This window comes from Amblyomma mixtum, chromosome 1 (genome assembly GCF_055824585.1).
Source record: "Amblyomma mixtum isolate Tamu chromosome 1, ASM5582458v1, whole genome shotgun sequence".
Taxonomy (NCBI): Eukaryota; Metazoa; Arthropoda; class Arachnida; order Ixodida; family Ixodidae; genus Amblyomma; species Amblyomma mixtum.
Window position 1 is genome coordinate 192093264 of NC_143012.1, and position 71860 is coordinate 192165123.

The window sequence follows — 71860 nt, forward strand, 5'->3', positions numbered from 1 at the left end:
GTTTAATTATAGTATCCAAAAATCGCAGAAATACGAGGGGAAGGTGATCAAATTACTTTATTTTGAACAGCGACGATATCCACAAGAATGATCGAAAACACTCATGTACTTTTTAACATTGTCCCCACGGTATGAATGAAGTTCTTGTTAACTCCTTCCAACGTATGTTCAATTTCACGGCTCAACTCCACACATTCATTGTCGGTAGTGTTCGACCCATCAGGAAAATCCTCCGCATCCACATCGGAACTATACATGCTTTTAGAGTTGAATACCTGCAACATTTTTAATGTCGGTTGAAAGTCCCGGCAGCAAACACCTCAAAACTCGTTTGCCATAGTTCGGGCACTTCGAAGCCAATTTGCACAAAGAACACCGGCAAGACACTACGACATAGACAACGACGAGTGCTAGCAAGGAGTCAAATTATTGATGAATGGAGAGGGACTGTTTCGTACTTTGTGACTCCTGCTACTACCGCGTATATTTAACGACAAACGCGCGTGATGGGCATTAAAATAACAATATTTCCAGGAAGAGTGCAAGTAAACCCCAAAAAACGCGACAAGCGGCTGTAAAAATTTACAAGCGACCCGGTGAAAAAAGAAGCCCAAATTCGCTTATATTAAGCGGAACTGGCAACCCTGGCTCAAACCACACCAAGACGGCAGCGAAAAAAAAAAAGCCCGTCTACACACCTCGCCAAAAATTGTGAAGAGAAGGCCGGACAGGAGATGGAATTCGAGTTTGGGGCGGAGGGGGGTTACGGCCGACAGCCTTCAAGTCCCACTAAAGAAACATCGGGGAGCTTCCTTTGTTGTTCTCACCCCTGCCCTGACTAGGGGAGTCGCCGACAAAATTTTCCGGCTGTCTACATCCCCGACAAAGCACGCTTCCGCTGCGTGCGTGTTAGGCGCGGTTCTGATTGGTAGCGCCCAATCTTAGTATTGGGTGAGTGAAATGGGCGAGTGAAATGTATTTTCGTCTGAACTTTTCATTTCGAATTTTCAGAGTTGAATATCTTTATTTTTCATGCTCCGATTTCAATAATTATGTTTGCCCTGCCCTCTGGAACGCATGATGAATCTATTTAACGATGTTAACCGGTATTGAGAAAATCATCGCGGTGCCCCTTTTAACAGTTGAAAATCTACTCTGGAAAAAGAACGGGTGCAGTGTCGTGGACGTGGTAGGATGAATTCGGCTTCCCTAGTGTTGCTGGCAATCAATTAGTCCGTGGCTAGGGCGGTGTCCCTGGCCGTATTTTCACAGAGGGGCTAGGACCTTGTGAAAAATTCCAATTGGTGATCACTGTAACAAGAATATACAGGGTGTTTCACGTAAGACTTTGCACAAGTGTTAAAAATAGGCTGAGTTAGTTGGCTAGTTCGCCGCCTCGTCTTTAGTGTGTGTTTGTACTGAATGAACAGCATGGTGTTATTGTAGTGTGTTAGGGGCGGCTATTGGGTCAATTTATGGATTGGCTGTGCACCTCTAGGGAAGTGCACCCCTCATGCCACTTATTAGGGCTTCAGTTCCGTGCTGCCCTGGTCGAGGTGAAAGTTAAGCGTTGACTCATATGCGGGGGCAGGTGATTATTGTCCCTCAGTTTTACACATCTCATGGTTGAAGTCCATGGGTCACGTGATCATAGGAATTTAACTCAAGGTTAGTGGCTGACTTGCAAGTATTGAGCGCTGTTGCTGATGACGATCTGATAGTCATACCCTTTGTAACGGGTTGACTCTTCGGAATGACGAGTCTGGAGAAAAATAAAACTAGAAGTGATTAAAACTGGGTATATAAACCTAGGAAAATTGAAATAAGTTGAAACGGTATGCACAGACAGTGCCCACAAAGTTAACTCAGTATGTGCCGGGCTTTTCTGTAGTCGTCATAGACAATCGCAGTCGAGCGGCTACTCTTAGCCCGACGCACATTGACTTAATCACACATCTGGAATATGTTTCTCATCAGCCGGACCCATTTATGGTGTAGCTCTCCACTGTTCGTGATTCTATGGAGGCTGTAAATAACTTGGTGTTTATAAGACAAGCCCGTATTTACATAGACTCTTTACCAGCTATCAGACAGCTCAGAACAGTTACAGAGGAACTTCGCACCTCTCAGGTAATACCCCTGTGAAGCGCGCAAAACAAAGATGCACTTACGAAGAGTGTGCATTAGAAGTACTTACAAGTTTATTTTACATCCTATAACACTGTTTTTAGAAAAAATATCTTCCTTATAGCTACAAGCGGAGCAACAAAACAAAGGAACGAGATCAGATGCATCACAGCCGCCCGCCGCCATCTTGTTTGTTGCCGAAATTCTGGACAGTCTCGGCTGGCCTTGGCTATTCTTCATTTCTATTTTTTTTCATCGTTAAAAACTGTTGAACTTCATTTTATTTGCGCTGTCACGTTAAGCAGTCAATTATCCTGAGTAATTTTTCTTTTCCATCGACCTCTTCAGAAATTCCGCTCATTGTCTGTCGCCATTCTCTTTTTACTAGATTGCACTTTGTTTTCCCTTTTAGCATAGCGTAGCCCAAAGTGCCACTCGGTATGCCGAAGTGCACTTCCGGTAAGTGCTCTTAACTTCTGCGCTTGACAGGGGTATAATACATGCTCTCACAAGCCCCCAGCCACGAATGCCTCCCCGACTAGCCTCCACTTTCCAGAAAATGGTTGTAGCGCCGAAACAGACAACACACAGAAAGCTAGACGGGACAGCTTTCTGTGTGTTGTCTGTGTCGGCGCTACAACCATTTTCTGCAAATATTCACCAACTAGCCCCCCAACAAGTATTACTCAGTTAGCCTGCACTCTGATTTCCTCTGCGCTCATCTCATCTTTATATCCGGTTTAAAGGGATACTGAAGCTATTTTCGAATTTGTTAGCTTTCTAGAGTTTGAAGTAGACTCGTTGTTGATCACGTCTGGGAAATTATTTTTCGATTTTGGCTAAACACTGGCGAAATCATTAAGTTAAAGCGCACTGTGGAAACGTCCCGCGCGTGCTCAGGGAAGCATAACAGTGGAGAAGAGCAATCGGTCATGTCTGCTCAGGTGACGTCACCTTGATGAGCCGTCACCTTGATGAGCCACACGAGAGAGCTTTCGGCGAGCGTTGTTACTCGTACTGCGTGCTTGTTGGACCCAAAAAACGTGTGAGCTGAGTTTGAGCACCAGTTTCAACACGAGGTATTGCTCCGCGTTCGGGGCCGCGAACAAGTACGGCAGTGATTGGGTCGTCTTCCACTGTTAAGGCAGAATTTCAAGTTGGCCAAAGCAAGCCTACTTTGCTCGAGCCACTTTCGTAAGAGCGGCTGCACGCAGAGCTGATGCCTAATGCGATCTCTAGGAATTTCTGACCAAAAGGCAGGGCTGAACCACGACATGGTTCGTTCGATTTTCTCGCGTATAAGATGCATGTCACCATCGCAGAGAAGAGCATTTGCTAAAAGAAAAAAACACGGAGTAAAGGCTTTCACTACCGTTTAAATTTCATTACTTTGCGACGGTGCAGGTGTCTGTCTGCGGGGAGCTTTTCTTGAAGTATTGACAGCGATCAGATCACAGAGATTAGACCGCGCGATAGGATGGACAGACAGCTTCAGCGCGTGGCTGCATCCGCATGCGTCTCCTTTTATCACTTAAATGGACACACGACAGGCCTTTGTACTAATCGTCGGACAACGCATTAGCGCTACGATTATTCGCGTGCGGACAGGCTATTGAGAAGAGCCCACTGTTGCGTCGGAGGTCGTTATGGCTGTGCTACATACTTTCCCACATGGCACGCGTCTGACATGCTGACAGGACAGAGCTCCTATGGGTCGCTCTCCTCAGCACAGGTGCGGCCAGTACCCATGGGGCGTGCTGATCAAGGTTCAGTTCGACGCATCCAAGCAAGCAAGCATCGAAACTGCTGCTATGTAGTATCTTGTTCTGGCACCTGTTGCTGCCTACTCATTGTCTGGTTTGGGATGCATTGAACACCAACCAGGTTCTTCTAAGAAAACACGACGTTTCGAAACCTTACTCGGTTTCTTCGTCACGGTGTGACGAAGAGCAAGTTACAGCTTGGCTTTGAACTCAAATTGCAGATCTAGGAAGAAGGAATGTGTAAAAGTCGAAGAGGCAGCTTGAGGCGCGTTGGACGGTGGGGGGATATACAGACAGGAACCACAGGGGGGCTGGTTCTCAGGGGTTCGTCAGAAGGCCAAGGCCGTTACCTTGGTACATACAAACCCAAGAGCTTCCTTAGAACCGACACCGTCGCTTCAGGAATCCAGCCGTGGCATCGGGGCACAGCAAAGACCCCCCCCCCCCCCCCCCGCCCCCCCCACCTCCCCGAAGGGGAGTTTGCAGAACAGCGACCTTTCCGTTTTACTGCAACGTCCTGCAACGCGGTAAACGCACGGGGAGTCATAACTGAAGGTGTTCTAGGAAGGCTCCGGGTTGGCACGTGCAGAAAGGGACTCTGGGGTCCGTGTAGTTTTTTTTTTTTTACCTTGGAAGAGGGTTTTGTGGTGTGCACTATCAAAGCTGTAGGGCGGGACGCGCGATTCGGAGAGTCGGTCGCTTTTGTGGAGATCGCTGGGGGCATCGTATTTTGTAACTAATGTGATGACTTTTTTTATTTTGTGTTTTGGGAAAGAGTTATTAATACTCTCAAAGTTGAAGGGGGCAGCACGCAGCAAGGAACAAATCGTCTTGAGGCTTGCTGCTGTTTGATGCTTCCTGAATGCCAGATGGACTCCCGAGGGTTTAAAACCGTGCCCGGGAGTCCAATCCGTCGTTCTGTGCTAAGTTTAGATGTCCTGCATCTTCGGCTACGCCGAGGAGGGAACAATTCCCTGTTAGCCAGTTGCTTTTTTTTATTTATTGTTACCTCAAGGGTTCACAGGGGACATTACATGAGGGGTGGGCAAACAAAAGAGTTAATATGAACACAGATGATCTTCAATGGCGGTTTTGAATGGAACAGGATTGATGATGGTCGCCACTTCGGATGGAAGGTCATTCCAGTCACTGGCTGTTCGAAGAAAAAATGACTTTTTATATGTTTCGGTGCGGGCCCGTTCAGGGTAGATGGCGTTAGGGTGACTATTACGAGAAAAGCAGACAAGGAAAGGGGAATGATGGGCTCGTTATAAATATGAGAGAAGCCAACAGCCACAGAAACCAAGGGGCACAGGGGATGTATAAATAATTTACTTATTTTGTGGTGTTGATCAATTTATAATATTACTGAATGTGTTATCGCTTAAAGCTAATTGATTAGAAAAGCAGAAGAAAAAACAACCACATGCCGCCGGTGTGATCCGAACCCACGACCTCCGAATTACGCGTCCGGTGCTCTGCCGCTGAGTTACGGAGACGGCTGTCAAATCTGCTTTAAGCGATAACACATTCAGTAATATTACAAATTGATCAAAACCACCAAATAAATAAATTAATTATATATCCCCTGTGCCTCTTGGTTTCTGTGGCTGTTGGCTTCTCTCATATTTATAACGAGCCCCTCATTCCCCTTTCCTTGTCTCCTTAATTGCTTAACGAGGGCCTCAGTTTTGGCAGCCCTGATGCCTTAGGAAGCATAAGAGGGTTCTCACTCAGCTTCCACCCTCGCCGTTCGATGACGTTCTGCGTCACATCAGCGGTAACTCAGGACGTGCTACGTCCGCCGCTTAAGAACGTGGGCGGCGCTGGTGAACACTCCAAGGTTAGGTTATTTGTAAACATAAATACCCCCGAAAGCAGAAGATTTGACAGTCGTCGCCGTAGCTCAGCGGTAGAGCACCGGAGGCGTAATTCGGAGGTTGTGGGTTCGGATCCCACCGGCGGCATGTGGTTGTTTTTTCTTCTGCTTTTCTAATCAATTAGCTTTAAGCGATAACACATCCAGTAATATTATAAATTGATCAACACCACAAAATAAATAAATTAATTATAAATCCCCTGTGCCCCTTGGTTTCTGTGGCTGTTGGCTTCTCTCATATTACGAGAAAAGCAATGAGCGCGTGTTATCGAGGCAGTTTCATGATCGGAAGAGTGATAAAATTTATGATAGAGCGAAAGACGGGCGATTTTACGCCGACAGGCCAGTGTTGGGAGATTAAGCTGAGATTTTAGTGCTGTAACGCTAGTATAATGAGAGTAGTCTGAGCAAATTAATCTGGTGGCGCGGTTTTGGACTGCTTCGAGCTTGGTGATTAGGTTTGTATAGTGGGGATCATATGCAGCACATGCGTAATCAAGTTTACGACGTATGAAAGTTATGTAAGCAAGAAGCTTAATGGGAGGGGGAGGTAAGGGTAGGTTACGGCGCAAATACCCTAGAACTTGATTAGCTGAATTGGTGACGTGGTGAATATGATGCGACCAGGTTAAATCTTCACTTAAATGGATGCCAAGATACTTGTATGAGTCAACGGACGAAATAGGATTGGTGAGAATTGTATTAGTATTTTCACGGTGGTTGCGCCGGCGATGGAAAGAGACAAGTGACGTTTTACCGCTGTTTAGGGACATGAGTCAGGTACTACACCATTCTTCGACGCGCCCCGCCGCGGTGGCTCAGTGGTTACGGCGCTCGGCTGCTGACCCGAAAGACGCGGGTTCGATCCCGGCCGCGGCGGCTGAATTTCGATGGAGGCGAAATACCAGAGGCCCGTGTGCTGTGCGATATCAGTGCACGTTAAAGAACCCCAGGTGGTCGAAATTTCCGGAGACCTTCACTGCGGCGTCCCTCATAGCCTTAGTTGCTTTGGGACGTTAAACCCTAATAAACCAAACTATTCTTCGACGCGTGCAAGGCGTATTATTTGTCACTGTCTAATGTGCTGCACATTTTGGTAAATCTCCTGTATACAAATTTCAGTTCATTTGTCTCGTTCCTTCTCGTTGTTGCAAGTCTTTGTTGCACCGTCACCCACGGGCCACCTCAGGTGCGAGAAGCCTTCAAGTCAAACCGTCCCTGATGACGCACCCCTGTTGTAAGGAAAATAACCGCCGTAGCTTTTCTGAACGGTTCCGAGGGGGCGTCTGCTGAAGGTGCCATGCCTTGTGCGCGTATTTGGTTTGGTCCCCAGAACAATAGTTCCGTTGAAGTCTACCCTGGAGTCAGATGCCTTGCAGTGCTCGGCCACTGTGAAGTCTGCGTTGTGCGGGTTCATCCTTCCCGCGGAATACTTCGCTTCCCCGATGGACAACACCAAGAGCAGGATGTTTTGTACACAACCCCTGAAGCCTTTTCTCTAGGATGACGGTCAATCGGGCGGGGGTGGAGTCATTCCGTGTGGCTTGAGTATTCTTCGCACCCCTTTTTTCTTAGGATAGGAGCCGAGATTTCCCAGATGCCTTATGCGCATGGAATCCATACGCGTCTTTCGCAGGCGTATGCAGCTTTGGCTTATGCTTGCGCATCTGTGGAATGACTATTTTTTTTGCTTCTTGACTATTTTTTTTTCTTTGGAGGTCAGCAAAAACTATTTGGCTCTCTATTAATAAAATAACAATGGAAAATATGTTGCTAGCTGTGACATCTGCCATCGAAACCTGAAGCACCTGAGCTTTGGCTAGCGTGAGAAAAAGGGCAGAGAGAGGTCAAGAAAGGTTTGAGAGATAGAAGGAAGAGATAGCGGTAAGGAGCCAATGTACACTATATAGAAACAAAAATGTTCAAAATGGAAAAATCGCTTTCACAACACTACGGAAAGCTGCGATTTGCATCGGCGCCCTCAGTCCATATATAAGATTCCTTGCAAATTTTATTGCCGTAGTTTTTATTACAATTTCTGTACAGCCAACTTTGGAAACTCAATTTAAAAGTCTCACCCCACCTTAAAGGTGCCCTGAAGAGGATTCTGAACATGTCTTTTTGCCGCGGGAACTCTATCTACACGTTCCTAGCATTCTTAGAAACAGTGACTTATTGCCCTGTGTGGCCGATTTCTCCAGTTAAATCGAATTAACGTCCGGCTCCCGCCTTTTTTTTTTTAATTCTGCCTCGTACGGTGGGCGGAGTCAACGCGTGGAGCGCCTTTCACCCAGTTCCGTGGAGGCTTTGCTTTCGCTTTATTTTGTTTTTTAGGTTTCCGTGAATAAATAGTTTCATTCGCAGATAATATAGCCGCAAAATAAGCCCGAAGAAATAAAAATACGCGCAGACTATTTGCTACTACGGACTACTATGTATTACTTCGCCGATGGCAGAGCGGCAAGCCGCCACTTTACTGGGTGAAAGGCGCTGCACGCGTTGGTCGACTCCGCCCACCGTACGAGGCAGAATTAAAAAAAAAGGCGGGAGCCGGACGTTAATTTGATTTAATATGGGAAATCGGCCACACAGGGCAGTAAATCGCAGTTTCTAAGAAAGCCCGGAACGTGTAGATCGAGTTCCTGCGGCAAAAAGACAAGTTCAGATTCCTCTCCAGTGCACCTTTAAAGCTATTGATAGTAATAGTAACGCTAACGTGCATCCTTTTTAACCGTAGCTGCCGTGATGGCTCAGTGACCCGAAAGACCGCGGGTTCGACCCCGGTTTCGGCGGTCGCATTTCGATGGAGGCGAAATTTTAGAGGCGCATGTGTTTTGCGATGTCAGTGCACGTTAAAGAACTCCAGGGGTTCGAACCCATCCAGAGCCCTACACTAAGGCGTCCTTAATATCCTGACTCGCTCTGGGACGTTAAACCTCATGAAACCAAACCTTTTCGACCACGGTGGAAGTTTGTACACGGCATCATAGTGTATGAGACTTTAACGCCCACCAAAGCGGAGCATAAATGACGATGTTGGTGTGATTCATGGGTCTAAGCCTCGTACCCATGAACACCTTTGTCGCACGCGAGAAAATGTTGGCGCTTTTGACCGCGTCTTTTAGAACCGCGATATGAACGTTAAGATAATGACAAAGTGTCATCTCTTCAGATTTCAGGCCTTTCCACGTGTTACTGGAATCTCGTACACATCGCCTTTCGCGCATTTAACAAAGGGCTTGCCGTGCTTTTTGGCGTGTCCGGTCTGCGTTCTCTCCTTCGCCGTGATTGAGCAAAGTCGGCCTAACTTCATGGGTGCTGAAAACACATGGGCACTCCATACCTTTGGCTGCCTTCCTGAAATTGTGTTACACCTTGTGCACGTGAGGTACTACTACAGGCTTTGTACCTTCCCTTGGAACCTTTTGCGCGATTTTGCTTTCATTTTTCGCATGAGTGTTTCACTCACCGCTGTCAGGATAGTGTAGGGGTAGTCCGCATTGTCCAACCGGGACACTTGTTTTATGAAACTCTCACCAATTCTCTGCGAACGCGATCTCGTGAGCGCAGACTCAAGACGCATTGCAGAAACGCCTCTTTTCACTCTCTTCGATTGTGCTGACCCACATGGCATAAGACCCTTCGCAACTCAAGGATGACACATCCAACACTGATGCTTTTCTGAGAGAAACATTTTAATGTCCAAAAACTGTAGACTGTTATCATTTGGTGTTTTATGCGTAAAGGTTAAACATTTACCATGTTGTCCAAAAACATTTAAAACCTCATTCGTCACGTCAAGGAACATCTGTTGCATTGTAGCTGCCCAAACTTCGGTTGCCTTGCACAGGCGAGGGCCACAGTGAGGCTAACAGTATAGGCATGGCACGTTAATTTACTACTGAGCGTCTGCCTCGAAAAGAATGAGCAACTGCTGGTATCCATGGCATCCGCCTGAATAGACGCGTTGGCAGCAGCCGGACCTTGTCAGAGAGAAAGGCAGGGCAGGATGTGGACATCTTTCCCTTTTCCTGCTTCTTTTTCCGAGAAGTGGGGGTAAGTTGGGGCTCGCCTCCGCCACAGGCATGCGCCCTTGTCAAAGCGATGGGGATACGGGAATGGTTTTGCACGTGGAGATTCCTTCTCGCCTCCTAGATCTTTCTCTCTCTCCTTCCCCTTGGTTTGGTCTTCGAAGGCCTCTCGATCCACACCTGCTTTGACTGCCAGTCGTTGCCGGCAGTTCTGCGCGAACGGTCGACCGGTAGTTAGCGCCGACCGCAGTGACGCGACATCGCAGCATCGCCCGCACGTGGACGTGGACTCTGGAAGACTTCGGCACAGCGCGTCATACTTCCTTCCTGAGAGAGCTGCACGGTAAGCGAATACAGCTTTCTATCAAACTGTTCTTTGATGAGCAGAGCGGTTAAGAGATTCTCTTGTTGCATCCAGGGTGTCTCGCAGAGAAAGAATGTTTGTACCGGACGAACGGATAACGCCTGTGCTGGCAGGGGCAGGAGGAGAGAACCTGAAAACACGCCGACGGCCTTTCGTAGAGCTCCACAGCGCCCGCTGTGTGGTTGGTAGCGTTAAAAACCCAATTTGAAACTCCAGCATTCTCGAGTGTGCTCGAAACGCATTGACCGTACCTACTGCTTCGTTTGTTTTCACAAGGTAAAGATGTGTTGTTCGAACTTATTGACAGATACTGATGTTATTATTTTAGACCTCCCTACAGGTTTGTGGGGCTGCATTATGAAACTTTGGTGTAAAAGGCGATGTTTCCTTGTCTGGTACATTTTTGCCTTTGTCGCCTTCTTCAAGGGTGTGTTCTAGAGATACTGCCGTTCAATAATGTAACAATGAAAATGAAAATTGGTTTTGAGGAAATAGAACAGACGCAGTAACTGTCACCTATCTTGGTGGACACCGGAACTACCCGCGCCGCGCCATAAGGGAAGGAATAAAGGAGGAAGTGAAAGAAGAAAGGAGAAAAGTGGTGCCGTAGTGGAGGTTTCCGTAATAAATTCGACCACCTTTATTGTGCACTGACATCGCACAGGACACGGCCGCCTTCTGCGTTTCGCCTCCAAGGGAATGAGCCGCCTCGGTTGGATTCGAGCCCGGAAACTCTGGCTCAGTAAACGAGCTCCTTAACCACTGAGCTACCGCGGCGGGTCAATAATATAAAAATAAGGTATACATTGTATCGCTTAGGAATTTTTTTTCAGTGCGGTCTTATTAATGGGCGTGTGCTTCAGAGAAGAGCGCGGGTTCGCCATACACCTCGCTGGGTACTGAATGCATCGTTTTGCTAAGCAGGATTGGACTCTCTTACTGAGACGTTCTCTCAGTTGCTGTTTGTATATAATGTAAATTTACCTGTATAAAGTTCTTCTTCTCTTTCCCGCAACCTCGTCTCCGACCTCCCTCATCCCCTCCGACCCGACCATGCTACCTGAGTCGCAACAGCAGGGACGAATACCCTCCTCTGGTCCATGTCAGAACTAAGGCCCAGAAGCGCAAGTATCATTCCACAGCAGAATATAGTACTGAACACGATGATGACGAGGCCATTGCGTTTATAGAAAAGATTACGCCCCCTCTTTACTGCTTAGCGAGGGAACGAGCCACCCCTCGCAATTAGACACCTTTAGCATAACGCGTTACCGTTATCGGTACCGGCAGCCTGCGCGCAGCCAATGCTCAAGTCGCCTTGACGGCGACAGATGGCGCCACGTACCCGGCAGCTGCGCGCTCGCCTGTGCATCGGGACCAATCAGCGCGTGCTCACCGGCTGTGGGCGATTCCCAGTACGCTAAGACGCTACACGGTGTGATAAAATTATCTATTATAAGGTTCGACGGCACAGGAGGAAGTGGTGGTCAAGGCCGACAGACTAGGTTACCGAAGCCCTTGTTTACTCACCGCGTTGCATGGCGCAGTGACAGGGGACAAAGTCCCTTCCCTTCCCACCTTTGACTTTTATGCCACAGAAAACTGCACTAAAGGAGGGGATCGGCCTTCCTTTCTCGGTGGACCCAGTCCGACTGATTTGCCCTAAGATTCCCGTGGAACCAGTAGCAACAGTCGGGTTAATAATAAGAGCTGGCTATTCCCAGTGTTCAGCGACAACAGTCGTTAAAAGGCCCGCGTGTCTTAACTGGGATGTTCTCATTTTTGAGGTATCACCGCTTTGCTTCTGATGCGCGTTCTGTATTAGCTTCCGGAGATTGGGTATTCACAGCTTGTAGTCGTCGTGGTATTTATTTTTGGTGTGATAAGCTACTGAGTTCCAACAAGAAGACGAGGTTACACGGCTGTGTCTCCTGATGAGGCGGTTAGAGAGGGGAGCGTTGGCTTTCGAGAGGCAGCGACTACCCCGTGCCCCCTCCATCGCCTGCCTTCCTACCGTAGAAATATAGTGGCTGTATTATAAACCTACAGAATGCAGGGTATCGCTCCAGTGTTTTCTTTTATTTTCAGAGGGGGGGGGGGGCAGAAATATAGCGATGGTATAAACCATACGCCTCTTTTCAACAGACCGTTTGATTAGTATACTGGAAAATTGCAGCGCAGCAGTGACAAGGACGAGACGAGAAGGACGCAAACACAAGCGCTGACTAACAACTGTTTTATTGCTCTGAGCCAGCCTATATAAGAACTAGGTACAAAACAACAAAACAGAAACCAACACATCACCTCACGCATTCGTGGCACGATTATCGGAATTGTCTCCCGCTCCTCCAATCTTTCGTTCTATCATTGGCGTTCAGAAATGACATTTCTTTTTCACTAAGGCACACAGAGGGGTTGCTGACACACTTATCTGCGCATTTTGATATCGCCAGCGCTTCTGCTATCAACCTCGTGGTGGTGTCCCGACACTTGCGAAGAATAACTGTGCTTTCAAGGGCAGTGGTGCAGCCTTCGCACTGGCTACAGTGTAAGGCGAGTTCCCCTGAGTTTGGGTCCCTTAGGTTCCTTTTGTGCTCTTGTAGCCTTGTGTTCAGGCATCTCCCTGTTTGGTCTATATAGATGTTGCCGCACGACAGGGGAATTGAATATACAACATCTTTTTCGCAATCGACGAGACGGGGACGGTGTCTCGTAACGCAGTCGGGCTCACGTTCGGTGTCAGAATTTACTCCTCTGCACAACTGATGCAGTTTCTTCGGGGCCGAGAAGAAAATATTTTTTCTTTCATTAGAGATGGAAAGACGTATGGCCCATACGTTAGCGCGTTGCTGAGCTTTTCAGGCTTTATTAAAGGGGGTTATAGCATAGCCCGATCCGCGCGCCACTTCGCTTGCGCAGAACGCCGTAAGGGCGCCAGATGGCGCCACGTTCTCGTCAGCTGCGTGCGCGCCTGCCGCTTTTGGACCACTCAGCGCGTACGCAGTTTTGCCTCGCGGAAGTTGATCGCGATAGCGCGGTCAGCTACGGTGATCCTAATGCGGCAAATGTACACGCAGATGATGTTTGAACGGTCATTCACATCTATAGTGTCCTAGCCTGAATGTTGGGACAGCCTTCTGTCGCGTTGTTGCTTGCCGTCGCTGAAGCCGAGCCTTCGTAACGAATACTTGTTCGCCATTGAGTGCTCGGAGCCGCTTCCCTCGAAGACGGGCGCCCGCGGGAAGGTGGTGCCCTCTGTATGTTCTGATTGCAATCGATGGCAGTGGAGCACCAGCTGTTCTGAGGTTAGCAGTTCCCAGCAGATTCGGCAAAGAGCGGCTGCACTTCGATACAGCGCCTTCGATGCAGCAGTGTACGACGTGCTGCGGCACGCGCTCCGAAGAATAGTGCACCGCCACAGCTGTTGTGGAATAAAATTTATCTGGCGATCGCCTGAAGGGCGACCTGCGCACAACTCTACTTACCCGTAAGGTCGCAGTTACAGGGAGTTTATTAAAAGGAGGCTGCAGATTTCGCGCCGGTCTCCTTTGCCAGACTTTCCATTAGGCCACGAGATTGCAGCCGAAGGCTAAAACCGGGGTCGACACGTGGTTGGATCTCTAATGATTTCATCTCTAATGATTTAATCCGATCTAACTTGTCAGTAATAGCCTTTCGATGGGCTCTGCCCTGCCTGAGCGGTTGTCTTTACTGGCGCAGCAGGAGAATTATAAGAGTAGTGGCGTGCGAGGGTAATATTTTTTGAATAGCGAGTCGAATATCCTTCTAATCTAATCGATAGTGGCGCGAAGTTTGAATTGGGCACACCATAGTTTTTTTTTCAACAAGGTAAACACAGAAATCACTGTGGGTTTTGCTTAGTTTAATCTGGCTTTTCATCTCATATGATGTCAGCTTGCGTGATAATGCATCCTTTTAGCCTCGTACTGGAGTAGAATTGGTAACTTTCTGCATTCATTGATATCTGGCTGTGGTCGTACCACTCCTGGCGCAGTCGTGCAGTGCAAGGAACAGAAACGGAATTTTATGCACCCAGTTGTTTTCGGCACAACGGAAAGCTTGCTATCTAAGGTGGTGGATTCCGCAACGGTTGCTTTCGAAACGCTGCACAAATTTTTTATGCAAAGATTTTCATTCTATACACCCGTTTGGAAGCGAAAAGATTCACTCGGCTAGTCAACACCGGATCTGGCGTATGCTCCGTGATCAGAATTAGCCACTGCTGCGCGTGCGCAGAACCGAGTGACGTCAGAGAAGAGGCGCAGGTGGTAGGAGCGGCCGTCGTCGCAACAGCCGCCGCTATTCCTCCGCCTGACCTTTCGGCGCAGCCGCGCACTACTGCGCATGTGCGCCGCCTCCTCACCGCCGCTACTACTGCGCGCTCGCCTCCTCGCCACCGAATGACCTTTCGTTGCAGCCGGTGTTTACGCATGTGGAAGGATGGCTATATAACGCGCTTGCCTACAGCGCTGTCGTGGTGCTCCCAGTGCGTTGTGCGCGAACTGCGACAGCCATGACTTCAAACAAAGCATAACTGCAGCTTTTCGCTTGTATATCCAGGCTTAACCAGAGCTAAGCCACTGCCAATTTTTTTTTACGTATCAAGATGCTGAAAGCCATGATCAGCGAGCGCACTGGCAACTGAATGTCGGCGAAAGTGTTGTAGCAAGAACTAAAATGAATCTAACCCGCCTGACTGTAATCAGACATTTTTAGTCCAAAATAACCTGTTTTAGATTGAACTCCCAAAGCTCTTACGGGACAGTGATGCACGCCTCGCGGACGAAGTTTTACGCGGCCTACCACTTTAGTCGGCCCCTCAAACTTGAGGGGCTTTACGTGGGTCGTGTCTGCCGCTCCATCTTCCTACTTAAAGAAGCATTGCTGTTACAGCATTTTGTTTCAGTTCACATTAAACCCACCCTGGATCAACATTACAGTTGCTCTAGTTTCTTTCCAAGATAACGAGGTCATTGCAATGGCCTCAGCCCATGTTGGCATTGGTAGTGCCTTCAAGGCCACGCAGATCCACATTTATATAGATTGCTTTTTTAATAGCGCATGTGTCGCTTTGGGATATTAATTTCCAAAATTTGCAGTTTCTTTGAGTTCTAGGTGGCAGCGTACTTGGTATGGTATGCTGCAGTATGGTATATGGGTTCGGCATCCCGAATTGACGCACGGACTCTGACTAGGGTTTGGATTTTTCTGTGTAAAGAAAAAATACTAATAAATTTGTACTAAATTCATGCAGCGCCAGAACCCCAGGAGGACTGTTCTCTGCTACAGCCGGCTGTCTTCGGCGGCTTGCATCAAATCATGTAAGCAAACGCTCGATCACCGCAATCTGCTACTCCGTGTGTGCAGCGTGGAGTTGGAATTAAAATCTGCCGGAAATTATTCCGTAGTGTCGACCGACCACCTGGCGACGCACAAGCGCAAGTACTGCCGGAGGCACATGCGGCAGGTCCTCTTCGCCTCTTCTGGTGGTGAGCAGCAAGCGGCAGATCGGTGCAGCGGAGTGAAGAGGAGAGCCGCCCAACGCGCCAGGATCGGCCATCGCGGCCAGAGCAACCAGCCGCTGAGGAACAGCGGCCGCAGCGACGGAGAGGGCCCATAGCCCGTCCCCAACGCCATGTCTCGGCACGGCTGTCGCGGCTAGGAGCACCTGAACCTGAAATTCGTTTTCTTAAAATAAAATGTGACCTGAAAGACTTGTTTAAGCTGTGGCTGTAACGTTCCGGCAGTTCGGGGGGGGGGGGGGGGGGGGTGATTTATGGCATGAGGCAGTCACTCCGACTACATATGTATCACCAGCGGGAACACCACACAGGAAGAAGGAGAAGAAGTTAAATAGCGCTGAACTTCCAACTTTTATTTGAGCAAAAACTGAACCCGCACTTTTATACACATACCAGGTAAAATCCCACCAGGGGGGTAATCAAGGCGCGCGATCGAATTGGGACCAACACGATGTCCAGGGCATCAAAGTGATAACTACTATCGCGCTATACCAAGACTTCCATGAAATGAAGCACGAATGACTTGCGGAGAAACAAGACAATGTAAAAACAGGGTTGAGTGTGCGCAAATGAAAAAATGGAAAAACAGGGTTGAGGGCGCGAATTTTGCTAAAAACATGAGAAGGCAAGAACACGGCAAAAAGGTTGAGTGTGCGTAAATGGAAAAATGGAAAAACAGAAATGAGGGCGCGAATTTTTCTAAAAAAAAAAGAAACATGAGAAGGCGAGACACGGTAAAAACGTAAGCGATGCGAAGGGATGAGCGCCAACAATTAACACGGCTAGAACGGAAATGCAGTGTGCCCCTAAAACCAGGTAAAACCAGAGAGAAAGGCGACTTGCGCACACCCAACCTTTTTGCCCTTCATTATTGACTAACGTTGTATTGTGATGTATCGTTTTTGATTTTAATATATTGCATTATGTTTTGTTGTATTAACAGATTATTCTCAGTTGCATTTGCTTTGTCCCCCCCCCCTTATTAAATGCCTCATCAGAGGCCTTTAATGGTAAAATAAATGATGATGATGATGATTCCTCTGTCTTATTACTGCACTAGATTTGCAGCAAATTTTCTTCCAAACAGCCCATCGCCGACTGCTCTTGGTTGGGCAGATGAGGATACGTTTGAAACGAAATCGTCATATCTTCTCAACTGCTACCTTAGTGGCTTCTTCCACAGCAAAATTATGCAGACGGTTGAGTTCGTCTCTGGGTGGTGTTTGCACTTAGGTTGATGGTACGATGCGACGGTCTTGCTGCTTAGTAGTCGCTAAGTAGCCTTATTCGAGGTCAAATTTGACTAAAACGCTTTCTTGTTTTCAAGAACCTCACAAAATAAGCGTTTGCACCAATTTCGTTTAAATCCCATTTTCCCCCAGGCTGAACTAGAAAATGGGAGTCTGCTCACCGCGCACGACAGGCCGCGACTTCCTCGCTCTCGCCAAACCATCTGCTCCAGTTGCCAATAGACGCTGGTCTGCCGCTTCACTCGACACTCATCGGGCAAGGTAACTGATTTTTCATTACTGATGTGGCTGCGTGACCCCAACGAAAGGAGCCCTTTTTTCCCCATGTAGTGTCACGGCTTCTTTTGCTACAGTGATGCGCGGAAGGTAGGTACGGCGCCAGATTATTCGTAGTGTGCTGGCGCAAAAAGTAAGGGGGGGGGGGGGGGGGTAGTATGCGTACGTGGTGTAAGGATAAAATAAACAAACGGAACAAAACGCAGGAACGACAGCTTAAGGTAGTAGTGAGGGCGCCCAAAAAAAAAACGGCTGCCTTACTGGGCAGCGTCTTTGTCGTTAGGTACTGCAAAAAGCCCTCGGCAAATTTTGATTCGGCATTGCAGGTTTCAACGGTCGTCTTTCAGCTTTACCGGCCTATATCTGATCGCTGGGTCCAAACGTGCGAATTGTGACAGCGTGGGGCCGAAAGTGCGATGTGAAACGAAGCGTCTGTAATCGGCAGAAGAAAGGCGTCGGGGAACGCTAGAAACATGAAAAATAGTGGGTCTTTTCCCCAAAATAGCCACGCCCCTTTTCTTGAAGTGAGCTCCTGTTGTGTGTGATGTAGCAGCTGCGGATCAAGCTATGAGATGTCATCGGTTATTTCGCTTTATTCGGGACAGCGCGCGCAGGAAAATGCGTGAATCGTCGGTCAATTAATGAGACGGTTGGAAACCAAGAGACAACTCCAAAGTATAATGCACAATTGTAACTTTGCATTCTCATAATTACAGAAGTTAGCAGGCGTCAAAGGCGACTTGTCGCACTTGATTTCATAGCGAACGAGAAGCTGTCTGATTAGCAGCTTTTAGCGAATGTGCAAGTGCAGCTGACTAGTATTATTGGACTATTATTGGACTAGTAATACAAATCAGTGGGCGGCGATGGGGTAAAGGTAGAACATCTGCCTCGCGTGCAAGAGGACCGTGGTTCGAATCCCGGTGCCACGCAATTCTCTGCCGGATAAAAAAAAACTCCGCGTGTCGATGGAATTGCATAACCAGGCCTGCTGTGCGGCCTGATCTCGGTAATCAGAACCGACAACGCACTTCCTCACCAGAACAGAATTTGGCCACCCTGGTGTAGTACTTGGCCGCAACCTTCTATGAACAAACCAATTAACCCTTGGCCCTCAGTCCCCAGCGGCCGCGGAGCAACTGACCACGGCGGCGGTCAGATCTGTGACGCAGCGGAGGGTGCTATAAGAATCTCCGGCTCCGGACAGGCCGCCAGGAAACTGAACCTGGCAACTTTTAGCGCAAGACCCTTATCAAGTGAGCCTAGCTTAGCAGTGCTGTTGGAGGAATTAGCCGGTATTAAATGGGATGTCATAGGGTTTAGTGTAGTTAGGACAGATGAGGCGTATAGAGTACTAAAGGGCGGGCACGTACTGTGCTATCGTGGATTAGCAAATAGGCGAGAACTAGGTGGCATTCCTCATAAATCAGGATATAGCTAGCAACATAGAGGAGTTTTATAGTATTAACGGGAAAGTGGCAGCTATCGTAATTAGGCTTAATGAGAGGTACAAGCTGAAGGTGGCGCAGGCCTACGCGCCTACATCAAGTCATGATGACCAGATAGTTGAAAACTTCTATGAGGATGTGGAATCGGCAATGACCAAAGTAAAAGCACAGTACACTACTGATGGGCGACTTTAATGCAAAGGTAGGTAAAAAGCAGGCTGGAGACCAGGCGGTAGGTGACTATGGCATAGGTTCTAGGAATACTAGAGGAGAATTATTAGTAGAGTGAGATAGAAATAATTTACGGATTATGAATACCTTCTTCCGTAAACGAGCAAAGAGGAAGTGGACGTGAAAGAGCTCCAATGGTGAGACAGAAAATGAAATAGACTTCATACTGTGCGCTAACCCTGGCATCGTAGAGGATGTGGAGGTCCACGGTAATGTCCGTTGTAGCGACCATAGAATGGTAAGGTCTCGTATTAGCTTAGATTTGAAGAGGGAACGGAGGAAACTAGTGAAGCGAAAGGCTATTAATGAGTTAGAATTAGTGGTTAGCATGAGAGAGTTAGATTAGAGATAGAGAGTTAGCATTAGAGTGGTTATGGTGCTCGGCTGCTGACCCAAAAGACGCGGGTTCGATCCCGGCCGCGGCGGCTAGAATTTCTTTGGAGGAGAAATTCTAGAGGCCCGTGTACTGTGCGATGTCAGTGCACGTTAAAGAACCCCAGTTGGTCGAAATTTCCTGAGCCCTTCACTACGGCGTCTCTCATAGCCTTAGTCGCTTTGGGACGTTAAACCCCATAAACCAAACCATTACGAGGGAAGGTAGAGGAATTAAGAATATCGCTTCAGAACAGATTTTCCGCTTTAACTGGAGAAGACGACCGTAGTATTGAAACAATAAATGATAATCTCACAGCTATCGTTACAGAATGTGCCGCGGAAGCAGGTGGTAGAATGGTTCGACAGGATTAAAGATCTGATTAAGAAACGCCAAAGCATGAGGACGTCTAACTCCACAGACAGGATAGAACTAGCAGAGCTAACGAACTTAATAAATAAGCGCAAGGTAGCTGACATTTTTCTACAGCGGTGATGTGAGGGTGAGTGAGCGCCTGGACATCCAGGACGTCTTGCGCAGGAACCGAGCTTTGGCAAAGCGCGCTGCTCGCTTCGTCACCGGTGCCCGTGTGAAGTACACTGCGGAGGCCTTCGAGAAGATGGCCGCCTCTCCGACATTGGTAGACGAGCTTCAGGCGACGGCGTTCGTTGAGGAAGCTGAAGCAAATCAACTGATTTCCCGGTGCGTGCTCCAACTGGAAGACTTCACAGAGTCCATGCGCCTCGCAGGCGTTGTGCAGGACTCCATGGAGAGTAGTAGCACAGGTGACGGGAAGATGCACCTGGGTGACTTGCCCGATTCTTGTCTACGTCGCATCAGGCATTTCTTGCGCTTGAGCGACGTGCTCGTTTCACCGGAGTAGAATGGTGCCGTGCTGAATGTTATTCTTGTGTGTCCTGTGGAACTTTTTGCTGCGTTTGTGCACTGTACAAAATGTCACTTGCTGTATAAAATATCATATTGCATATATGCATTGTATAAAATATCACTAAAAAAACATACACTATACGCCTTCGGTGTTCTTTCCATAAGTTGCTGTCTTCCCCCGCGCATAAAAGTAGGTAGCTGTTCTGAACAATATATGTTTCAACACCGATTAGAGGTCTCTTCGCTGTTTGTGGCATTTCCTAACCGTTGAATTCGGGTGGATCCGAACAGATCGCAGCAGCAGCTCTTTCTTTCTTTCGTTCTTTCCTCCTTTCTTTCATCTCTCTTTCTTTCTCTCTTTCTTTCTTTCTTCCTTTCTTTCTCTCTTCCTTTCTTTCTTACTTTCTTTCTTCCTTTCTTTCCTTCTTTCTTTCTTTCTTTCTTTCTGTCTTCCTTTCTTTCCGTCCTTCCTTTCTCCTTTCCTTTCTTTCTCTCTGTCTGTCTTCCTTTCTTTCCGTTCTTCCTTTCTCCCTTCCTTTCTTTCTCTCTTTCTATCTTTCTTTCTTGCCCCATTGTGGTCCAGATGGACAAACTGTTGCGTGCCTCAGCCTATTGATCTTATTAAAACGAATGCGCTTATATTGATTACATAAATTCACATCGAGTGGCCAGAAACTGCTTTGTAAATTAATCTTAAAATAAACGTCAGGCCTTGGAAGTTTTTCATAGTTGTTGCAGCACCGCAGTGATGACCCGGGTGAAAAGGGGATGCAAGAGCGAAAGTTTAAGCCACACGCCTATGTTTCAGAGGCAGTGCTTGTAAAGTCCTGTACTACTTCGTCGTTGGTCTTTGTGTGCTGTTACAACAATAAATTAACTGACTTGATGGGAACCCAAAATGACAGTGTGACAGCTGTGTCTAATACCCGTGCCACACGGGCTGATTTAATGCCATTAAAGGTGCACTAGAGAGTATTCTGAGTTCGTCTTTTCGACACGGGAGCCAGGCCGCCCACCCACGGAGCTCAGCGGATACCGGCCAGTGGCGCTAACGTCGGCGGCATGCAAGCTGATGGAGCATATGGCGCTCCAACGCCTGCATGCGCGGGCCGCGGAGGCAGACTTGTTCGACGAGCGTCAGACAGGGTTTCGCGGGATGCGCTGCGCGGCAGATTCAATCGCGGACGTTGTCTCCGCACTCGAGCACGCCGTGGCGGCGCGGCAGGTAGCACTGCTCTTGCTGCTCGACGTGTCGAGTGCGTTTGACAACGTCCACCGTGCGGTAATTCTCGCGAGGCTGGAAGAGGCGGGCGTGGCCGGTCGTCTGTTGCGTTATGTGCAGGGGTTCCTCAACGCGCGCACTATTCGCGTGCGCGTGGGAGCGGCTCTCTCTCAGCCCCGCCCGGTGGTTCTAGGCGTGCCGCAGGGGTCGGTGTTGTCCCCGTTCCTCTTCAATGTGGCGATGTCGGCGGTGCCGGGCTGTCTGCCCACAGGCAACCGGCACCGCGTGTACATCTCCATATACGCGGACGACATCGCTCTGTGGTGCTTGGGACCTCCGGGCGAGGCTTCCCGCGTGAGAGACTGTCTCCAGGGGTCCCTTGACGCTATCGGCGACCGGTTGCGGGGCCTCGGCCTGGCGCTTTGCGCGGAGAAGACTGCAGCCATGGCCTGCGCAGCTCGCAGATGCGCCCGCCTGGCGCCGCTGACGTTGGCTGGGACGCCGCTGCCGTGGAAGAGCTCCGTGCGGTACCTCGGCCTGGAAATCGACCAGCGCCTCTCCTTCCGCCCCGCGGCGACCAGGGCCTGCCAGCAGATGAAGAGGACTACAGCCGCTGTGCACAAGCTCACCGCCCGGGGCCAGGGGATTTCTCAGCAGGCTGCGCTGCGCCTCTACAACGCCGCAGCCTTAGGGGCGATACTCTACGCGCTGCCCCTCGTCACGGTGCGCAAACCATCATGGAAGGCACTGGAGGTGCAGCATCGCAAAGCGCTGCGGACCTGCCTCGGTCTACCCGGAAACTCGCAATGCGAGGCGACACTGGCCGAGGCGGGCGCGTGGCCGCTGCAGCTACAGGCCACGCAGCGCTCGCTGCACCACATTGACCGCCTTCACCGCGCACGAGACGGCGCGGAACTCCTGCAGCGCCTTCGTCACTACCCGCGCTCAAGAATGGGCGCGGCACTGCAGGAATATGACCAGCTGACGCGCGCCACGCCCCCCTACGGCCTCTGCTCCCCCTGGCCCCTCACGACGGAGGTACAGCGAGAGATCGTCGGCATCGCGGGAAAACGCAGAACACCACTATGTGCAGTGCAGCAGCTAGCCGGAGCCGTCATCTACGAGCAACTGCGCGACCATCTGCTTGTGTTCACTGACGGCTCCGTGGTGAGCGAAAACTGCTCGCTCGCCGCAGCGGCCACCATCCCCGCCCTGCAGCTGCACCGCCAGCAAAGAGTGGCTTACCTGGGCTCTTCGACCACGGCGGAGCTACTGGGTCTTCGCCTGGGCTTGGACCTGGTGCTCACCCTTACTCCGCCGCCACCCAGGTGTGCTCTGCTGTGTGATTCCCGTGCCGCCCTCAGCCGCCTGCAGACTCCCGCCCGTGGCACCCCGTTGCTGTGCGCGTTACGCGAGCGCATTGAGCGCCTCGCGGAGCGCAGATGCAGTATTCGCGTGCAGTGGGTGCCCGGTCACTGCGGCATCCGCGGCAACGAGCAAGCCGACGAGCTCGCCACCGCCGCACATCAGCTTACTCCCAGCGACGAACCGCTCGCCCTGGAAGACGTGCGTGCGGTGATCTACGACCATCTCCGTCAGCAACACCCGGACCCTCGCATCGCGCGAGGAGAGCGTATTTCTCTCGTCGGCGCGCGCTCACTGTCGCGCCTCCAGCGGGCGATGATCATCCGAGTGCGCGTCGGCTGCGTGTGGCCCGGGGAAAGACGGGTGCGCCACGGACTTTCGTCGAGCGACGCGTGCGCTGAATGCGGCGCAGTGGAGACATTGGAGCACATGCTCCTTCGCTGTACCGCTTCTGCAGTGCCGCGTCGCGAGATGCTCGCGGCATACAGGGCGCTGGGAATCATCCCGGACAGTCTCGAAGCGCTCCTGTGGCCGCGCGGCAGTGCGCGCACCCGTGACAGAACAATGGTGAGCCTCTGTGCGTTCATCGAGCAGGCGGACTTGACTCCCCGCTTGCTCTACGCCAGGTAGTGCACGCGTGACACGAACGCTCCGTGGGTGCTACCTCGGACGGTATACGCGGCCGGGCGCCCCACCCCGGCCGCTAGTGCAGTGTGCCGCGCGCGCGATTAATCCGAGACAGGACGCTACGTGCGCGCGGCTATGTACATACAGTTTACTTCTTGTGTAAGTGATTGTGCGCAGTGGCCGCTCGCGCGCACTTATTTTCGGACAATGCTTGGACATTAGCGCGCGAGCGGCGCGAACTTGATTACTTTTGTATTTTGTAAATAGTGTACAAAGCTCCACCCTGTCCTTTCTCGCTGTCGCTCCCCTCTATACTTCTCCTCACTATCCTCTCCCTTTCCCTTTCGTTTCCGCCGGCTGCAGCTCGGGTGCTTAAGATATTAGATAGCAATTGCCGCGGCCGGCAACACTCTTTTGCTTCACTTTTTATTTTTTAAATAAACCACTACCACCACCACCACCTACCACACGGGAACTCCATCTGCACGCTCCAAGCATTCTTAGAAGCCTTGATTCAATGTCCTGTCCGGCCAATTCTCGTCGCAGATCTCGCCTTTTTTGGTTTTGGTTGTTTGTTTGAACTCGCCTCCGAAAAAAGGAGTCGGTCAACGCGTGGAGTGCCTTTCAGCCAGCCGTGTGGCGGCTTGCCGCTCTGCTATCGGCGGAGTGATACTTATACTCCGTCTCACGAGATGTTCGCAGCACTACGAAAGGTAGAGCTCTCTCGTCCATTCAGGATGGCGCGCACTGCATTATTGTGTTCCTACGCGCCTGTGGCTCGATCCACCTGATGTCCAGGTGGCTTCTTTCTACATCTAGCAGGTGGCGCTTGATGTCTTTTTACTCTTTTTTTGGATTGTTTTTGGACAGGCGGACGCCCGTTCCAAAGGGACTAGCCCCACTTTCTTTTTTTTTGTCACAACCTGTTCTGATCAGTTCCTCTGTTGTCGCGAAGCCACCTGCTTCGCCTGCTTGGGGAAACAGCGCACTGTCGGTGTAGAGCACACAGGAGACACAACAGACTCGACCGACACCATGTTGGAAAGTGGCGACGCATCACTACCTCGCAGGAGGCCTCCGCAGAGCTGTGTCCGCACGGGCTTTGTCTGGTAATATCACCAGTGATTGAAACGCTCCCTACCATTTAAATATACCTGTCCAAACCATGTTTTAGTTGCAATGCTTATTGTTTTGATTAATAGTCATACACTCCTCAAATATTCGAGGGACTATTTTCTGCGTTTCTGCAGTCCTGATTGGACGAGAGAGCTCTACCTTCCGTAGTGCTGCAAACATCTTGTGAGACGAAGTATAGATATCCGCGAAAGCAAAGAGTCCTCTATTTATTTCTGTGGGCTTAATTTGGGGCTATGGTGCCTGCGGCTGCAGCTATTTATTCACCGAAACCTAAAAAAGAACATAAAAGCGAAAGCGAAGCCGCCACGCGCCTGGCGGAAAAGATCTCTACACGTTGGCTGACTCCTCCTCTTTTCGAAGGTTAGTAAAAAATAAAAAAAGGCGGGAGCCGGGACGTTTAATTCGATTTAATAGGGAAATGAGCCGCGCGGGATACTGATTCGACGTTTCTAAGAATGCTCGGAGAGTGTAGATCGAGTTCCCGCGGTAAAAAGATGATTTCAGTCTCCTGCTTAGTGCAGCTTTATGTGCTTGATGCTTTAAGTTTTAATGCCATTAGGGAGGTTCCACACGGATAAATTTAATGACGTTAGCATTACTGCCATTCGCGACCTACAGAAATCACCACAGCTCATTCACAGAGCAATGCATACTCTCGTTCCCATTCCACACGCAGAAAAACATGCACCTTTTTTTGGTTGCAACTTCGTAACCAGTAGCATATGGTCAATTCGTTACTCTCAGTGAGAAGAGGCATCTATACCGCATTTCCGATGTTAAGGGCGCCATTTTTACCAGCATTTCTGACAGATACTCTCGACTTGTGTGCCGACATGCGAGTTTATGGCTGCTTTTCCGACTTCACGAGCATGAACAGCCACACTGGGTAAATCGTTTTAATGCGAACGCATTACTTGGCTGTCTCGACGGGGTCGTGTCATGGAAACGTGTTGGCAGCGCTTGTGGCGTTCTGATAATAGGTAATATCAAACGAATGATTGCCATCGGTAGAGAATGATGTGATGATGGGGCGCAAGAAATTTGATGTCGATGACATGCTTATCTATTAGAGCCAAAAATGTAAAAAAAAACCGTCGAAATAGCGTGGACAGCGGTGCAGAGGACGGGAAAAGGACCGTGGATAGAAAAATAGTGAGAAATTGGTAAATGATTGACAATAAAGTCTCCAATGGATTGAAATGTGTTTGAAGAGTGATAATTATTCGAACATTGAAGTTTGATTCACATAGATTATTTAGTTAATTAATCAGGAGCAAGAGTCGTTGGACGGTCGAATACGCTGGACGGAGATATAGTAGGTGGACTGGAAAGCAGCAATAGCGCCAAACTTGGAAAATGAAAATGCGTGATTCAGATGAAAATGGGTGTAATCAGAGTGAATGTGATTGATTACGGTGATGAAGAAAAGTGCAAAACAAAGTGATTGCAATTGATAACCGCAATCAATGAGGATGATCAATCGATTACAATTAGTATCAATTAAATAGCTAATGAAGGTCAATGCGATTCTAATCAAGAGCAGAGAGTATAAACGCGAGACAAAGAGGGCCGTGGAGGCGTCAATGCTTTTGCATTCTCCAAATGCAGGTTGCCGCAATTAGCTTGAAAGTGTTTTATATCCGATTTGAACAACATTGCAAAAATATTTGCTCATTTGCACTGTTTATGTTCAGGAGAAACTTCTGACCGCCTTGCAAAGATTATAGTCTTCGTTGCTTTGTATAATGGGCGTGTAGCACCAACTCCGAAAATAATGGCATTAACAAACTTACGCCTTAAACATTTACTGCCATTTCTTGTGCGTCTGTGGCACGGCATTGGCCGCAGCTTCCCAAAAAAAAGCACCTCGTTTTTCAAAGGTTGGAAGGCATAGACAGAATTTAGTGCTTAGTGGCATTCCGCGATTATGCACTGCAGCATCTTCAGGCATTTGTGCGGTAACTAGTGCGAAAACCTCTGCTTGTGGCAGGCACACGACGCGTGCACGCAGTACTCTGTCTCATTCGGAAAGGCAAACATCGTCGGAGGCACTGTCTCTCAAAAAAGAGCGCTCTAAAAAAAATGGGCAGTGGCTGTACTCTTCTCAATCTAGTTAGTCGCAGCGAAAGCTCCCTTACACTTGGCTAGGCTTGGTTAGACGCTTGAACCGCCTCGCAGGCGTTTCAGGCGCTGTCAGCGCTGTCAGCCGCGCTGACAGCGCCTGTCAGCAACAGCTTGACCTTTCGCAGCACCACTCCGTCCGGCGGCCCGAGGGAAGACTCGACCACTTGACGCCGCTGCCGTCGCCAGTCCTCGCCGCATCTTTGCTTCACGATGACTCATGTCTGCTGGGAATTCCTCCCAGGCCCGTTTGTACACACAAGTCAGCTTGTATCAAGAGGGTACCGCATTCCAATCACTGACACCGAACGCGGAGCTTTTGTAAGCGAGAGAAAAAGAAAGTTTTTCAGAGGAATTCGGGCCTCCCAGGACCCCTGGGTCCCCGCACGACCCCACCACGCTCAAACGTTCATGCCTAAAGTTCCAACTTCAACGACACTTCTTGGGCGTACGCGCTCAGCGTCGGCGCTCTTGGCGTACGCTGGAGCCCGTCTGCGCATGCGCACTAGCTCTTCTGTCTTGCCGGATCCGTGGAGCTTAGTGAGGTCTCCCAGTCCTCCGATGTTTGTAGTGGCGCCAGCCCGCTTTTTGCGCATTGTACTCGCTTCGGCGAGCGCGGCTTCGGCCGCTTATCTGTTTTTTGAGCAGCGTCTACTACGGCGGATGCAGTTGTTGCTGCGACGAGCGTCTTTTCTTTCCTTTTTCTCTTTCCTCTGATCTTTTAACTCTCCTCTGTCTGCACGTGGCAGCGGTGGTGGCTCGGATCGAGCCAGTAGGCAGGCCCGTGCAATTTCCTTTTCATCCAGCAATACTTTGATTTGAGCTATTTGGTTGTAGCATGACATGTTTACGCAAAAGGCGTACTGGCGCTAAAAAACGACTCCGAAAACGACTCCGAAACGACTCCGCCAGTCCTGTCCTGTTGTGTGTGTTGTCTTCGTTTTTTAGCGCCAGTACGCCTTTTGCGTAAACATGTCCTTTTCATCCTTCTCTCAGTCACAACAACAACACAACATCATTGTACAGAAGAGTTGAAATCTGGGTTAGTTGGTACATTATACTTAAGAAAAACCAGCCAAAAAGACGGGGACAAAGGAGAGACGAGGCACACACAACGACTGGACTATCAACTGTGCTTTATTGAAAAAACAGCCAGTCTCCAAGAAAACCCAACAGAGCATGCGCAACTCAACGGCACCGCAAAACCAGCACAAAAAACAACAACAGCGATCTCGTAAGATAGTCAAACTGCGGTGTCAACGGGACAAGTAACCTAATTCTTTCTGCATCAACGTGATAGAAGCCGTGCTAACACAGTTATCTCCATGATTGCTAATGTGAAATGCTTCGAGGATTTCCCGCTCAACCTTACCCTTGCCTCTACCGAGAAAAGTGACATTGGAAAACAACGGGTAGCACCCGCAATCGCGGCAATGGCGAGGCAAGTTTGCTCCGTCAGCCGGAGTCAGAGAGTTATGGTGCTCTCGTAGCTTTTCATTTATACACCGGCCAGTTTGACCGATGTAAACTTTTTCGCATGTCAGCGGAATCTTATAAAACACCCGTGTCGCACAAGGAACATAGCAGTTTTGATGCCGCGTCGAACAAACAGGTGGTCTAGTTCTGCCACGCGCGACACGTGAACAAAGGCTTGAAAGTTTGCAAGGAGCAGAAAAGACAACATTGACACCTTGTCTTGCAGCAACTTTTTTGATATTGTGGGAAGCCCCATGCACATAAGGCATCAGCTCAAATTTTCTTCTTTCAGCCCTAGTAGGGTCAGCCACCTTTTCGTCACGGCTCTTAATTCTTTGCAGCAACGACTCTGCCACAGCATTCAAAAGCGGTTTTGGGAAACCGGCCTCTTGCAAACGCTTAACCTGGTTGTCGAAACTTGACTTCATGCTATGGTGGCAACTCTTCTGCAGAGCATTGCGAAAACAGCTCATGGCAATCCCTCTCTTGACGACTTTTGAGTGTGCAGACGAGTACGGTAATAAAGCCTTCTTACTCCTAGGTAAAAAACACCAGCATACATGGCCATCGTCACGAAAAGTTAGTTGAAGTTCTAAAAAACGAATCGACTGGTTAGCGGGTAGTTCAAAGGTAAAAGAAAGGGAGCTTGAGCAAGCTTTAAAATCTTCTAAGACATTTTCTACAACCTCATGCAAGGAGTCAGTCGGTGAAAGATTTAACATTATCAAGAAATCGTCAACATATCTAAAAACTTTGCACACTCGTTTGTCAAGAAAAGAACCTAAAAGTGTGTTGTCAAACTTTGCTAAAAAAATTTGGCGCAAGATAGGAGCTACGCTAGCACCAATACAGATTCCTTTTTTCTGTATGAACAGACCGCCCTTAAAATCTACAAGGGTAGAAGAAAGATAAGTAGTTAACAGTTCTAAGAACGCATCGATGGAGATGCCACAAGCATTTTGGAAGGCAACTAGGCCGTTCTGTTCAATCACTTCACGCACTGCAACAAATAGTTCGTCATGAGGGATGCTGTAAAACAAGTCTTCGATGTCAATAGAAAACCCAGCGTTGGCTCCGGGAATGCCGTCGCTGAGTACTTGAACCACAGCAGCTGCGCTTGCAACGTAGCAGGGGTCCTGCACATCAAGGGACTGCAGGTGTCGCTGCAAATACTGGCCCACTAACTTTTGCCAGGTGTCAGCCTCGGTCACAATGGCCCTCAAAGGGCAGTCCGTCTTGTGCGTTTTTGCGGAGAAAAAGATTTGGAGGCGATTACCTTTGCAATTCTTCACCCTCTGAGCCAGATTATCCAAGTTGTTGGCTTCTAGGAGTCTCACGGCTGTGGTATTCAGTTTTGAAGGCTTGCGTTTCGTAGGAAGGAAATTCTTGTGTACGGCTGCCAAAGCCTTATCACCAAACGTGCTCGTAGGAAGAACCACAAACCCTCCTTCCTTGTCCGCTTGAAGAAGTGTCAATTTGTTTTCGATGAAGTGGTCCACCACTTGGTGAAGAGCAGGGTCCATGCGCCTTTGTTGTTTACTGTCTATCTTGCATAAGACGTCAATGCCTTCAGACAAACACCTCTGCTTCTCTGACAAACACCTCTGACGAACACCCTTTCTTTTACCTTTGAACTACCCGCTAACCAGTCGATTCGTTTTTTAGAACTTCAACTAACTTTTCGTGACGATGGCCATGTATGCTGGTGTTTTTTACCTAGGAGTAAGAAGGCTTTATTACCGTACTCGTCTGCACACTCAAAAGTCGTCAAGAGAGGGATTGCCATGAGCTGTTTTCGCAATGCTCTGCAGAAGAGTTGCCACCATAGCATGAAGTCAAGTTTCGACAACCAGGTTAAGCGTTTGCAAGAGGCCGGTTTCCCAAAACCGCTTTTGAATGCTGTGGCAGAGTCGTTGCTGCAAAGAATTAAGAGCCGTGACGAAAAGGTGGCTGACCCTACTAGGGCTGAAAGAAGAAAATTTGAGGTGATGCCTTATGTGCATGGGGCTTCCCACAATATCAAAAAAGTTGCTGCAAGACAAGGTGTCAATGTTGTCTTTTTTGCTCCTTGCAAACTTTCAAGCCTTTGTTCACGTGTCGCGCGTGGCAGAACTAGACCACCTGTTTGTTCGACGCGGCATCAAAACTGCTATGTTCCTTGTGCGACACGGGTGGTTTATAAGATTCCGCTGACATGCGAAAAAGTTTACATCGGTCAAACTGGCCGGTGTATAAATGAAAGGCTACGAGAGCACCATAACTCTCTGACTCCGGCTGACGGAGCAAACTTGCCTCGCCATTGCCGCGATTGCGGGTGCTACCCGTTGTTTTCCAATGTCACTTTTCTCGGTAGAGGCAAGGGTAAGGTTGAGCGGGAAATCCTCGAAGCATTTCACATTAGCAATCATGGAGATAACTGTGTTAGCACGGCTTCTATCACGTTGATGCAGAAAGAATTAGGTTACTTGTCCCGTTGACACCGCAGTTTGACTATCTTACGAGATCGCTGTTGTTGTTTTTTGTGCTGGTTTTGCGGTGCCGTTGAGTTGCGCATGCTCTGTTGGGTTTTCTTGGAGACTGGCTGTTTTTTCAATAAAGCACAGTTGATAGTCCAGTCGTTGTGTGTGCCTCGTCTCTCCTTTGTCCCCGTCTTTTTGGCTGGTTTTTCTTAAGTATCATTGTACAGCGGTTCAGGAATGTGTGATAGGTCGGTAGTGAGAGAGAAGAGAGGGGGTAGGTATGGTCCGCGTTTGCAGACGGTGCCATAAGTGTTGTTCCCTGGTAATGAAGGAAGTCGGAGGCTGGGTATATTTGCCTTTCGGCAAAAGACCAATGGTTCGCTTGCACAAAACTTTTTAGTCCATTCTTACTGAAAATTGGTTTTGAGCAAAGGAAGTGACGCCGCTGACTCACATATCTGGGTGGACACCAGAGCCGCCCCGTAAAGGAGAGAAATAAAGGATGGAGTGAAAGAAGAAATTAAGAAGGGGGTGCCGTAGTGAACGTCTCCGGATTAATTTCGGCCACCTGCGGTTCTTTGACGTGCACTGGCATCGCGCAGCACTCGGGTGCCTTTTGCATCGAAACGCAGCCGACGCAGTCGGACTCGAACCCGGGTACTCTGGCTCAGTCGAATATTATTGGAGTATTAAGCCTGGCCCGCATGGAGCGTTTTTTACCCGCGAAATCGCGTCGCGCGCCCAACGCCCGCGCCGGCGTCGGCGAACTCACTCCCGCATTGTCAGCAGCCGAGCGGCGCGCGCTACGGGCACGTTACGGGATACGTTGACAAGATGGCGGCGCCCTGCTCGCCCGCTTCGGAATAAATACATGTCACCGCTGGATTCTTCGACGCGATAGCTCGCTCAAATGGTAGCGGGTCGCTTTTATTTAGGACACTCTCGCCCACGCGTAGAGGTATGAGCGATAACTAGCCCTTGTTTTTCAGATAATTTGGCGATTTTCAAGCTCTTAGGCCTAACTAAATTCAGTGTGTTTACCTCGCAAGAACGACATCTGGCGGAGCAGTTGCCTAGCTTTTAGTCAGTTGTTACATTTTCATCTATTTGCAGTTTTTCTTCTTGGAACGAAAAAAGGCTCGCAATGCACCCATCGTAGTTATCAGTAATTATGGATAAAAAATTTCTTCAACAAAGCGTTGATGTACTTTGGTGTCTTGTCACTAGATGGCGCTACCGTTTACGCGTGCCCCTGATACCCTGAGGGACGGCGCGGCCAGCTAAAAGCGACTCCTCCGAAAGACAACACGCTGCTCGGCCGTTTCGGCCGAGAAACCCGAAGCCCAAGCCTCGGTACTATACACCATTTTACGGGGAGCAGACGGGAAAGAGAGGAATACTCTCGAACACCTACGTACGCGCGACGCCCCACTGTTGCCATCCTCCCCTGGGCTGATAATCCGGCGCGCGGAACAATGTTCTCCCGGTCGTCCGTTTGTTTACTGTGGTGAAATACGTGTTTGCTGTCTTGTGGTGAATGATGAAATGTCGTACGCAACACCAACTTCATCTGGCCAGCACTGCGCGGTCGTGGGCTGCGGCAATACGCAGCATAAACGAAAAAAAAAATGCCAACAGCGTCTGCGCACAGCATGCCACGCCAAAATCTCAGTGCGGCTGCGATATGTTTATGTTACACCGTTTTCCTGCCGACCCGGACTTGAATCGACAGTGGACAGCACTGGTAAAAGGAAAAGCTTTGTGCCAACAACGAGCTCACGCGTATGCTCGGCTCACTTCGTGGATGGGAAGCGGACGGAAAGGAACCCGCTGCCTATGCTCAGCCTAGGATACGAACGAAAGGTACGCGCTAGGTTCCCACAATTGCTTTGCTATTTTCCGCGGTAAATCGACGTTGTCGGTGCTTAGAGTAATGCACAAATGAGAGAGATAGTAGCATGTTAAATGTTAACCATTTCTACAACATCAAGAAGTGTCTGAGCGTGGGACTGATCGTTCACATTATCACATTACCAGCAGTTTATTTATCCTGGCGCCAACTTTGCAGAGCCTTCGTCTCATCATCTGGCAGTATCTGCCTGACCGGCTGCAAACAGATGGCTAGGCGCGGTTCCTGCGACTCTGGCACACGCACTTCTGTGTTGTGAGGGAGGGTAGGCTCGAGATGCCGCTCGTGCTAGGCCCCCCCAGCAAATTTATCTTGGAGTGAAGTGTGTGAGACCGCGCCCTAGTTTTCAAACGGGTTCAGAGAAAACCCATCTCGCCTGTCATATGTACCCCCGCCCCTTCATTTTGCCCCCCCCCCCCCCAGGATTTATTTAAAGGGCCCAGAAGGATGCCTTTACTTGGTGCTAATGTTGCAGGGGAAGCACAAGTAGCCCCCCCCCCCCCCCCCCCCCCCCCCCCCCCCCCCTGCACTGCTGTACCATTGTTGTAGATGGCTCAGCATTGTTTGGTTCTGTTTGTGTGATCCCTTAGGGGATATGTATTTTGATGGTACACAGTAAATTTTTCTTTGGTTGTTATTGAGAGGGCTTTTGCACTAATGCATGCCCGTGACTGCTTGACTTTGCCAATGCCTGTTGACTGAAAGCTTGCCTTTTATGGATCGCTTATGACAATATTTTCTTGTGTTTTTAGGTGATCCACGGACGCAGGCGTCTAATGCGCGATGATGCGCGATGATCCGCCAGCAGCGAAACGGAAGGTCAGCATATGAAGCATGTAGATGAAAACTTTGTGACTCAAATGAGTTTATTTCCATTTCAGAAACAACACATGACCAGTGATGCTCAAAATAAAGCATGCGACACAGCGCAGCAAACGCCTCCACATAATGGAAGAATTGTTTGGTTTTATGGTGTTTAGTGTTGCAAAACGGCTCAGGCTACGAGGGACGCTATAGCGGAGTTCTCTGGATAACTTCGACCACCTGTGGTTCTTTTTAATGTACGCCAGCATCGCACTGTACACACACCTCCAGCATTTCGCCTCCATCGAAATGCGACCTCCGAGGCCAGGATTGAACCCATCCCTTTCGGGTCAGTATCCGAGCACCATAACTACTCAGCCACTGCAACGGCCGTGTAAAGAATTGTATCTAGAGTGCAAAACATGGAGAAAAAGATAGGACAGATATCCTTGTTGCAGATTAGGCTGTGTTATCTAGATAAACATCTTGAGTTAATAAAGCTTGGTCACATAAATCACACCAAAGCCTCCCGCTCTTTGCACGCAAGCATTAACACTCTAATTTTGGTGATTTTTACATACGTGTACTGCATTCTAGCTTGCTGCCATGCTACATCGTCATAAAGCAAGCTCATTGTTCTTGCCTTTTGTAAGTTAGCAAGCTGTTCCTCTCTCCCTTCTTTCACTCCTTTCTCAGCACGGTCCAGGTGCCAACCAAGATTAAGGTAGTTACTGTGCCTATCTTTCCCTCATACCCAATTTTTATTTTCAGGAAGCTGCTGGCACTGAGCACCCGACATCTGGCGTGGCCTCCAGTAGTAATGTATGTGCAAGTGCAGGGTGTGCTTGTTGTATTCACATGCAACCATATTATGCTATCTCACTCTTGTTGTATTGCCCTTTTACAGATGTCCTCCAACAGCGAGGACACTGCAGCACATTTGCACTCAATATCTGAACAAAACGTAAGCATGCATGCTGCTCAATAACCTTGATACACTACAGTGTCTAGTCAAGCTCAAAACTGCGCTGTACGTGTTTCGGCAGGCTGAATTTTGCATGGGAGATTCTTGCAGTCCTGCTTTTATCTGCAATGGAAATGTGTGTGATCATATGCCTTTAAAAGTTTGTCAAGTTGTGTGCTATTTCTTCCCAGGTGACTGAAACACTAAGTGCCTCGAGTACTATCTGTACGAACAGTGAGCCACACGTAAGTATGCACTGATGAAAGCCTTAAGCTAAGTCCACTGTCAAGTTTTGTTTATCTTGGCTGACAGGTTGCTGCGTTATGCACTGAAAATGCCAGCCTTGGCCTGCCTGTTAGAAATGCATTGGATGTAAGTGTCCTTACAAACACTGGGCCTGCCAGCATACTGCAAATTAGAAGCCTGGATTCACTGTTTTGCTTTTTCTTTAGGAGGTTCTTCCTTTTCATCAAAATGTTTCGAGCGGCACACTTCTAAGCAGTGAACTGAATGTAAGCTCACATTTTTTTCTTAGCTGCTTGCAGATGAAAGAAAGCTGGCTGTTGCTTTTCTCCAATAAAAGGTTGATGATGCTTCTGCTGGCATGCTGCCTTCATATGAAGATGACGTGAGTGTGCATACACGTATATTTATTGAACTTCCCCGCATTCAGGAGGCATCACACTGTATTTTATTATTTTGCTTCTCTGAAAGCAGGTGGTTGACCAAGAAAATGATATGTTAATTCCCCATAGAAAGAAGGTACTGCTTTTTTGGAAAAATGGCTTTCAGAATGTGATTTTGACTTAATGTTTTTCATTGCAGGTCGAGACAAAGGAGAGCTACACACAGTGGGAGCAGACACCAACAGATCACACATACGCAGTCACACATCACTCAAACACTTCTGCATTGCGATTTACTCACTCCCAGTACCTCACGCCACAAGACATACTTTTTTACACAGGGATCCCTGTTCAAGTTTTTAGCAGCCTCGTTTCGAAGCTAAAACAAATGGAAGCAGAAGTATCAAGGGTTTTAAGCCTCGAAGAACAACTGCTCCTGACTCTAATGAGGCTCAGACTCGGCCTCCTCTGCGCAGACCTTGCAAGAAGGTTCGAGGTATCAGTAGCAAGCGTATCTAAAATATTTGCAAATAGGCTTTGCAACCTGGAAAAAATAATGGAGGACGTTGTCGTTTGGTTGCCACGGACAGCTGTGTATGACAGCATGCCGCAAAGCTTCGTGAAGAGTGGCCACGGTCGAACAACGTGCATCTTCGATTGCACTGAGGCTCAATCGCAAAGACCTAAAAAGCTTCTCGCAAGAGCACAAAGCTACAGTCCTTACAAGGGGTCAAATACTGTAAAATTTCTTACAGTGATAGCTCCCAACGGCCTAATAATGTACGCGTCCGATGTGTATGGTGGCAGGGCCTCGGACAAGTACATCGTTAGAACATGCGGCATAGAGGACTACCTTCTTCCAGGTGATAACATTCTGGCAGACAGAGGCTTCAAGCTAGAACCTCACCTGGCAGCACAAGGCATAAATATGAATACACCAGCCTTCACCAGAGGTGAGCGTTTTTCACTACAGTACAGCATGGCTGTTCTTGTTCTAGAGTACTCAAAAACATTCTTTTCACTTTTAGGAAAGACTCAACTGTCAGAAGAAGATGTCACAATGACTAGGAGAATCGCATCAGTCCGAATACATGTTGAAAAGGCCATAAATCGTATAAAGACTTATAGGATCTTCAAGCACGCACTGGCGATTAAGTCCGAAAACATATAAACAGAATTGTTTTTGTATGTGCTGGGCTATGCAACTTGAAAGGTCCTCTAATCAAAAAGAAGTGTGAAGAATAAACGCTTAACTACAGCAGATATATTGCAGTTGTCTGACTTGTATTCAAAGCAAAACATTCAACTTTGAGGTGCGAGAATACATGACCAAGCACATCATATGCAAGATACCTTAAATTGTTTACTTGTAGACTGGCAATTCCCTACTGCCATCACCATGTGCTGCATAACTAGCCAAGCTCCAATCACAGCCTAGGCAGCACTATTTTTTTGAAGAAACGTTCTAGGGCATTTACGTGAGTGTCCATAAAGGCCTCTTCCTTCTCTACTGTAATCATCATCCCTCCCTTGTCTACGTGCAAGTACAGGTAGCACATAGTGCTGCCCACCAGGTTCAAGTGCAGTTGTGCTTGAACCTGGTAGTAGTACTTGTGCGTAACCTTCAATGAGCCTGTGGCATCCAAGGCTTTGCTTGCCCTGCTCTCACCAAATCATCTGGCTGCACATCACGGAGTGTGTACAGACACTTGACCTCGAGCAGCGCTGGAGGATGGCAGTCACAATGAAATGACCCATCTGGACTGCAGCCAAGATACGGATATTTCGGCAGTATCATCAAGCCGCAGTCATCTAGCCTGCCATTTATGTGCTGTGTTTTAAAGGCAGCAAGTGCACGAGCCTTTGCCAGCTCTTCAAACTCTATGCCATACCGGATGGCCGGACTGTAAATTGTTGTAGTATTGAATATTTTAGCCAGTAATGATGAACAATTAAGCTGCTTTGAGCGGCACACGTCCTTGAATATAGAAGCAGTTATTCTGCCTTTACCATGAAGAGACCAGGCAGTGCATTCTCTTTGTTTTTTTGTAGCTGCTTCAATATTCAAGGAGGTGGCCATTGTGATTTTTAGCTTTGAAAGCACTTCTGGCTGATTTTCTTTTCCGGCTTTGATCATGTCAGCCAGGTTGAGGTGACAAAGAGGTCTTCCCAGGGTTATTTCAAATTCTGAAACTGGCGCTCCGGCAAATCTTCTACAGTCCCAGCATAGGCTGATGCTAGGGCAACCTAAACAGACAAACAAATCACCTTGAATAAACCTCAGTGTGAAAGGGAAGAAAACAGTTTTAAACGTGCAAGAAATTACAGAAAGGAACACAAATACTGAGGTTGCTTCTCAATCACTTGTTCAAAATAAAGAGCGCCTGTGTGGCTTTGCTAAGAAGCAGCTAAGCTAAACTCGGCTGAGAAGTGGTTGCTACATTTCGTGCTGCTGCTAACCACCTGTAGCATGTTTTGCAACTTTCCAGCAAGAAACACAGGCAATGTTCACAGAAGCTAGAAATTTTCTGCAGCCACTGCAGTATTGGCAACTACTTTGCAGCTAGTCATTTAGCATGACTGAGTCAACTTGTTAATCACCACATCGCAAAATATGAAGCAAGCTTACCTGTGCACTGTAACTCTCTCGAACTATTGGCAATAATGCACTTTACAACTCTTTTTCAGTATTGTTATGCCCCTACTTTTTTGACAGCTAAAACTAAACTGAATTTCCCTCACATCCTTTTTCCCACATGGGCCAGACACAGCTCAAGTAAAAGCCTGTAAATTACTGTTGTTTTACCTTTTCTGCTGGACGTGCAATCTCCTGAGACAGGGTGTCTCCATTTATCTGAATGGCCCGCTGGTCGTCCATCTTCCTCCTTGTAGCATGTAATGTAGCTTCAAGGAGGGTGCCTGCATGACACAATAAAACTATGTTACCTGAACATCTACATTGCTTGATTATGTATTCAAGATGTTATTATCACGTGTAATTCCGTACTGAACCATACTTCACATCAAGTTGTGTCAGTGGGTATCAGCATGCAACTCTATTAACACAAGCTAACATTTCAGTTTTTTGAGGCGACAATGGGCCAGCTCAGCAGAATGCTCCACCTGGGTACCTACCAGGTATGTTGAACACGTCCCGGAAAGGAGACTTGTTTACATACTCTAAGAGATCCTCTCTGCTGCCAAAATGTTTTATCTTGCGTGTTGGTCTTGGCTTTTTTGTGCTGTCAAGATGCTCGGCAGTGCATTGAAGCTTGAACCCAATGCCATCAATGAGGGCAGGCTAAACATTCCTTTTGGTGCCTCTGTTCCAGGCTGCCGCCTCATCTGTGCATGAGCTCCCTGTCAGGCCGCGCTGTACAGCAATCTCCGCCTTCCATAGGAGTGCACCCACATGGCTACAAGAGGTGTCTCTTGTATGCTTCAGCTTGCTCGAGGTCACAAGCTTTTGTCTTCAGTAAGTAACACACAATATGTGGACTTGACAAATCTGGCCAGAGCTTCATGTCGTCTATCCACTGAGTCATCAGCATGGGGTGCACGTAGGTGCCGCCATCTGAAAGAAAAAGGAGTAATAGTAGGGTGACTTGTTAAAAATCCATTACACCAAAGAGCGAGAAAAAAAACACCGAAGAAACGACGACACAGGCCAGCATTTGTCCACTCTGTGTCATCGTTTCTTTGGTCATTATATTTTTTCCCGCAGTTTGTTGCAATAAAAAGGGACATTCACAGAACATAAAAATAGGAAAATATGCACAGTACGGCATGCATGCAAGCTATGAGTCTTCTGGCTTGTTTCTTCAGGGCCCTTCACATTCAGCACATGCAACAACTAGCCCTGCTGTCTGCCATACATGGTATACATGATTTCGTTTTCGGCACATCAAATGCAACATAAACAGCTTGATCAGCTACAATGCGCACACTATACATAGCAAATGTTACGACTCCAGCAGTGCATCTGCCTTAGATTCTAAAGCGCAACACTGACTCAGCAGCTTGGTTTCCTTTTTACGTTGTAATAACATACCTTTGGCGTATCAATCAACCTCTTATTTTAGTTAATTCAAACTCCATTGGTCTTCAAACGATTGGTGCTGGCAACGGCGCAGTAGCTGAGAAGGCAAGTAGTTTTCAATAAAATTAACGTCTCAAAACGACTCGGGCTATGAGCGACGCCGTAGTGAAGGGCTCCGGAAAGTTCGACCACCTGGGGTTCTATAACGTGCACTGACATCACACAGTACACGAGCCTCTAGAATTTCGCATCCATCGAAATTCGACCGCCGCGGCCGGGATCGAGTCCGAGTCTTTCAGGTCTGCATCCGAGCACCATAGCGTTACACCGAGCCACCGCGGCGGCCTACTCTCAATAAATTGGCTCGTAGCGGGAGCACTCAAGACGCAAGCAGCAGAAGCGACTGAATTTCATCCGTTTCAACGCGCGTACAACAGCAAACGCCGACATAGCAATGAGTGGCAGCAGTTTCGGCTCGCTCACGTTGCTCGCTGTAGTCGCTCGAGCGTCAGTTTACGAACGAATTTAGTCCATTTTAAATGATGTTTTCGGTTTCTGAAACCTAGCTCTTGGATCGCGTTTGCCACTTTCGTTCTCAGCGTACGGCGTGTCACTTTTACTATTAAGAAATCCGGCTACAAAAACTACACACGTGAACTGGGAGCACAACACTTACCGATGCTGATTGTTGGCTCCGTCGATGCCTGATCGTCGGCTACTTGTCGATTGCTGCGGGCGCTTACGGTCGCTAGCGCCATATCACCCACGCAGATGCAATCAATGAATTCTCCAAAGGCGTGCAGCGAGCGGATATCGATGAGTAAGCAATTCGTTGCTCCGCGAGTATCTCACACACCTGCAGCGACGGTAGAACGACGGCAGCGTTTATCAGTCCAAAATGGCGTCGGCACTAGACGGCGCTGGGGTCGGGAAAAATGGCGGCGCCCATGTATCGAAACTAAAATCATGTATAGACCAGAATACGGCGGGTAAATTGAAATCCACCATTTTGAGAGAGCTGTGGCGCCATCTATGGGGCGCGCGGCAAAACGGCGGCACTGGACTACCACGCGAGGCGGCCGCGGGTATGGGTATCGCTCGCGCTCTTACGTTTCGTAGAAGATTTTGTGACCGGTTCCTATAACAATCATATAAGGTGAATTTCAGCCTCATGCCAAGGTCGCTCTGTACATCTGGCGATGGCGGAGGCAAACACTGCGTCCACAATTGCAGCGGACATGAATTGATGTCAAGTCCATGACTTGTGCAGTCTCACTGTTGTTTTCCTCTTGTGGGCTGTGCTCAGTGGCCTTCTGGTGTCGCCTCTTAACAGGGTAGCTTGCCTGCCTCAACAGCTTCTGCCTTCCCTCGACAACCTGTATTGAGAATATAAAAGGTTACACAATTTTCTTATCTCAAATCTTACTCAGAACAGCAGGACATAATTTAGATGTACACAGAAGACGGAAACAAACAATATTTACATTTACACAAATAAGGATGCATTAATTTATTGGAATCATTCCCATATATAGTTTGGCTTTATTGTTTATTTCTTATGTAACAAATCAACTTAAAAGCATTAAAATACTGACACTTCTACCTGCAGTTACACTGAACACAATAACAGAAATGAGATAGTGACAACAGTGAGACACAACTTCCTTCTAGCACCCAGCGCTGCATCCAATGGTGGCTATGTTCCGTTTGTCTGTCCCTTGTCCCACTGGGCATTTAAGCAATTTCCAGATCAAAGGTAGAATTTGCTTATGAAGCCTTATTTAGAATACATTTTAATCAAATGGCAGCCTCCCCACATTAAGGCAACTTTACTGTTGAAACAAATAACTCCAATTTGAAAATGACAAAAAAAATCTGAGACTCCTTCTTTGAAACAGAAATATCCGTTCACATTAGCTCATATCTATTATGGTTAGAGCATTCAGCCAATTTTGTTCTCTAATTAGCAATATCAATTTCCACACTTCTGCATCGGCTGTCTTCTATACAACATAATTAGCTCCCTTTCAGAATTACCACACTGGCGATTCTTTCATGCAGCATAACCATTTGAAAGTTCTCGACGTTTTGTAAAGCACTTCTCTGATGTAACATTATTAGGTGACTCCTCTGTACAGTGCACCAACGCATCAACATTCACTACATAGCAAAACCTCGCTGTGCCTTTCAAAACCACTTATTATCAACGTGTGTACGTGTCATTTTTTGTACAGCGATTAATGTAAATGGAGCTCTGGCAAGCTCTACATTTGTAGGCTATCTGAGTATTGTAGCAACTAGCAAAAGAACTAACCTTATAGAAATAACTTAGCCTGAGTCATCACTCCGACCATTATTATGTTAAACGATAGAAAAACCATGTTGCGCAGCAGGATTCCTTATCCCACAAATCAAATTTGTTCAAGCGAGCATCGCCGCGCCGCGCTACGTACAGTCTAGCGCGATTTGAAGGTTATCGCGCAAGCGTCGACCAGCCTAGCACTCCAGGCACCTAGCGGCCGACTTTGGAACAGGAAAAATCATGATTTCGCACTCTCCTCTACCTCGTTCGCTGTTCCGTGCAACAAGCTTCACCCCCGTGACAAGATCACCACCCTTTCTCTCTATTCTAAGCTTTCCATTGGTTGCGATAAAGTGTGGACTTGGTTACCTCTCGGATCTTGCGGGCGATAACAAAATTGGTGGGAAAGAAAATAAAAAAAAAACTGATAGCCCAGAGGAGGGAGTGACAGCTGCTGAAGGAACAGCAAAAAGAGTGAGGGAAGCTGGCCTGATACCTCCCTCGCCTCGGCAGAGAATTCTGGGCCATGGCGCTGTTCATGTTCTCGGCCGACGCTCGCGCGATAACCTTCAAATCGCGCTCGACTGTACAGTGCAGGCCGGCGCTGCTCAGTGCGCACGCAGCAAGCTGGTGTAAACTGAACGTAGCGTTTACCTTCTTAGCGTAGCCGAGGTGAAGCATAGGCACAGGGTTCAGCTCCGTTGGCCGCTTGTCGATAAAATGGTCCGAGCAGATCTGCATATGCCATTACGCAGTTACCAGGTGCCGCGACTTCGTAAGCAAAGCGCGGTGGCTGCGGCAACGAGGCAGTCGCACCGGCATTTTAACGAAAATCAACTTACTCTTGCATTTGCGCTGGGAACATAGTCCTTTCTATGAACCGCAGTAATCCACTTGTGGCGGAGCTCGGCGTTTTTTGTGCCCGGCGGAAAGCGATGCAGGCTGAATAAGCCACAGCGGCACAACTCGCGACGTACGCCGTGCTCGTCGCAAACGGTGGTCAGCAGCCTGCTTCTTTTCCGTTGGTTATTTGCACATCCATAAATGGCGCAGTGAAGCCCTGATGAAGTTTTGTACTTCGTTGAGGCAGGAATAGACATATTGGCTCATCGAAAAGCACCGCACACACACACACCCACGTACACGCGAACGCTGCGCGAACGCGTTTTGGCAGTCCAGCAAAGATGGCGGCCGGTCGCTGGGTTCCGGAGTATGCGCATGGCTCGTCCGGTTCGAGAGTATCGTATTAGTTTCGATACCTGGGCGCCGCCATGTTTGTTTTACTCGAGCGCCGGCTACCGCCGACGCCATTGTGGGCTGATAATTTGCAGCCGGTGGGCTGCAGCCGAAGCAGCGTGCGATCTCTGAAAGTGTCATTCGCCCGTTTTATTCCTGCCAAGCCTAGAAATTTTTGGTGGGGGTTCGCCTCGTGTCCATCCTCGTGTGTGCAATGCCATTAGCTCCTGCAATAACAAACTGGGAGCAAGCGACCATTCCTCGACGCAGCGAACGATCAGCATCGGTGAGTGCCATGCTCGCAGTTCACGCGTGCTTTATTGTCGCCGGTTGCCTGTAGAGCAAATGCGGCACGGTGTTGCATGCTAGAAAAACGAAAGCAAAATTTGTTGAAACACAAGATCGCGGAGAGCAATGAATATCTAGTTTTTCGTGGAGCGCAGTTTTTCTTGAACGTTTTCGCTGCCTGCTTGGACATGGCGAGTGTGACGGTTTAGATGCTGAGCTTGCGACAGAGTACCCCGTTTACAAACTAAACATTTTGGAAACAGCGGGTACATGACCGAAATGAATTCACTTCTGATGATTAGAATGTTTGTTTGCGGTGATACGCGCGATGAAATTGAAATTCGGCCCCTCCTGCCGCTTGTGTAGGGCTATTCGTACTACGAACGATACAAGCCAGTGGACTGAAATCAACTCGCATTCTCGCCTTCTCCGCTCCCGTCAGTACTCACTGGTGCACAAATACCAGAAAATGTGCAATTACACGATCTAATAGGTTGGTACGCTAATGAAACGCTATTACCATTACTGACAGGCCGAATCGCCGCACCTGTGTTGAGAATTCCAATCTCAATCGGGTCGGGGCACTGCTCAAGTCGCTGCGTTGTTGTATCTCTGGCACGGTTATGCACAGTGTGGATTTTTTTTTTACAGTGCATTCGATGCGATTTCAGTCGAATAATTTATTACAATGCATGGCAGAGTTTACCGTCCTGTGCATGGCATGTATTTTTTCATCTTACGTTGCCACGGCTGCATTTTTCCTCAATTTGCAGTTGGGTAAAAGTTCATGTCGCCGCTTCTATTCATGCCATGCTGTGTAAATTAAATTAGTATTGTTGCATTAACGACATGTTTATTTTTTTCAGGTGGCGGTCCCCACACCCTCCCGATATTGACGATCATGCCGGGCGGCGAAACCAAGTTGTGGCCAAATTTGTGAAGTCCTCACATAGTGTACTGCTGAATTAAAAGAACTCTGCCAAGGCCGTCCAAATACTTGATCTCTTAAAATTATGCACAGATTATAGTTCGGTAACCCAGGCGCTGCGCTTCGTTCCGAGCCCGACAGGCACAGGCAGTGGGTTTGTTTCTGTCTGCATTTCGTTCACAAAGTGCACTAACGTTTAAGCTTTTTGTTGGCGCAGGTATTTTTTGTTCCACAACTACGCCCACTGCCAATGCAACTCGGGACCGGCGGAAAAGCGGTGAAGAAATGGACACCGCAGACGTGCTGAGACCTTCGCATAACATGGTGCGCGTACATACTGGCGGCGTTTGTTTTTTTCTACTTTCGTCGACTATTTCCTCATCCGACAATAAAACAATGATGTCTAGAAGACGTTGGTGTTCCGTACAACATTGCTGCTTTTGTTGTACAGACGCAAACACGCGCTTGACCGGTAGCTAAGCAGCCGCGGACGTTGCTCCCCGCGCCGGATTATCAGCCCAGGGGAGGACGGCAACAGTGGGGTGTCGCGCAGCGCGCCTGTTTGAGAGTATTTCTCCCTCTCCTGCCCGCTCCTCGTAAAATGGTGTATAGTGAACTAGAACTCGGTACCCTCGGAGTGCCAAACGCCCGTCTTTCCGGGAAGCACGACGCAGTTTTGGTGGTCAAGCTGCAGTACCAGTACCAGAGAGAGCTCGCGAGCGCGTCTCTCTCGGCCGGCGTGGTTCCGTCCAGAGTCACGTGACGCCCGCTCCGGCTCTCATTGGCCCTCTGCCGCTGCCCTCTCCCGGCGTCGACGTTTTTTTTCTGTTTCGACAGAACCCGACGATTTGGCAAAAACGTCCTCTCCGGCGGCAAAAAAATGCTCCGGTGCCGTCGACGCCGACGAATCGCCCGGGAAAACGCTCCATGCGGGCCACGCTTTAGAATCTTCCCTAGCCAATGAATCGCTTGCACAAGAAAAAAAAAACTAGAGTTAAACAAGGCAGAAAAAACACTTGAATAATGCTGGCACCAAGGTTACTATGGGTATTTTTACCCAAATCCTGTTCATTGTTGTCCAACACGGCTGCCCCGCCTGCGTTTGGATCAGGTCAATATGCTGGCCGAGCACCGGTTGCGCCGTGAACGCGTAATTCGCGACACGATGAATCCTTAATACAACATTTTGGGCGAGTTGGTTACCTACATTCATTATTACAGCGCAAAGACGGCACAGAACAAGAAAGGGACACAACAGCGCTGTTGTGTCCCCTTCTTGTTCTGTGCCGTCTTTGCGCTGTAATAATGAACGATGAATCCTCTCAACATGTTCAGTGAGGAGCAGCTGTAGCGGCCTTTGCACTCACTTAGGACAGGGCGGCATAGCTTATCTCGCCGAGCTACTTCGCACCGAGATCGAGCACCCGAGTCGCCAGATATGCGTTCGCAGCACCTGGCTGCTAGTCATGCTAGCTCTGCTATTTTTTTGCCTCGGGCTGTTCTACGGCGACAGCCGGAGATACGATCGGAGCACACGAATCGGCGATAAGCCGCACGCTGCTCCGTGTTGCTCTCGTCTGCGTACGTCGCAGCAGTGATTGGATCCGGTAAGCCACTTAACCTGCGTCTTTTCATCGCTGGTTTTATGGTTTTGTCGCCGCTTAATTCCCTTCGCTATACGCGCGTTCTAGCGCGCTTTGTTTGCACGTACTTGTTTTGCATGTACCGCACTGCAAGTGAATAGGTCGCATGTGGCCTGAAGGTATCGCTCGCCGTGAGTAGTGTTGCTAGGCTTGCGCGCAGTTTCCTATTTCGTTCTCCCTAATAGACGCCACTCGTTTCTTTCTGATGGTTAGCGTGAGATTAACACATGTACAAACTGTTTGAACACTTTGAGGAAAGCTGGAAGCGCGTGCCCGCTCCGCTCCGCGAAGCGCTGCCGCTGACAGCCAGATAGAGTTCCGCGACCTATATATAGGTGGCGCGACGATCCATTCAATATGGCTGCCTTAGTGGTGGTCAAGCTAGTCGAGACGGGATGCGTACATTCTTTTTCGACGTGGCTTGCCTTCGAGCAAAGGCGCCTGCGGAAAATGCCTTTGCCGTTCTCGCAGGCCGTAACGTTTGGGGATATACTGGAACATATAGGATAGCGCGAAAAAAGAATTAGGTGCCTAATCGGAGGTGAAGAAGTGCTCAAGACATTTGGTGAAGACATTGTTCAATTGTGATACTATCGACATGTGTGAGTAGTTTGAAACTTCTCAAACACTCTCGCATAGTTGATTCTGTTAGGTTACACAAAATGTATCAAAAACTGTCGACTACCAAAAATAGCAGGAAAAGAAATAGCGAGCATTACTGGCAGCGCGCATTTTGCCGGCAGGCGATAAAGTGCCCGCTGTGGCATTCACTTCAGACTGGCTGCTGTTGGCGAAATGATGAGCCGTTTTGTTTTTCACTGCTTATGCTTCTCCTGAATCCCCTTAATACTAGGGAAGCTCGTAATTGGAAGCAGGATAGTAGCGCGGCTTTCCGATTAGAGACTGGACTTTCACACGGGCCGCTCCGGGTCTTCGCAGTTAGAAAAAAATTAAAAGGCACTACTTGCGCTTTCTGTTGCGCCGAAATGCGTGAGAGAACTCCGAATTGCCTCATAGCCGAGAAAAGTGACAGAAGTGACACAGGAGCCGCCGCGGTGGCTCAGCGGTTATGGTGCTCGGCTGCTGACCCAAAAGACGCGGGTTCGATCCCGGCCGCCGCGGCTAGAATTTCTTTGGAGGAGAAATTCTAGAGGCTCTTGTACTGTGCGATGTCAGTGCACGTTAAAGAACCCCACGTGGTCGAAATTTCCGGAGCCCTCCACTACGGCGTCTCTCATAGCCTTAGTCGCTTTGGGACGTTAAACACCATAAACCAAACCAAACCAAACCAAGTGACACAGGAATTATTCTCATGGCACACTGAACAGCTGATCAACTGCAACTCCCAAATAAAATCCAGGCGCTCTACACAGCACCCGAACTCGAACAATCACCACTTTCGAACTTGCCACTAGAGTAGTGTAGGGCAATTACAAGCCATGAAAGAAAACCAAATTGATAAATTGCCCTGAAGTAATAAGGAGCTAATAGGAGGCAACTGCCGGGAAAATTTCACCCTAGTAAGTCTGCTGCCGCCAGAATTGCCTGTTGTACCATTTGTTACAAGGAATACGCAGAAATAGTTATGCGCTGTCAGTAGCATGTACACACAGTTCGGCTGGGTCGTTTCCGCACATAAATATTGCACGCTTGCCGGCACGTCGTGTGTGACAAACCGTACGTGCACCACTCGCACACAAATCGAATCTCGCTAGCAGACATATATGCATTGGACGGAAGACATTAACACCCTAGTAAGTCTGCTGCCGCCAGAATTGCCTGTTGTACCATTTGTTACAAGGAATACGCAGAAATAGTTATGCGCTGTCAGTAGCATGTACACACAGTTCGGCTGGGTCGTTTCCGCACATAAATATTGCACGCTTGCCGGCACGTCGTGTGTGACAAACCGTACGTGCACCACTCGCACACAAATCGAATCTCGCTAGCAGACATATATGCATTGGACGGAAGACATTAACAAAAAGAAGTATATTACATGTACGGCTCCAGAAGAAATTGTAGCCGACGAAATGCACGCTGCAGCTTTCCGATCCGGTGTTTTACAACCCATTCCTTTTTCAATCGTTCGTCACTAGGCAATGAGTGCACACTAATGTGATTACTAACAGCTCTATTTGTGCACTGTGGCACACCGCACATTCGCTTGCTTCCAGACTTTCTTTCCAACCCAAGCGACGCACAAACAGCGTGGTTAAAATGGACACGCAGTCGCGAGCTGCCTCGCGCTGCCGGCAGCCACCACCACTCGACTGCTTCGCTCGTCGGCCGCGCGGTGGCGGCAGCGTCTACGGAACTTGCGAATGCTAGAGTTCCTGTATATGCTCCCGCAGGGAGCAGAGTTGCGCGAAGGTCCGCCATCATGTTCCAAGCTGTGCGGGAAAGCCACTTCTCGTACGTACAGGGGCTGCGTAGCTCGCTGTGTAGGGCGCTTGGACTTTTTTTTCTCCTTTAAATAGATTGACTTGATGGCAAGTTTCTAAACGTAACGCTGAAAACTAATCTGTGATTTGCCGAGGGTGTGCATAGAGCACGAAAAAAAAATCGCCAAAGGTTAACAGCAAATCGTAATCATGACAAACTGACGAAAAAAGACTGGAAACGGCCTGCGATTTTTTTTTCTTTCTGGAACCAGTAATTTCAGAAGAACAAGCAGTTCTGTTCCAGATGAGACAGCGTCTGTACCATCCTGTCTTCCTGCGTGCATGTCTTGAGAACAAAAAGAGTATAGCGATGAATTACTTTTTTTCACAACTAGCACTGCCGCGTGTTCTGTTCGTGTTATGCCCTGAAAATACGAAAACGCATCTCTTAGAACCACATTAAAATAATTGTGCAACTTTTTATAGGCAAGCAGACTAAAGCAACGGCAATGCATTGAACGAGGCAAGTCTGACACAACGAAAAAATTAACACTCAATTGCTTGCCCAACACATTTCACAAAATGTACGTACCCCGTTGCTAAATGCAGTGATAGGCCGGATCTTTAAAGGACCTTGAAAGTACTCTTACACGTACATATTATTTAACTTTCCTCATTTTTTATCGAAAAGCACTATCGTTTCACCTCAGTTACTAAATTACAATAGTTGTTGATTACTGTGGTAGGTTTTCCTGCCTGCTTCATCCTTATTGCACGGAAAAAGTAATTTAATGTTCCGCTTTGCATTTTTGTACTCCTTCGCAGATTCGGCTTAGGTCGCCGTGTCAAAACATTTCGCAACTCCTGGATTGTTTTAAAGCCGAAGTTATAAGCTGATTTGCTGTCTTCTGGCTGAAATTATTCGCGGCATCAAGATTTGCGAAACTTGTTTACATGCGATTTTTGGCTATCCTATCCTCACATCTCTCGCTTAATCCTTGTCAGATGGTTCTTAAGGGTATTTTTACTAAGAGCAATACTTTATAGCATAGGCAGACAAATGGTTTAGGGGGTTTTAACTGCCAAAAACGACTGAGGCTATGACAGGGAACAGTACATGGCCTCTAGAAATTCGGCTCCATCGAAATTCGACCGCCGCGGCCGGGTTTGAACCCGAGTCATCCGGGTCAGCAGCCGAGAGCTATAACCGCTAAGCCACCGCAGCGGCTGCATAAACAAATTCAATGTTTATGCAGGTGAGACTGGCATCGAAATGTAGCAAATCTTTGCATGGAATTTGCTTCTTGAACATTCATTGCCCCTTATATTTCACCTCGAACCATCACTACAGAAGGCTCGAAGGAGCAGTAGAGTAAGCAGAGCCTGCCCTAGTGAAGGGCCAAAAAGTTTCAGATGCAGACTGTAAATTCTGTACAATTTTAATGCAGTGATATGCTACAAATACTGCTTCGAGGGACAGGTATAGGCTCAAACTAGTATCCTTAAAAGGACACTACGTGAAAGATATAGACAAACAAGATTTTCGTTGCCTGTTCCTTATTTGATAATGTGTGTAAGTTAGAAAAAAAAACTAGTGATTTGTTCAAGGTAAACAAATGTCGACACATGAAAAATGTTTTTACCAATGCAATTCTGATTTTGCTGTCGAAAAAGGCAAATGTTGGTTGTGGTGGCACTGGTAGATCTTGGAACATGTTAGAAATTTTTATTTATTTATCAATACTGTAAGCCTTTCACAGCCGCAAACAGCAGAGGTTCATTCTCAAGAGCCACTTGAGGCGCCGACGCAATTCGGCCGCCGACCTTCCACATGGCACTGCGTAAAACGCTTTGCCGTTTCCCGTGCGGTTGCTGCAGTTTGGCGCACTGCACCCAGTCATAGCTGACGACTGCGCCCGTCACTGCCGCTTCAGAACACCAAACCTGACGCCACAGGTGTGCACAGAAAACAAATGAATGTAGCCGACAGCGCGGGCTCACATGTCGCGTCGAGCTGACAAGGGTTCGCTCGGCGCTGCACCTGGGAGGTCAGCTTCTCCGCGGAGTGTGGAACAGACGACGTCACGAAAATCATGTGATCGCCTCTCGGCGAATGGCGTTCGGAGCGGCGAGGGAAAACAGACGCGCAACTCTGCTACCTTAGCATAGTACATATACAGTAACTCTAGCGAATGCTGCTCCTTTTCGCCGTCTGTCGCCGGCAGCGGTTCTCGAAGCGCCGTGGTCACGCGCTCCGTTTGAGGCGGCGGTACCACGCTAGCGGCGGTCAGCAGCCGTTTTTCGTCATGTTTGTGTGAGCGGTGTGGCTCATCCGTTTGCGCTAGAAAAATGATATTGAGCGCATTGTAAAGATAATTGTATCTTCTTTGCGATGGTATGTGTCGCTAAAAGCTATTCACGTTAGTATGATAGCAGTGAGCAAAAGAGCGAGGGGCATAAAACGATATTTTTGCTCGACTTGCCTGCGTTGGATTTGCTGTTGACGAAAACTACTGCTCCGAAAAGAAAACTGCTTCTGCAGCTTTTAGATTAAGTGTGACTCGAGGACCTTACAGGCAATTTATTGAGTTATATTGGGTGGTTATTTAGAACTGGTGCCATAAAAAAGTGTGAAATTTAAAAGAATGGCGCATTAATAACTCCTAGTCCAGTTCATAAATCACAAACATATTTAGCAGGATTGTAGATAGTACCCATGTTGTTAATTCTTGAAAATTTCATTGAGCTACATGTCATAATTTTTTAGTTTTCATTGTTCAAAGTTGGTCGTAACCTAGAAACTGCGCTTTTTTGATCTGAGTTTTAGAAGGAAGTAAACGTCGTATAGGGAACAAATTTTGCACGCGAAATATTTAGGAAATATTCAAGGACCTGCTCAAGTCCGAATTTCGCTATGACAAACAGAACGGTATTACTGCGCCATTCAATTGCGCTATTTTTTGGTGCGCCGTAACCTCCGCAAAATACATCCAGCGCGAAAGATCACTGTTATATTCCAGGCTTTTTTGACAGGAACTGAAGTCCCTGGTCTTAAACTACCAGTGATGTAAATTTGGGTATGATAAACGACCCATGTTAGCTCGCACTCGCCCCGTTTGTTGGTCGACGGGGCTGCTGCATTTGAATCTCGCGGGCGTTTTGACTCAACAATGGAGTTCCGCCGGTCAACGACAGTGGCGCTGTCAAACATTTTGAAGCAAGACGTACGAGACAGTAACTATTGGGGTTTACTGAAACGTGTGCGCAGCGCCTCCCCTGTGTGTGTGACGCCCGCAACTCTCGCCCCGGTACTCTGTACCGGTACGGACGACTGACTACGCTGAAGCCTGTCCTGCCTTTCGGTCGCTTCTTCGGCTGCTCCGCAGGCTGTCATCGGTGTATCGTGCTGTTTTGCTTGTTGGTGTTTTTTTTTACTGTGCTTTTGTATTTATGTGCAGCGCCGTTTTTTATCACGTTATCTTGCCAGTTTTTTTGTGTGTAAAAGTGTCAAATGGGGAATCGGCGGCGATACCTTCAACGCAAAAGGTCGACGATCACAAAGCTTCGTACGCGCATGGCTGATGTCAGGGCCAAACGCAGGTGAGCCATTCGGACCGCAATTTTGTTATTAGTATGTGCATTGAAGTCCCAACTGTACCTGTGTCGCGTGCGTGAGCTACCTCGTAGTGTGTGTTATCGAGTGCGGTTTTTCATGAACGCGTGTGCAAGATTACCAGTGTCACGGCACTGTGACATTTCGTAAGGCGCCTAGTCGTTTGCTCTTTTGCAACAATATAGTTTTTCTTTCCGCCCTCCAGTTATGGCCTCGTAGGTGAGTATATGTGAGGTAAAATCATTATAGAGGGTATTTTTGCTATAAACTTATCACTTGTTTCATACAAATGCTTGAAAGCTACACAGCCCTCGTTGAGTTGGGTGTTTTCCTTAGCTGAAAAGGCGCTGAAGCACATTTGTGGATGAATGCACTCTAAATATGCTTGTAATTGATTTTCAAATGTAACCGTTGAGATCCCTGCTATATGAAACATGAAACAGTGTGTTTTCATTTCTTTCCGCTTTATATTTTCAAAAATGTGGGGCTTTTATATGTCCGTTGCAACGTCACTGTTGAGTTGTTTCTTTTTCCCAAGTATAGCTTAGTTGGACATGCTGTACTTCTTATGCCTGCTCCTTTCTTCTGTTCTATAGCTGCGTCTTTTCTTTTGCTACTAGCCCGCTTGTGGCGTTCACTTTCCTTGGAAGCACAGTATCAATATACACTTTCAAGGGATATTCAACCTCACAGCTCACATTTTTCTGCTTGTGTGTAATGGATACAGCCTTCTGCTGGTAAGCTTTTTCTTCGTGAACTGCTGGTGACATCAAAACAAGCAGTGTATCATTGTTCCAGCAGCTTTATATCACCCTGTATGGCATAAGCAGAATATGTTTCTATCGTGCTCAGCAGGCTTTTATCCTAACATATCTGCTCTCATTGTTACAGTGGCAGCAAATTACTTAGATGTATGTAAGGACTTTTCAGTCCACTTGCTATGTTTATGCACATATTTTCTTTCCTTTTCCGTTACTGCCCTCACATTTTTGTATGACGGGAGGTAAGCATATGTGTTTGTGTGTTACTGAAACACTAAGTCAATGGAAAGTAACTGCAATGGTTGAGCAGTAAAGAACAAGCTAATACCCACTTTTGAGCACTGACATTTCCTGTCACTTCCTGAAAATAGACTCACATATGACATTGGTATGGTCTTGTTTGCTTGCAGGCTGCCACCATGATGTGTGGGGGAGTTGTGCAAGGCATCTGAACGTGCTTAGCAGATGTTGCAATAAAATGGTCCTGTTTTTATAAGGAACATGCGTTTGTCTTTTGAAAATGCACATCAATGGAAGTGAATGAAGCCTTCTGCTTCTGCCTCTACCAGTGGCGAAGTGCATGTGTGGACAGTGCGATTTCACTAGCATTGTAGTGGCAAAGCATGCCCCCAAAATTATATGTCAATCACACACTGCAAGAAAAAAAGAATGCACGGATAACATTCTTGAAAGGTATATGGGAGCGTAGCTGGTGATATGCATGCGCGCAATGCAGCAAAAACAATGCCAGCATCTCTTGCCATTGTTTGCACTGCATGAAATACCAGTACTTTCCCTCAGCGGTGTGCAAACCACGGATACCGAAATCGTTAGAAATGCAATCAGTTGTCAGTCTCGGCTACAGGGTATTATGATTCAAAACTAGCTCTTGTAAATGGCGGTTTCCGGAAGAGCTGCTCCACAATAGTACAGCGACATTTGCTGCGCATGGCGCTGCACGATTGCGCGTGCAGTGTCTAGATAGGAGTAGGTGAGTTGCATAAATATGGAAGTCTGCTATGGTGGGCTTGCTGCTCGCACCGCTGGCACTTGCCACGTGCCAGCGCAAGTGCCAATCTGCTCGCGGGTGCTCAAAAGCGGTGGTGTCCCTCATTGTTAGTCATGGCTGGAATTCCGCTCCGGTCAAGAATGGAGAAAATTGTGCTGCGGGCGTGCGGGGCAGCTTGGTGTATGCGAGTGAGAGGGGAGCTTGCGGAGCGGGCGAGCGTAGTGTATGTGTGTGTGAGAGAGAGAGAGCGCGGTCGCCCTCTCCCGAAGTGCGCGCCTCACGTGTCAGGTCGCCGGCAACTTTCGCGGTCCTTCCCACTGGCTGTATCGCCTCGCGTAATGGAAATACAAGCAGGAGGGAAGGTTTTCCCTCTCTCTCTACCCTTTGTTTTCCCCTTCACTGTCATCTCGCTTTCCATTTCCATCCCCCAGCCCCAGCTCAGGTGCTTCTAGACATGATAGCAGATGCCGGCGCTGGCAAGAATCCTTTTACCTTCTTTTTCATTTACAATAAAAGCCACTTACTACTACTACTCAGGATAGTTCTGTGAACACGAGGGGCCGAGAGCTTCTGGTGAAATTTATTGGAAACCGGTATGAAGTCCTTTGGCTGGGTGGTCTGTGGATGACATTGGTGAAAACATTTTGTCTAAGAGCTATTTTTCAGCAGATTTCGAAGCTCTCTCAGCCAAACCATCAAGGACTTCAGGATAATTCAGCAAGGTTATGTGGGAAGCAGGTTTTACATCGCGAATTGTTTTTTGACCTGGTTTACAAAGCGGGGAACATAATATGACGTTAGTGTCGATCCGTATTCACAAATTAGAAGAAAGACCATAAATATTTTCAAAATGGTGCTCGTCTACCTGATAAACATTTACGACCAGATTTTCATTAGCGTGGTTATGAAAAATCCCTAATTGGAAGGGTCCGGAACTCTACATTTTACCAGATCTGACGAACGCTTCAGCCTCTTGCTCAGGACGGTTCCTCATGCTTGTTTACAAAAAAGCATACAGCAGCAGCATGCTTGCATTGTCTTCGCATTCCGGCCTTGAAATAGCATTTGCCACAGCGGTTGCTTTTGTGTGCATGGTCATGAAACGTGAAAAAAATCTGCCATCATTTACACACACATCTATTTTCCTCAATATTTCATGACATTCTAAGATATTACGGGAGTAGGCATTGCTCTGGCTGAATGTAACTTCTAAGTCAAAATGTTTACTTGCACATGAATGAGCACATATAGCGATGGCTCTGCAAATAAAGTGTTCCCGCATGCGCGGTAATCTCTTCAGCTTCGCATATCTGTTTAGAGGCACTTTATGTTCGCATAAAGATTGTGTTTATTATTATTAGCGCAAAACGTAACAAAACCCCATTGTATTGGCCTCGAATTTCAAGTTGATTCACTCAGGACACACACTTTCTGTCACTTCCCCATGGAGGTAGTTTTCATTGACAATCTGCTCCACTGAGTGCACGTGATCAATTAGCAATTTTCGCTCCTTCAAGTTGACAGAAAAAAAAAATGTTTTCACTATTTTCTGGGACACACATCTTAGGCTCTACATTTTTCTCACCTGAAAAAGAAAAAAAACGCGACTGCGCATACAGATTTGCAGGCAGGCCAACACGTGCAAAGAAAACTGGCTTCCTTCAAGACACACGTCATCAACGCACGTGCTTCTGGTCCGAAGGGCAAAACATGCGCCGTACCGAGAAGGCTCACACTGGGAGAAGAAGGCTGCCAGGCGTTTCGAATCAGGGAACAAAGCTGGTGGGGGAGTGCTCGGCACCTGAAAAACCGGTTCAGAACCGAAATTCGACGATTTTGCCCATCGGGGCACACCTTTTTGACGTCACACTGTTTACATCAGGGAGAGGTCTATTATGAGGCACCGGCCGGATACACTGGCGCCCGGAGCGCGCTCCTGCCACCCGGCCTAAGTCATTCAGCGCAAGCGTTTCCCCTCTTCTATCCTGTGAGGGCCGGCGAGGCGTCTCGAATCGGGGTAAAAAGGCGGCGAAGGAGCCCTCGGGACCAACAACACCGGCTCAGAACCAAAAGTTGTCAGTTCTGCCAACGGGGCCACAACTTTTTGACGTCACGCTGTTTACAATAGGGAGGGGGTTTCACAGTTCTGCGAAGCTGATGTTTTGCGAAGGCGATTGACATGTGGCCGTTCCAATCCAAGGTTCTTCTGCAGCCAAGGCCAGGCTAGAAAGAGGAGACAGACCTGTGTGCCTCTGCTGCGGGGAGTGGGTACAACTTGTCAGGGCGCACCCGCCCTGGGCGCAGTGGGGTTTGTAATAAAAATCTTTAGCGCGGCACCCAACCCTTGCTCTCACCGTCGTGGTGAAGCGGTGCGTTCCGCGTTTCTTTCCAGGAACGACGCTTGCTCCGTCAACAACTGCGGGGGGTGGGGGGACCGTACACTGCCAGTAGCCTTTATGCGCTCGCAGTTACATGCGTGGTCCTGACAGTCAACAGACTCGAGCGACAAGACGCGGTCAGGTTCGCCAGCGTAGCCTTGTAAAGTGCACCGGGGAAGGCGTGTCCACAGATGACTCACCCCTTTCATTTCTGCCTATTGAAGCCAGCACTGCCCGTTACTGCTCTGGAGACCACCTGCACCCACAATTATAAATGCATTTTCGCAGAAAACATTCAAGGGCGTTCAGGCAACCCTGCAAACACGTTTCTGAAGAACGGCAGATTGGGCTACTTGGAGTTGATACATAGGGATTGAGTGGACAACAGCCCTGCCAGACACTGACACAGAATAAGATGAGACACACAGAAGGAGCCTCCTTGTCCGTCGTCTTTTTCTCTGTGAGTGTCTGGTATCGCTGTTGGACCACTAACATAAAACGTGCTCCGCCTGGCGGCCGCTAGGAGGGTACGCTAATCGAAAACTTGGCATAATGCAATACAGTAAGCCGTTAGTACTGGCTCGAGTATCCGAACTGCTGACATGATAGTACCAACACAGCAGCTTTTTTTTTTTTCTCTGCCTGCTCATGGATACAGCTGCGGACATATAACAAGACGAAAATAGCTACACACACACAAATACGCGAGGCCTTGCGCGAGTGCGTTTGTTGAGTCCATGTGGAGAAAGAAAACAAAGCAGTGTGCAGGGGCGTTATTGTTCATTTCCCCTATCCCTCTAGCTGACAGAGTCCCATTAGAGAGATATAGCATATCGTTACCGTGTTTACGTTACCGTTTACCGGGCTCGGTTACCGTTTACCGGGCTCGGCTGGCGACATCTGCGCATGCGCGCCCATTACCGGCCCGGTAACTCTTTACGGAAACTCTTCAGCGTTGCGGAGAGAGTTAGCGTTCGCTTGTAAACAAACATGGCGGCGCCCTGCTCGCCCGCTTCGGAATAAATGCGTGTCACCGCTGGATTCTTTGAGGCGATAGCTCACTCAAATGGTAGCGGTTCGCTTTTATTTCGCATACTCTTACCCATACGTTGAGGTTTAAGTGACAACTAGCCCATGTTGTTGAGATAATTCAGTGATTTTCGAGACGTTAAGCCTAGCTATCCGCGTACGTAGCCAAAGTCGCCAAAGTAGCAACAACAGTAGTTTTTGTGCCAGCTACGAGGCGGGCTGCGAGACGGCCGTAGACGAGCCAATCCAAGATAGCTAGCTCGGAGAAAGTAGAGAAAGGAAGCATGGCGGCACACGCAGCGTGTTCAAGCGAGCAGGGTGCTTCTTGAAGCGAAAGTGCCGCTCAAAATCTGTGTCCTCCATGCCGTCGATGTTTAAAGGCCGTTGTACGATCGCTTTTGAGCGGATTCGCCAGACAGGCCGACTGGCGGACCGAACGACCAGACGTGGCTGTAGTGGTGGCAGCTATGCCGCGAGGCATACTATATTGGCCACATGTTGATATTACGAGTGTTCAGGGCGACTGCGAACTTCTCCGCGTGCAGCAGCGGCGAGCAGCGACAGTTTCCAGAGTTGAAATCGACGCTGATGTAGTTGACAGAGCGCCTCTTCAAACCGACGCAAGACCTACGCGTTGGCGGTGTCACGAAGTGTTTACATGGAGCTGTTTGTGGTTGCGGCAAGCGTTCCTAATTCCTGCGAGGATCATCACGCACAGCGGCGAGCAACAGCTGCTCACGGTGAACTTCTGTGCGTGCATGAGCTGCCTAGCACAGTGACTAGTGTCCGCGTAGTGAAAGTGATTGCGATCGAAGCGAGTGATTTTACGTCAAGGCAGTGAAATGTGCACCTTCGAAAGCTCACTACGCACGCCGTGCTTTCCGAATGCTGAAATGAACGTGGCGTTGTGCAGCTAGTCGCATTCGTTGCGATGGTTGCAGTGATCGCGACCGAGTTGCTGGCTACGCATTCGTTACCATTTTGTTCGCGATTCGTGTTGGCACTGTGCTTGAGAATTGCCGTGTGTGCGACGTGACGCGACGCGAGCTTGGCTGCACGGCCGTAGGACTTTTGCGGCGACAACAGCGATGTCGCCATCCTTCTGCGCTTTGGTGCTCCATTCAGTACGTTTTGTGATGATGGGTGCTCGGGTTACGACTCGCCGGAGAAACTGTGTAACCTGTGTGAAAACATCGGTGCAGTGCAAATGTATCTTCGGGAGTGTCATTTCTTTTTATTGCCTGCCGGCTGTGCGCACATTTGCCTGCAATAAACATATCGGCGTGATGAATGGGTGACTGAAGACTACCTCTAGCCATTTCGGTTTAGGTTGTAACAACATGGTATTACGCGATTACAAACAAGAATCATTGCCGCTTTTGAATCACGACTGATTGACAGTGTACAAATCTCTAATATGTGCCAAATCATAAGTCTGTTTTTCATGAGCATTTCAATTGATGTAGCGCGGAAAAAAAAAGTGTAGCAGCAGCTTATGCAATCAAAACTGTCCACAGAGCAAGTTGAGCATAACGAGTCTTGATGGAAAAGATGAAAAAAAATATTGAGAAAACCTTTGCCATTGTTTTTTTTCTCTTTTTGCTTAGCAGTGTTAAGTCAATATTGACAAATGCTTGGCTGTATTTAGTTTAAGTGGGATGTTGGTTTCCACTGCAATCAGAAAAATACAGTGGTCTTGAAGCACCTCATAGGCAATGACAGTGTCTGTTGTTGATTTTGCTCATGGTCCTTTTCGATCCGGAGATCAGTGGTATGAAACTGGATGTATTCGCAATGCTATTGTTGCAGAGCTGCTCGCGAAATGGGCCTTATTGGTGTTAAGCGGTTGTTCAGCGGCGCTTCCTGGGTCAGCCGCAGCAGTTTGTTTAACAAGACATTCTCGAAGCTTTGAGAAGATCTCGTCGATGCACTTGCATATGTCTATCTGCTACCACCTTCATTTGCCTGTGACTGCTTGCTGCAGACATGACTACTTGCAGACTGCAAAATAAGCCCTGTGGAGCTGGTAAAGCTACGCTAGGAACAAAGACGATGGTAACAACATCACTGCACAGGGTAGCAATTCTTTCTCTGTCGTCGTCCCTTAGCACAGTTTCCACATGCCAACTTGCCACCGGTGCACCCCACAGTACGCTATGATCAAGTTCTGTGAAATTTACAGAAAGCAACAACAAGAAAAGAAGCAGGTTGTATAGGCATATCTAGTGCATGCTGTACAGATAGCTTCCTGCCTTATTATAGCCTGGCCCCTCTGTTTTTAACCCTTCATCACCCAGCACCTATGGCCCTATTTGTGTTATTGGCATGTGCTACAAATCACCAAACACATTTCATATTCTTGACCCTGCTAGATTGCTTTGGCCCATTAAGTTTTTTCATCCAAATCGGCCAGCTTTTAGAAAACATTTCTGCAATAGCCAACTTTTTCTTGTTCTTCACGACCTGCACCTTGACTGCAACATCCCCCATGATGCTTTTGTTGTTTGCTTTGAAAAAGCATGCGATTCCCTTATTTATGTAAGGCTGGTTTTCTCTTGCTTTAACTTGCATCCAATAGCTCTAAACTGGATCCAAGCTTAAACAGCCAGCCTTCGGCAGATTTCCCTTGCCAATTCTTATGCGTCCTGCCTTTTCCTGCAATCTCGGACGTCCGCCAAGGCACTCCTTTGGGCCTCAGCTTTTTATTACTTGCATTATTACCGTCCCTTCAGTGTTTTGTCACATGCCTTTACTGACAGCCATATGGGGTCTGCCATATTGCAATCAATACCAGCATTTCAGTTCTCCAAAACAACAATTAGCATGCCCTGCGTTGGCCTGTTTGCTAATGTTACTAAGAATGCACTAATATTGTTTTTTTATTGTCAGCATTACATTTTGCCAACTTATAAGGCCTTCCGATAAAGGTATATTCACTGTATACTGGTTCAAATACCTAATAATCCTCATACAGCCACCCACAACCCATGATATTTACATTCGACGTGTCCTTAGTATCACCGTCTTCCAAGTTGTTTGTGTTCAAATCCCCTGTGTGGCATCAGCTTGTGTATTCGAATGGCACATGCCACAAAATCTAACTTAACTAGAATCCTGGAATGAGTTCAGACCTGAGGCACTTGTTTTATTCTCTCAGACTATTTTTGAAGTTCCAGTGTAACAGCACTAAAAGTGAATCTTCAAATTTCTGCATGTCGTGCAGAAACTGCAGATTTTTTATAACTGTTTATTGTCACATAACCAACTAATCTGTTCTGAGTCATGGTTCCTTCTGCACTAGTCGCACAAACAGTGTTGTGCCTCAGTTAGCGCATACCACTGCATTTCAAGATTCATTTTTGTTTTTGCCACAAAAGGCTGGAATGGCCTTCCAACTCACAGGGCTTACTAACCTCTTGTCCTTTGAGCTAGTCACTGCAGTAATCCATGCAGTAAATGATGGTGTTCATCCTCTGATTTAGGTAGATCCCCCTGGTGAAGATTTGTGATAAGGGAGTAATTACTCATTAGCATCCACTCAAGTGAAGCCATAAGGCTACAAAGAAAACCTACAAAGTTTTCCTTTGTAGCGGTATGGCTGTACTTGGATGCTAATGGTTAATTACTTCTTATTAGTATAAATTAGTACTGTTCAGGTATAATAAATGTTAAAATAAGTTATTGTAATAAAGTGCTTAGCCGCTTGCTCAGCTCAGGAAACCAATACAAAGCTATCTTATGTGTAAGAACTATCCTCACAATCTATTTCAAGTAATATTGGGGCAGATTTACACAACAGTTTTGTCGGACGGTATACAGTTGCATTTAGGCTAACTTGCACACTGCACAAGCTAGGTCTAGCCAGCTAAACTCGTGCACTGAAAAGCTAAGCATGCATTACTGTGCCTATCTGTGTCAGTCTTTCCTTGGCGCTTCTCTCTTATCGTATCTTCAGCTAAGCAAGACATCGACTTCATAACATGGCTCAGTGAGAATGCTGCAAATACATACATATGCATGTGACTTTTATATATTCAGGATAGTGTTTACAGGACTGCTGGTTCATCTTAAACACAAAAGCCGTCCACTTCAAGTTGCAGTATAGAGATGCAAGAAACGACAAAAGCTATCACTGCTATTCTGTTTTTCTTCGGCATTCTTCGGCCTAACTTCATATTGCTATTTTCCATATTTCTGTTGCCTGTCAACGCCTCAGTTAATTTCTTTTTTTGAAAGCAAACTGGCAGTGATATAGGTATATTTTGCTGAACATGTTGATAGTCAGCAACTAATAGCACTCTAAAATTCAGCATATGTTAAGTGGTATGAACATCACTTAACAGTTAGCAATGTTCACTTTTGCTTGCTACCTTGGGAAGTGGTCATCGTTACATTCAGCCATTCTACATTTTACTGATCAGTTAAAATAACTTTACACATTGCTTTAAGGCTGTATCAGAGAACCTGTCACATATTTAAACGGCTTATTTGTAATTTCATTTTATAGCACGACACCACAGCTCCCTTATTGCAAAATCCAATTTTACAAATTCTACTTGAGGTGTTTGTGTTTGCTCGAGATAACCTGACAGTATGGCCATCGTACCTTGTTCCCCTGACTATACAAGTATTCTTTCTCAGCCTAAGCCGGGAGCCGTCACCATGTAAACCCTCCAAATTGGTTCTTGCATTTACTGAACATGTAATTCAGTTTACTGGCTCCGACATTTCATTATATTTATATTAATGAGAATGGCATGCACAGACTTCTATGCAATACGAAGGCACCAACTTTGTTTTACATTCACAGCGACATTTGAGAATGCTTTGGAGTGCACAGAGTATATGCCAGCTTGTTTTGTACATGGCAACAATTGCATGGCCTTCAGCAGAACTTCCCATAGTTGTTTTCAACACTGCATTCTGGCTTGTGCAACTGCATCATGAGCTCAGGAAGGAATGTTAAACCACAACTTGATGGCCCGCTGTCACTGTGCAAAACAAAGCCATGCCCTTTTAGCCCAGTGATGCTGTGAGCCACAGAGTGCTATTTCTATGTTGGCTTTAATAATGGCGTGAAAAACATCAAAAAAATAAATCATTATTGTTGCATTTTCACTGTTCTGTGAAATGCATACTGCTTTAATTACAACTGATTTTACCTGTTCCAATTAGCTGGAAACATAACTTCTCATGTCCATTAGCATTTGTGTTTGACAGCAGTGTTGTGCTAAGTTGTGAATGTTAAACGCATGCACAATTAACACACACCCCCACACGCACGCACGCACCTTATATATTGAATAGGTAAGCATGTCTTTTGCAGTAACAGTATAGTTAGCCAAGGAGAAGGCCGTTTACATATTACAGTGACTGTGCAAATTGCTTGGGAAATGCTGCAAGTGCAATTATTTTTTTTCTCTGTCAGCAATTCAAAAACACTGAAGTGTGCTATTTTGAATAACTGACTAAAAATTTTAAGTATGCAGTCGTAACTATTTTAAAAAGTGGGATTATGCCGATAGTAATTACGGACGGTTGTTAGCAGCCTGTACTGCAGTGTGGCCCGATCGAGAATTCGCAGAAAGAATCGCGTCGTCGCAGCGAAATCGTCAGGGCAGCGTAACTTTCAGAGCAAGCAGCATTCTGTTATTTTGGGGCCGGAAATCACGGTCCGTTGTGAGAACGTATCGTCGAACGGGGACGCGATGTGACGCGTTTTTCAATCTCTTGGGTAGAAATGATCCAAACACGTATCGTTTCCGACGGCATCGCTTCAGATGAGCAGACTCGCCTTCGATCTTGCAAACTTTTGTCGAGAATTGTTTCGCGGCCGTCAGGGTCGTCTGAACCGAGATTTGTGCCGTTCCAGCCCGAATCACAGCCGACCACGAGTCTACCTTCGACGAAAATCCCGCAGCGAAAGAAACGTTGACGCAACGGATATTGTCTTGAATACGCCGCATTTAATACGCAGATATCTACCGCAAGATATCTGCGTGTTTCGCTAAAAACACATGCCTGTACCGCTGCAGGCGGCACTGCCGGGAGCGCCAATCGGAACGTTCGAACCATCCGTCTCGTCCGCCAGCAGCAAAAGTGATCGTACAACACCATTCCGCCCCACGCCCGAGCGGAGGCTGAAAGCGAGCGGTTCGCTCGCTGGCGGATCCGCCTGAAAAACGATCGTACAACGGCCTTAAGAGGCCACGCGCCGCCAGATCTCGGCGCGGCTCCGGCTCCAGGAGGGAAACGTATGCATACATATCTTCAATCTCCCTCCACGATAGAGCCCCAAGTATGAGGGGGTCACTCAAAACACTGTAGCAGGCCATGACTTCCAATAGTACGGACAAAGCGGTAGAACACTGCTCCCAACCACACAAATGAAACGAAAAGATGAAAACTACAGACGTCGGCTAGGCCTACGGGATTGACTAGGTGCTGGCTACGGCTTAAGCTGGTTAGCTTCACGAGTGCACTTGAAAAGCCGCTCGGCCTGTAACGTAGTATGTACTTAATAAGCTGATATAAATATTATTACCATCTATGCAGGATCTAACTAAGAAATTCTTTCAATACGCGCGTAGTTATGCTTGCTATCATCATCAGTCTTTACGTTACGGTAACTTGATACGGGAGTGACGCTACGCTAAAACACTTTCCGTGTTTTGGAACGCTAACCGGAAAGTCCGGCGTACGGTAACACGGTAAACGGTAACGTAAACACGGTAACGATATGCTATATCTCTCTATTATCTAAAAGCGACCGTCCACCCGGAAAGACGTGTAGTCGATTTTTTTTTTTTCGGCAGCAGTGAAGAGAAATCAGGGCTGAGAGCCTACATGTTGCGCCGCCGGGGTGGGGGGTCTGTATGCGCTGCAGGAAATCTAGAAATCTGAGTTTACCGTAGGAACTTCGTCCAGCGTACTTGAATACACGTGACGATAAAAAGTTATAATTTCTGAAAATGAAGTGGCATCATGTTTGAGTTGTAACTGCTACATTTTGATAGTTTTCAAACGCAATTTAGTGACTTTTCAAAAATGGTTTACTGTGTATGATCGTACACGGCAAAGATATTTTTGAAACCGTACCATTTTCAGTGTTTGAATGTGTTTGTGCGCGTGCGTGGGGGGATTTATACCCCTGTCACACGGCAACTTTAGTGATACTTTCACGAAGCGCACTCCCCATGAACGAATGGCACTTTCATTGCGTTGTCACATGGCAAAAAGAGGTGCTATTTGGAAATGATGATAGTGACGATGGGTGTTGCAGGTAGTGACGATCGGTGCTGCAGCACATTGTGAAAATTAGTTTGTTTTCGCAAATACTTGCAAAATATGTCATAGCAGATGTAATTGCTTTCGCGTCTGATCGCATGCTGTTATCTAAGAAAGCATCACGAGCCTGAGATTAGCAATATCTCTGCTACACGGGCGTTTCAAATACCTTCCAACCAAGTGTCATTCGAGTCGGATGTCGCCTTGTGCAGCTGCACGAACTATTCAATGGCATTTGGCTGACATACTATCAAGTCAATGGAGCTCCGCGAAGGCATTCGAGATTTTGGAATGCCTTCGAGTCACGAACACGGCCCGCACTGACGTCGCCATCCCTTCGCTCCGCCAATAACACAGGGCGACTGCACACCAGTACTCCTTTTTACAGCGCTGTATGCAAATAGCTATGTTTGTTCGCGTGAGGTAAAACGAGAGCTACGCTTTTGTTTTATTAATCCTATTTGTGTACCTGTTGTTCCTTTGCTTGTTTATGCAGCGCGACAACTTTGTATAGAAACCACCGATGTGATCGCGCGCCTCGGAAACATTCGGTGGCCGGATTGCTGACATCGCGTAGGACCGACGCTTCTAATTGTCCCTGCTTTCTCCGATGTGATATTCAATTTTGAATCGCTTTATCCTGAAGTACGTTCGATGGCGAAATAAAACGTCCTTATTCCTAATCCACAAGCGACGCCGGTGACTGCTGCTGGCTGCCCAAGAGCGCGGCAGTCTGGGTCCGACCAGAGCTTTCCTTTCATTGCATGTGCATCCTGCACTGTGAAAATAGTCGATATTAGGTCACCGTTGTGAAAACTTCATTTGTTCGCCATTTGCATTCCCCAAAACGTGAATTCGCGTTCGACGGTTGCGGAAATTGCACACACGAAACCTGCGGAATCGTTAGAGCTATCGCGGAAAGGGGTCGTCGTCACTGGCAGAGCGAGAGTAGCGCTATTCAGGTATGTACATTATATTTAGTTGCTCATTACCAAAAAAAAGTTCGCACTAAGAACCAGAATAAAAAATAAAACTTTATTTACAGCGGAGCACGGCTGCTGAGACTACACACTCGCCGATATCACAAAACGATATCACAAAAGCAGGAACGTTGCCTCGTGTGGCAACAAAATGCAGTTCCAATGAATGGATGGAAATGCTATGCTAAGGCCACAGTAGGGAGAAACCTGACGCGATTGTAATGAGTACTTATTAGCTCTTGCCAGCTATGTCCCGCAGTCTCCAGTGGAAGTTTCGCAGCCAGTGTTTCCTTTTCGTTTTTCGAACCTTGGTGGTGGTAGTAGTTTATTTGACAATAAAAAGTGAACGAAAAGAATGTTGCCGGCTGCGGCCCTAAGCGCTTTCGGGATTTTTGTTATCATACACGGATGCGCGGGCGGAAAAAAAGAAAATCAGCATTACTTGCAACGTATCTCAACGTCACAGACTACCTCTCCGCAGCTACTGACCCAACGACTTGAACGCAATATGTTTGTACCATTCTGGTATGCCTTATTCTGCCCATTTTCTCTTATTTACTGTTACCATATCAGCTGTCTCTTAGAATTCTACATAGCACTGGCAGTGTGTGAGTAAAAAATAAAAACACTCGCCATGCTTCGAAATCTCGGGTTGATGTTTCACTGCTGGTGTTTTTCCTGGAATTGCGAAATAAACGTTTGTATGGTGAACGGGAATCAATAGCACACAAGCTATGCGCCACGCGCCTTTGACCGCAGAAAAGGCTGTGACAACACGCATGGCAACAACCCTTTGAAACCAAGAGGTCATCTACTATTCCGCTGCATCCATTTCGACATCATCCATAGTTTTACGAAGGCCATAGCCCATAGATGTCTTGTGGCCCTTTGTTATGGATGCCAGTGGAACCTACGAAGCTTTATTTTGTAATATTGCTTGCCGTGGCTGCCGCTGCTAGTCATCAAAATATTTGTCAGGGTCATGAGAAAAGAATAACTATAAAACAACGTGTACAACTCTGGAAAAAATGGAAACAAAATATAATTTCTGTAAATGTCACAGATATAGAGACTTCGTGTTCAGGAAAGTAAAAACAGCGCTAAATTCTACACAAAACACACAGAAAGACGGACAGGACGGGCGCTGACTCCAACTGAACACAATGTCACATCAACTAGCCCCGCAAAAGGTCACATTCGAAATAGTGCCTCCTAAAAAAGAATCGCCAGGCACCACGGCAGGGCCGCCAAGGGGTGGGTAGGGACGAAAGAAGCAGTACCCGTGTGCCAAACACGTTCGAGCGCGGTCGTCATTGTCATGGCGTTTATCCCCCTCCGTGACTAACCGCCTCCTTCTGCCACAACGCGAGGGAGAGGAGGTCAAGGTAACGCAGAGAGGAGGACCAGACCGTCTCGAAGGAGCGCTTTTTCGCTTCCACGGACAAGTGGAGCCGCCCTGGTGGTTCAACTAACGTCTTGTCCAAGATGGCCGCCGTGGTACCCCCGCCTTAAGCATGAAACAGCCCGTGCATGCGTCTCCTTTGGTATGTTTTCGTGCGAGTGCGTGAAGTCACGAGTATGACATCAGAGTGTAACTCAAGATGGCCACCCTTGTTTTCTTCCTACCTAGACGTCGCCTAGCGAGCTGCTGGAAGTCAAGGGTGGCTTTTACGCTGTCGCCTGGTTTCCGCGTGTCGAGAGCGCTAACGACGGCACGCTTACGGGGATAACGCTCCCGAACTGCATGAAGAAGCCAACGTCATCCGCCGCTTCTATCGTTCGAGAAACGTGCAGATGGTGGCTGACAGCCACTGCCGCATCATCGATGTCGTCTCACGGTGGCTCGGCGGCGCTGACGGATCGCGGATGCTGGCGCACAGTAGCGCGTCCCTTCGCATCGGCAGTGGTCTTTGCGCCGGCGTAGTGTTCGCGCCCTGGCTGATGACGCCGTTCCGGAGTACGTACACGACCGGGAAAAGAGGCAGTACAACGCTGCACAGCGAAGACGATAGTGGAGGGGTAAGTCTTGGCGCTCCGGTCGAAAGCAAGGTCAGGAGACGATAGTTGGTTTCGCACTGCAATGCATGAAAAGGTCAGGGGCACACAAATAAATGGGCGAGGCATAGCTGTCGTGCTAGTGTGTGAATACTCGTTTATTCCACCATGGAGAAAACAATACGTGTGCATTGTTAGTCAGTTTTTTTTGTTTACATTCTCATTGTAGTGCGCAAATATTTGAGCATTAAAAGAGACTAAATGAACCTCATCGTTGGCCCACAGACTACTGTTGCCCGCACCAGCCTTATTTTGGCCATGGTATGATATTCAATATATCGGGGCAGGTGCTTATACGTTGCTCCGCTTATGTAAGCTTTGGGGTAGTGTTTGTGTTCTGTGATGAGGCCTGGTGTGCTAGATGCCTGGTTTTAGAAACGTTCGCGTGGTGCTGCGATTACTCGCACTGAAGCAAAAGTAAGGGCCAGCTTCATTTCGTGTGAACTCTCGTGTGCATTAACACTCCCCTAAAATTCTTGTTGGAAACAGTTATTACACAATAATCTCCATTGGCTAAACGTGCCCCTCGTTTCTCATTCCTTCCCACCTTGATTCTCCTCTATTTTTTGTCCCATTTTCCCTCATTAAGGCTGACTGCTGCCAGAACTACTTAAAGGTGTCCTGCGATGTAGATAAAGCATGAGGTCTTTATTCTTTGTATGCAGAGCAAGGGACATTGTGAGCCCTGGACGCGCAATGGGGTCGCCGAAATCGTAATATATGATATTTTAACCTTCGCCAGAAATGCTTGTTTCGAGCCGATGGCGTCGCAACGCAGCGGCCATTGACGGCAGCGGAAATGAGATGGCAGCCACTTTGGGCTCTGCCTTTCTCATTGGTTGGGCGTCCAGTTTGCATATTGTTCCTTTATACTTGCGAAATGGATCCAAAATATTATGTCTGACTACTGAAATATTTTCGCGTGCCACAAAAACTGGAAATAAGCAGAGAAAGCGAACGAAAACTAACAAGAATGTGCCTAGGGGCGACACTTTTCATTCCGCTTCAAACCTTCCTGGCGGCCAGCGCTGTTCAAGAAACGTAGGCTCAAACCAGAGTTTCCAGATGCCGCCGAGCAAATAAGCAAATAACCACCCCAAAACAAGCCCAAAAAAAGCGGCGCGACTTTTGCTAAGAAGCCCAAAAGAAGCGGACGATAACAAACTTTCTCACTCTTGAAAATCGTTTAATTATAGTATCCAAAAATCGCAGAAATACGAGGGGAAGGTGATCAAATTACTTTATTTTGAACAGCGACGATATCCACAAGAATGATCGAAAACACTCATGTACTTTTTAACATTGTCCCCACGGTATGAATGAAGTTCTTGTTGACTCCTTCCAACGTATGTTCAATTTCACGGCTCAACTACACACATTCATTGTCGGTAGTGTTCGACCCATCAGGAAAATCCTCCGCATCCACATCGGAACTATACATGCTTTTAGAGTTGAATACCTGCAACATTTTTAATGTCGGTTGAAAGTCCCGGCAGCAAACACCTCAAAACTCGTTTGCCATAGTTCGGGCACTTCGAAGCCAATTTGCACAAAGAACACCGGCAAGACACTACGACATAGACAACGACGAGTGCTAGCAAGGAGTCAAATTATTGATGAATGGAGAGGGACTGTTTCGTACTTTGTGACTCCTGCTACTACCGCGTATATTTAACGACAAACGCGCGTGATGGGCATTAAAATAACAATATTTCCAGGAAGAGTGCAAGTAAGCCCCAAAAAACGCGACAAGCGGCTGTAAAAATTTACAAGCGACCCGGTGAAAAAAGAAGCCCAAATTCGCTTATATTAAGCGGAACTGGCAACCCTGGCTCAAACCACACCAAGACGGCAGCGAAAAAAAAAAAGCCCGTCTACACACCTCGCCAAAAATTGTGAAGAGAAGGCCGGACAGGAGATGGAATTCGAGTTTGGGGCGGAGGGGGGTTACGGCCGACAGCCTTCAAGTCCCACTAAAGAAACATCGGGGAGCTTCCTTTGTTGTTCTCACCCCTGCCCTGACTAGGGGAGTCGCCGACAAAATTTTCCGGCTGTCTACATCCCCGACAAAGCACGCTTCCGCTGCGTGCGTGTTAGGCGCGGTTCTGATTGGTAGCGCCCAATCTTAGTATTGGGTGAGTGAAATGGGCGAGTGAAATGTATTTTCGTCTGAACTTTTCATTTCGAATTTTCAGAGTTGAATATCTTTATTTTTCATGCTCCGATTTCAATAATTATGTTTGCCCTGCCCTCTGGAACGCATGATGAATCTATTTAACGATGTTAACCGGTATTGAGAAAATCATCGCGGTGCCCCTTTTAGCAGTTGAAAATCTACTCTGGAAAAAGAACGGGTGCAGTGTCGTGGACGTGGTAGGATGAATTCGGCTTCCCTAGTGTTGCTGGCAATCAATTAGTCCGTGGCTAGGGCGGTGTCCCTGGCCGTATTTTCACAGAGGGGCTAGGACCTTGTGAAAAATTCCAATTGGTGATCACTGTAACAAGAATATACAGGGTGTTTCACGTAAGACTTTGCACAAGTGTTAAAAATAGGCTGTTTGAGTTAGTTGGCTAGTTCGCCGCCTCGTCTTTAGTGTGTGTTTGTACTGAATGAACAGCATGGTGTTATTGTAGTGTGTTAGGGGCGGCTAATGGGTCAATTTATGGATTGGCTGTGCACCTCTAGGGAAGTGCACCCCTCATGCCACTTATTAGGGCTTCAGTTCCGTGCTGCCCTGGTCGAGGTGAAAGTTAAGCGTTGACTCATATGCGGGGGCAGGTGATTATTGTCCCTCAGTTTTACACATCTCATGGTTGAAGTCCATGGGTCACGTGATCATAGGAATTTAACTCAAGGTTAGTGGCTGACTTGCAAGTATTGAGCGCTGTTGCTGATGACGATCTGATAGTCATACCCTTTGTAACGGGTGGACTCTTCGGAATGACGAGTCTGGAGAAAAATAAAACTAGAAGTGATTAAAACTGGGTATATAAACCTAGGAAAATTGAAATAAGTTGAAACGGTATGCACAGACAGTGCCCACAAAGTTAACTCAGTATGTGCCGGGCTTTTCTGTAGTCGTCATAGACAATCGCAGTCGAGCGGCTACTCTTAGCCCGACGCACATTGACTTAATCACACATCTGGAATATGTTTCTCATCAGCCGGACCCATTTATGGTGTAGCTCTCCACTGTTCGAGATTCTATGGAGGCTGTAAATAACTTGGTGTTTATAAGACAAGCCCGTATTTACATAGACTCTTTACCAGCTATCAGACAGCTCAGAACAGTTACAGAGGAACTTCGCACCTCTCAGGTAATACCCCTGTGAAGCGCGCAAAATAAAGCTGCACTTGCGAAGAGTGTGCATTAGAAGTACTTACAAGTTTATTTTACATCCTATAACACTGTTTTTAGAAAAAATATCTTCCTTATAGCTACAAGCGGAGCAACAAAACAAAGGAACGAGATCAGATGCATCACAGCCGCCCGCCGCCATCTTGTTTGTTGCCGAAATTCTGGACAGTCTCGGCTGGCCTTGGCTATTCTTCATTTCTATTTTTTTTTCATCGTTAAAAACTGTTGAACTTCATTTTATTTGCGCTGTCACGTTAAGCAGTCAATTATCCTGAGTAATTTTTCTTTTCCATCGACCTCTTCAGAAATTCCGCTCATTGTCTGTCGCCATTCTCTTTTTACTAGATTGCACTTTGTTTTCCCTTTTAGCATAGCGTAGCCCAAAGTGCCACTCGGTATGCCGAAGTGCACTTCCGGTAAGTGCTCTTAACTTCTGCGCTTGACAGGGGTATAATACATGCTCTCACAAGCCCCCAGCCACGAATGCCTCCCCGACTAGCCTCCACTTTCCAGAAAATGGTTGTAGCGCCGAAACAGACAACACACAGAAAGCTAGACGGGACAGCTTTCTGTGTGTTGTCTGTGTCGGCGCTACAACCATTTTCTGCAAATATTCACCAACTAGCCCCCCAACAAGTATTACTCAGTTAGCCTGCACTCTGATTTCCACTGCGCTCATCTCATCTTTATATCCGGTTTAAAGGGATACTGAAGCTATTTTCGAATTTGTTAGCTTTCTAGAGTTTGAAGTAGACTCGTTGTTGATCACGTCTGGGAAATTATTTTTCGATTTTGGCTAAACACTGGCGAAATCATTAAGTTAAAGCGCACTGTGGAAACGTCCCGCGCGTGCTCAGGGAAGCATAACAGTGGAGAAGAGCAATCGGTCATGTCTGCTCAGGTGACGTCACCTTGATGAGCCGTCACCTTGATGAGCCACACGAGAGAGCTTTCGGCGAGCGTTGTTACTCGTACTGCGTGCTTGTTGGACCCACAAAACGTGTGAGCTGAGTTTGAGCACCAGTTTCAACACGAGGTATTGCTCCGCGTTCGGGGCCGCGAACAAGTACGGCAGTGATTGGGTCGTCTTCCACTGTTAAGGCAGAATTTCAAGTTGGCCAAAGCAAGCCTACTTTGCTCGAGCCACTTTCGTAAGAGCGGCTGCACGCAGAGCTGATGCCTAATGCGATCTCTAGGAATTTCTGACCAAAAGGCAGGGCTGAACCACGACATGGTTCGTTCGATTTTCTCGCGTATAAGATGCATGTCACCATCGCAGAGAAGAGCATTTGCTAAAAGGAAAAAACACGGAGTAAAGGCTTTCACTACCGTTTAAATTTCATTACTTTGCGACGGTGCAGGTGTCTGTCTGCGGGGAGCTTTTCTTGAAGTATTGACAGCGATCAGATCACAGAGATTAGACCGCGCGATAGGATGGACAGACAGCTTCAGCGCGTGGCTGCATCCGCATGCGTCTCCTTTTATCACTTAAATGGACACACGACAGGCCTTTGTACTAATCGTCGGACAACGCATTAGCGCTACGATTATTCGCGTGCGGACAGGCTATTGAGAAGAGCCCACTGTTGCGTCGGAGGTCGTTATGGCTGTGCTACATACTTTCCCACATGGCACGCGTCTGACATGCTGACAGGACAGAGCTCCTATGGGTCGCTCTCCTCAGCA

At 47.7% G+C, this 71860-nt stretch overlaps 1 protein-coding gene, 2 long non-coding RNA genes and 1 pseudogene across 3 annotated transcripts; 3 read left to right on the forward strand and 1 right to left on the reverse strand.

Annotated features, from left to right (window-relative positions):
- Window positions 1-34201: 34201 nt before the first annotated feature.
- Window positions 34202-34735, forward strand: LOC149370339 (uncharacterized). Its single transcript, XR_016291210.1, has 3 exons — window positions 34202-34257; window positions 34449-34502; window positions 34570-34735. It is a non-coding gene; the product is annotated as an uncharacterized LOC149370339 (long non-coding RNA).
- Window positions 34736-35207: 472 nt separating this feature from the next.
- LOC149370340 (uncharacterized) lies at window positions 35208-35951 on the forward strand. The gene is made up of 2 exons (XM_089577588.1): window positions 35208-35855; window positions 35912-35951. Exons 1-2 carry the CDS (start codon window positions 35272-35274, stop codon window positions 35949-35951), a joined length of 624 nt encoding a protein of 207 aa, XP_089433714.1. The 5' UTR covers window positions 35208-35271.
- Window positions 35952-36310: 359 nt separating this feature from the next.
- LOC149370341 (uncharacterized) lies at window positions 36311-39680 on the reverse strand (annotated as a pseudogene).
- Window positions 39681-50803: 11123 nt separating this feature from the next.
- On the forward strand, window positions 50804-52577 carry LOC149370342 (uncharacterized). Its single transcript, XR_016285711.1, has 2 exons — window positions 50804-51303; window positions 52488-52577. It is a non-coding gene; the product is annotated as an uncharacterized LOC149370342 (long non-coding RNA).
- The last annotated feature ends 19283 nt before the right edge of the window (window positions 52578-71860 follow it).

Coding starts and splice junctions, on each gene's coding strand:
- LOC149370340 (XM_089577588.1), top strand. CDS start 35,272: ATGGAAGCAGAAGTATCAAGGGTTTTAAGCCTCGAAGAACAACTGCTC. Junction 35,856..35,911: donor GGTGAGCGTTTTTCACTACA/GTACAGCATGGC, acceptor TTTCACTTTTAG/GAAAGACTCAACTGTCAGAA.